Source organism: Rattus norvegicus, chromosome 4, assembly GCF_021556685.1.
Source record: "Rattus norvegicus strain SHRSP/BbbUtx chromosome 4, alternate assembly SHRSP_T2T, whole genome shotgun sequence".
Taxonomy (NCBI): domain Eukaryota; kingdom Metazoa; phylum Chordata; class Mammalia; order Rodentia; family Muridae; genus Rattus; species Rattus norvegicus.
In genome coordinates, this window is record NC_141537.1 from 45,010,665 (window position 1) to 45,082,753 (window position 72,089).

Genomic DNA, 72,089 nt, shown 5'->3' on the forward strand with positions numbered 1-72,089 from the left:
TTTCTTTTCTGGTGTGTTTGGATATTCCATGTTTGTTTTGATGGGAGAATTGGGCTCCGATGGTGCCATGTAGTCTTGGTTTCTGTTGCTTGGGTTCCTGCGCTTGCCTCTCGCCATCAGATTATCTCTAGTGTTGCTTTGTTCTGCTATTTCTGACAGTGGCTAGACTGTCCTATAAGCCTGTGTGTCAGGAGTGCTGTAGACCTGTTTTCCTCTCTTTCAGTCAGTTATGGGGACAGAGTGTTCTGCTTTTGGGCGTGTAGTTTTTCCTCTCTACAGGTCTTCAGCTGTTCCTGTGTGCCTGTGTCTTGAGTTCACCAGGCAGCTTTCTTGCAGCAGAAAAGTTGGTCTTACCTGTGGTCCCGAGGCTCAAGTTCGCTCGTGGGGTGCTGCTCACGGGCTCTCTGCAGCGGCAGCAACCAGGAAGACCTGTGCCGCCCCTTCCGGGAGCTTCAGTGCACCAGGGTTCCAGATGGTCTTTGGCTTTTTCCTCTGGCGTCCGAGATGTGTGTGCAGAGAGCAGTCTCTTCTGGTTTCCCAGGCTTGTCTGCCTCTCTGAAGGTTCAGCTCTCCCTCCCACGGGATTTGGGTGCAGAGAACTGTTTATCCGGTCTGTTTCCTTCAGGTTCTGGTGGTGTCTCAGGCAGGGGTCCTGCCGCTCTTGGGCCCTCCCCCACGGGAGCCCAGAGGCCTTATACAGTTTCCTCTTGGGCCTGGGATGTGGGCAGGGGTGAGCAGTGTTGGTGGTCTCTTCTGCTCTGCAGCCTCAGGAGTGCCGACCTGACCAGGCGGTTGGGTCTCTCTCTCACAGGGTCTGGGGGCAGAGAGTTGCTGCGGGCCGGGATCCGAGGGTGTGGGACTTCCGGTAAACACAGAACGTGCCCGGTCCTAGAGGAATTCTGCTTCCCTGTGTCCCAAGCTCACCAGGCAGCTTTCTTGCAGCAGAAAAGTTGGTCTTACCTGTGGTCCCGGGGCTCAAGTTCGCTCGTGGGGTGCTGCCCACGGGCTCTCTGCCCTTCCAGCTTTTTCAATCTGACTCTTCAGGGTGCAGCTTATGATCGGTCAACTTATGAGTAGTCAGATATGAAAACTGTGTGCTTCTCTATTTTTCTCTTCATTCTATATAACTTCAGATCCATAATTTGTATCTTTCTTAAAATGCCAGGTCACACAGATTTTTTTTTGAAACCTTTCCAAGCCCCAGAGGGGAAAATGTAGAAGCCGACTTTTGGAAGAAATAATGAAATACTGTTTGACCAGAGAGTTTACAGTAAAACTCTTTCTAACTATCCGAGGTAGACTGCAGAGTGGAAGAGGTACACAAGTGAAAAACGGAAACATAAAAATATTCAATCGTTCCCATTTTCTTATAAATAGAAAATATTTTACTTAGCCACTTGAGTTTAATAGACCATCATATAAATAAACTTGAAAGAGAAAGTGAGTCTCCTTTCCAGAATATAGCTCTATTTTTTTTCCACCATAAAACAATGAAAGCAACAATTCAAGAGAGAGAAATTGTGACAAGATACAATATAGAGATATGGTGAGTCCTTAGAATCGGGATACACAGTAATCTATGAACGGTGTCACCATGTCAACGGGCTTTTCATTCTAGGACCATGCCTGTACACATGCAAGGGAGGGGTGACTGCCAGCTGAGGCTTGGCTACAATACATAAGTTTATTTTCACAGATCTGAAGTGGTAGCTTTGTAATTCCTTCCTCATGTTATCCCCATAGCCAGCTCATTCTGGCTGCATTTTTCCCAGTATATTTTTAATTCATCTATCTTCATCCATTTTCTTCCTTCTCTGTTTTCCTTTTCTATACTGTACACTGATGTCAGAAAAATTGCATTTCCTTAGCACTTCTCATCTCAACATGCCCATACTCCAGAATCATGAGACAGTCCTTTGTCAGTCAACCACTCAAGCATAACCTTTTGGCTTTTGTATGTTTCGTTTAGGATCTCTGAGTGACTGATGCCACTCTTGCCTTCAGGTGTTCAGCTTTACTCTTACATAGCTAGAGGAGTTTCTACTCCTGTACTCAACTACTAGAGGTGCTCTGCCGTCCCTGTGCTCCCTCTCATCCATCATTGTACTCCCTCCAATTCATTATTGTTCTCCCTTTCATGCCTCCCATCACTGTGCTCTCTCCCATCACTGTGCTCCCTCCCATTACTGTGAGTCCTTTCATCACCATGAGTCCTTCCATCACTCTGCTCCCTCCCATCACTTAGTCCACCCATCACTGAGCTCCTCATTTGACATTTCCTAGGACCCCAGACACTCCAACCCAACGCTTCTTCCTTTCTATTCTAAGAGTTATGACTTCTGTTTATCTACCAGGTTAAGATTTGTAAAATATCGCTTAATTTGACTTGAAGAATGAAATAAAAAGGGTATTTGAGTCCTTTTTAATGCAAATGACCTCTACATTGGTTAAATATTAATTAAGTATGACCCTCCCCCCAACATACACTCACACTCAAAGAAACTAATATTCTCTATTCCTTGGAAAATCTCAGACACAGCAAAACCTAAACTTTCCAGGCTGACTTACCCTTTCTGAAGTCATCTCTATTTTCCATTATTTGAACTATATGGCATGGATATGTATGTATTCTTATTTACTGCTTGTGTGTTATTTTTGATATATTAATGAAATGTATAAAATTCTTAAGTCTAGTAGCCATCCTGTTTCTCTCACTAGGTCCATCTAACCTAAGGCTATGCATAACACATGCAGAAGTTTTCATTTTCCACTCAGGCTGCTCAATAAGTTGACATTTTTGTCATCTTAAAATGTGTCTCTTGAATTATAACTGCTAACCCATGTTTGTAAAGACCAAACTCTGATAATCCATGTATATTTATTATAGGAAGAAAATTACAGTCAGGGCTTTGGACATATTTTTCACACATGTAAAAATAATCAAAATATAACTTAAAAGATGATGATATATACATTTTTGAGCTTTATGAGGTTTTCAATGTAATCATTCCCATATATTTTGGGACAATTCTTTTCAGTGCCTTACAGTTTCTGAGTCTCTGTGGTAATTCATTAAATTGTTGCGTACAATCTATCATAACTTGTTTTTCCAACACTAATTTAGCCTGTCACAAATTATCACTTTTTCAGAAAAAAAAATAGAGCATGAATAACAGTTTCCACTCATGTTGCCAAACTTGTTAAGAACATTCCATTTGTTCTTCCAAAGCTAATGTTTACCTGTTAAAATAGACAATACTTGCATCTGAAGCCTGATATTTTGTTTTTGTTCACTAGTTTAAGGGAGAATTGTCATCCATGCTGTGTATGTAGACACCCACCACCATGACTTTTACTGACCTTTGTAGAGAATTGTGAAACATTAACAGAAACCCTTATAAAGATAAATTCTTTCCTTACTAATTTAGCATCTAGCTGAAGTCACTTCTATTTATACAGAGGTAAAAGATGCTACACTCTTCGACGACAAATACTATTTTAGTCAGGAAAGGAATTAAGTCTTGCTTTCTAAATAAAGTTAAGCAATCTACTCAAAAATTTATATTCTACCACTCTCTTTGGCTTTAGACCATTTTAGAAAGAACCAAAGCCTTCTGGAATTTTATTTATTCAAAATGATTTTGAAATGTATTGCTCAATAGTGGTTAATTTTTTTTTTTTGTAAAAAAGAGTCAACGTGTACTTTCAATTCTTAGTAGTTCAAGCCCTCTGACTACACACCGACTTATTCTTTCATACCGTACCAAGCTGGCCTCAGACATACATAATAAATGATCCTCAAAGATAATGAATGTTTTGAAGCGTTCTCTTGATTTATGTTACTGGCTCACCAACTATTCCCAGGGAAAATGAGGTGGACTACTTCCAAATATGCCCTCCTCACCTTCCTGCTCACACCTCTCCGTCCTGCCAACATCTTGTTTTCACAGTTGTACTGTGTTAACCGATGCTCACTCTGTGTGGTCCTTTTCTAATAAGGAAGTAGAAATGGAGCAACTCCCTGATTGATTTTCTCTCTTACCGTAATCCTGGCCTCCTGAGAATCAGGAGGTCAGTGATTTACTCTCTGCTTTCCCTCCTTCCTCACTTTCCCCCCAAAAGGCTTTATTGGATGGAGAGCTCAGGGCAATGCCTCCTGACTGGAAGGTGAAGAAGATGCCTCGCATAGCACTTCTTCCCCTGGTGTGCACCTGTGGTTCAGCTCTGTGGCTCAATTGTCATGCTTTGAGTTGCTTTGTTCTTTTTTAACCAATTAATTGGGTGCTTCCCTAAAATACCAGGCCACAGTCCTGAGCAGGCAGGGCAAAATGGTCATCCACACGAGGATGACCTGGATGGTTTGTAGAAGGCTGCAGAGCATAGCTAGGAGCAGTTTGTGGCTAGAAAGTACCTTAGAAAGTTATTTATTCTGCATGACACACACTGATAAAGGAGACAATTCCTCATTTAAGCTTATCACTGAGAGATACTGTTAGAGTGCAGGTTTAAAAGCAATATCTCCAAAACATTGCTCTAGGTGTTACAATAAATTCATAAAATGGTGATTCTGGGAATTTAAAACACTTTGGAAGAAACAAACAGAATGGATAAGCTTACTAAACTTTCAGACTGACGTTAATGTGTGTTTTGGAACATCAGAAGACAATGTACACTCACTTTGCTCTAGTGCCCTTTGCTCTGGAATCTTGGGGCCTAGAACCACAGATACAGTAAAAGTTGTCAACAGGGCAATAAAGCCCTACAGACATTGCTGTATAACACTGAAAGGAAAACAAATTAGCTTAAAGTTGAAAAGGAAAACTTAGCCAAAATGAGAGGTTGCTGTACTTTATGATGTTAACCAAATTGGAGAACTTGTGACTCCGTGTATTATTTAACTAAGATTTAAAAAATTCTTTCTCTTTTACTAAAAATGGATTCTTTTCTCATACAATATATCCTGATTACAGTTTCCCCACCCTCTACTCCTCCCAGTTCCTCTCCATGTCCCCTCTCTCGAGATCTGTTTTGTTCCCACCTCTCATTAGAAAGGAACAGGCTACAAAGAGAAAAAACAAAATGTAAGAAAATGAAATATAATAAGACAAAATAAAAGGCATCACAGTGAAGTTAGAAAAGGGAAACCAACAGAAGGAAAAGAGCCCCAAGATAATATACATACATATGCATATATGTTCTGCTGTTCTTGCTGCGTCACTCTCTCTAGTTCATCTGAGCCTTGCTCAGTTCACTTCGAGAGCCTTGTGTCCCTGGTGACCTTCATTCCATCTGGCTCTAACACTCACTCTTTCTGCCTCCTCTTCCATGGAATTCTTTGAGTCGCTCCATATTGAAAGCAAGTTGGAATTTGGTTGATAACAATCACAACAATGACGATTGCTTATTTGTTCATTATGTTATCACTAGGAGTTGATCACATATCACCTTCTTCTCTCTTCACAGTGATTCTACTAGATAATGTGTTAGAGTCTTATAGCTGTAATAATAAAGACTTCCATAACAAATTATCATGTCTCTGGAAACTTACAACAGTGAAAACTCATGATACCATACCTCCTACCTCCTGAATCTAAAATACCCAAATCCAGCCAAGTGTACGGTACTTCTGGCTCTGAGAGAGTGTTTTTCTTGGTATCTTCTGTTTTTTTTTTTGGGGGGGGATCCCAGGATGATTAAGGTGGAGTTACCTCACCCTGACCTCTTCCTGTCACTTTGGCGGCTCCTGTCCCCTGTAGTTTTTATCCCACATAAGTCTTAACAGTACAGTTGTCATTTAATTTAGAACCTACTCAGATAGTCCAGGATAATCTTATTTCAGGATCTTTAGCTTAATTGCATCTTCAAAGTCCTTCCCTCCTCTCAACTCAGTGAATAGTCCCAGTTTATCTTTGACAGCCACGAATCACTCACGGCAGGTAACGGGTGCTACCATTTCCACTTTACAGATTAAGAAGGGAAGCATGCTACATAATATTTATAAGAGTATGTGCCAGGAATGTCATATCAGGGAAAGTCATTTATGTATTCTGTATTATCTATTTAATGGTCACAGCAACCTAGTGTCAGAAAAAATTGGGATTACTGATATTTTATGTACACTAAAACCCTTCTAAGTTGCCTAAAATTCCATATGCAAATGTACTCTTTTACTTCAAGGGATTATCTAACAAAAATGCAAGAAAAGTAAAAACATTCATTAGGTTAGATTGATTTAAGAGGCAAGAACTAAAGGAAGGGACAAGATAGAATACTATGTGTGGATAACATTTTTCAATGCATGGTTAAGGAAAGCCTTTCTTATAAAGAAGAAAAGGAGGGAAAAGAGGAGGAGGGGAGGAGCCATGGTGATGCCTGTGAGAAGAGAATTCTAGGCAGGCATAATAGTTATGCCACCTCTGAGGCATGGTCTGTAACTGCAGGATGGAAAAGGGTCTTGTATCTGGTATGGGTATGTAGATTGTAGTGGGAAACATTGATACTTTTATACTAAAGCGAGGAATGAGATACTGAAAATAATAATCGGGTATAGCTAGAGCAACATAAAATACTCTAGAGATGGAAGGTCTGAGAAAAAAAGGAAGGTGTTATCACTTAAGCACTCCAAATCCAATGCTCATTCCTCCATGCAAGGATGGAATTATTAAAGCAAGAGCACTTTTTATGTGAAAAGTGCCAATTCATGTCCTGTTGACAATTGCATTTTTAAAAAGGAGGGTTTAAATTTGAGAGTTAGTTCTGATAGTGGCACACTCAAAGGGTTGAACAAAATGAAAACACATGTTCATAGAACTATAAAGTAAACTTGGATGGCCTGATCCACTCATTCTAAAATCATGGCCTCAGATGTGGGGTATGTTTATTGCCAAAACGCCATTCATCCCCTGTCATTAGACTGAAGAGGATCTGAATCTGGTTCTTCAGCTGCCACTGCAGCAGAGCAAGGAGGCCTAAGGGAGGCTCATCTGTTTAAGCAGTTCAACAGACTCCAGGAAACAGACAGTCTGAAAAAAAAAAAACAGGCTAATATCATTCCTATAACTGGAAGGGATGGTGCCCCACCCTATCAAGTTTGATATTAAAAACATAGGAAATTTCAAACAGAAGACCTAAGAAAAGCCTTTTCAATATATGTGCTAATTTTTGACAGTAGGTATCATCAGATTTATACCAAATGCACACTGAGTGCCAACAAACCAGGCAGTTGGTGACTCTTCTACTATTTATGAATTTGTATTCTTTCTTGTCTTCTAAGGGAGTAGATATTTTGATACAGAGAAAATTCTTGCTGAATACTCTCTATATATACAGGCTTTTAGAATTGTGTTTAGAGAAGTCCAGTGATCAGTCCAGAATCTTCTTAAATCTTGACATGCATGCCTTTATTCAATTTTGCAGTAGGAAGAGGATGAAGAAGTCATACTGTTTTGGAACTCAACTAAAGCTTTTGAAGAACTGTGTGAAGAGCTGGAGATCAGTCAGAGTCTATTTGAAAGAACATCTTGCTACACTATTTCTTGTAAATAGGCAAGGCCACATATAAGCTGACCAAAGGGGAACATAACTCCAGATGCTAGCCAAGGCTAGCTCAAAAATGATCACAAACCCAAAAGCCTGAATCCTGACAGGAAGACTGAGCAGCAGCAGCCAAGGACCAATAGGGATTGATTAGTTTGGACCCCAACAGCAATGGCCATGAAAGCTATCACTCAGCTTCCCAAGACTTGACTTCTAACTCACATGTTCTCAGATATGATCATCATTTGAATTTCTTTGGTAAACTTGCAAATATTGTAATCAGAGTTTCAGATATCAATGGTCTGGATGATTTGATGGTGTTGTGAGATAGTTTTATGTTCTTAACCTAGATCCAGTTGTGGAAATGATCAAGTATTATTTATAAAGAGTGAAAAACGGAAGATGATGAAATTTCCCTTAAAATCCTGTTGTCATAGCACATTTAATGAGAGTAAATACTGACTACTCATTACAGTGTACACATGCAAAAGGCCAGACAACCAAGTTTTCTAAAGGTAGATGTGTTATTTTGGGTTCCAATTATGTCTGTTATCTTTCACTTAAAAATAAAGCTTGCTAAGTTTGACTTCTAGAAGAATTTGGGGAAGGAAGGTTGTGGATTTTACTTTAAAATTTAGCCTTCTGTTTTGTCTGTAGGATTCTTCCTGGAAGTTTCTGAATTGGGACTGGCCCAGCTTGCTCAGCCTTCTCAAAGTAAAGTTTATAGAAGTCAGATGCTTTGAGTTGATGTGAATAGCAAGTACATAGTTAACATTGTTTGGAGGCTAGAAAGGTGTTCATGGTCTAAAGCCACATGTTCCTATAATATAATAAAGCCCATGCTACTATTACTATCACCTATCACCTTGAGAAACAATCAGTGGAAGAACAAGAGTTCCTTAAATTTGTCCAATTAAACCAATGAACATTTTCTCTGCAACTTTAAGAAGTTGGCAGAAGAAGGATTGAAAAATGGCTTAATAGATAATGCTTTCTGCTACAACACATGTATCTTAGTTTATATCCTCTGCACCCACAGTAAAAAGATGAGTTTTGTGCAACATGCACAAATCTACTGCTCATTGAGAGGATGACAGAGACAGGCAGATCCTGAAGCCTCACTTGCCTGCATATCTATCTGAATCATAGGCTCCAGATTCAATAAGTGACCTTGTCACCAAAAAGAAAGTGGAAAATAACTAAAATAAGTGTGTGACAAGTACACACACACACACACACACACACACACACACACACACACACACACTTTATCCATTGTTTCCATTGTTGGAATGATATGCAGCAAGGCAGGAAGAGTCCTGCTATCATCTAGTAATGCTGTCACCCATGATTTTGAAGAGAAACAAAAGGTAGCTCATGAAGGCTCGGGGATCATTTATGTTGAGTGTCTGTGTTTTAAAAGTGAAATGGATTCAAGGCTGAGATAGCCTTCAGCAGTCAGACCTACTGTGACTCCTCATGAACTGAAGGCTTCAGAAACATATTTTCTCCCTAGCAGTTCAAATGCACCAAGAGAAAACAGAAGAAGGAGCCCACAAGCACAAGTGAGACCTAGCTAGTGAAGGGCTGGAATGAACAGCTCTCATATGGGGTGTAATGTTTCTAGAATTAGCAAAATAGAGACTCTCTGGTCTGACTATATCTCACTAATGACCTGGGATTTTTCAGTTTCCAGAAATGCAGCAAATGTAGTCCGTCATGCACAGAGCACATGAACTTGAGCTTCCTTTGCCATTTAGCGGTTGGTCAGCACTTGGGCAGAGAAGAATGATGAGGAGGAAGTGTAAGGAAGACTTTATATTTACATAAAGAAACTCCTCTTTATGGGCAACAGGGATATGCAAGCTGGGGAATGGACGTGCTAGCAGGGATAATAAAAACCAGTAAGACACCTCTTCCCACTACTACTTATTCCTCAGAGAGCTTTTATTCAGTAGTAAGCAAGATAATTTGTTTTACTTTCCATTGATTTTAGTTTTCCATGTTAACAAAGGCTGAAATGATGGTATGAACGCTTGGTCTCATGAACTCCTGTTACTCATGAGTCCGCTGTCTTGTAAAGAACCAAATCAGGAAGGAATGCCATGGTCATTTTAGTTTTCTAAGGCATAGATAAAAATGAAAACAAAAGAAAGAAAACATCACCCAATATGTATTGGTGTATGAAGAAGAGAGTGAATAAAAAATTCTCCCTAATTTTCAGTGGGTAATATAAATGGCCAGTAGGAATATGGCTGACTGATGGTGACGATAAAGTTTTCTTTTGAAGTAATAATATATTGTGGTGTAAAACTGTATACAATTTGATATTTGTTAGTTAGAAGATAATTGATTATGGGAGTCAGTAAGTGAGTGAAAAATAATATTTTTTCCCATCAAAGTAAACAGGGTTGGGGAAATCTACTTTTCCTTTTTATGTGTGGGACACAAAGAGTAGTATAATTTAACTATTGTTAACCTGAAACACCATGACAATCCTTCTTTGTAAACATCACTGTTTTATGAATTTAAAGAGATATGACCATGTTTTATCAGCATGAAGTATGAGAGAAGCAGCAGAAAAGTGTTCTCCTGATACTTGCAGGAGGGAACGAACTAGATCAAATGTCTCCTTACCTTCTACCAATAACTGAAAATGTTCCAGGTTTCAGAAGTCCAGAAAAAACAGTAGACATTTCACAGATGATACATCATAGCCCCCTTTAACTCTGATGTCCACATCTTAACAAGGTGCGCAAATTAGTTAGCAACTGCCACATTATTTATAGGTCTGAATTGTACGTATTAATATCATGAATAATTCATTTAGGATGTTGTGAATTTACAGTGTGCCATAGAAAACTAAAATCTATTATTGTTAAGCTAACATCAATTGCTAAGTGTAAGTTGGGTACAAACCTTTTTCAATTGATACTTTTCGGACAGCACAGGCTTATTATGGTTTTGAATCAAGATTGGGCCGAAGGAAGTGTGGTAGACAACTATTTAGAAAATCTTTGCAATTTTCTGAAATATGCAGAGAATTAAAACAAAAGAATGGAAATGTCTGCTGTAAATTATCGAGATACATGCTTGACTTTCTCAAGTTGATTTGGATGTACAGCTAGAAATGACACACTAAACAGAAACTTTTCATGTATAAAAATAGTTTACTGCATCTTTCCTTCAAAGCTCTGAAATACACACTTATAAGGTGAAATAGTTTGATAGCATACAGTTGAGTCTTATCCTGACGGAATGGCAGGCTGTCAAACTGTTTTACCAATCAAGAGAGAATCTAACTAATATTCCTCATAATCCATTTTTAAACTTGAAACAGAAACAAGAATCTTACTTCCCCACAGTAAGACATAAGAATGTCACTGTGGACCTAAGAGAAAGACAGTCTCAAGTTTGTTTGCTGGTAGACTCCTAGGGAGCTGAACACAAAAATCCAATAAATAATTAGCTCTCCTGTGACAGGCTTCTGAATTACTGTGATACATTAATTGGACAAAATTAGCATGAATTAAGGCAAATAAGTATAACATGTAATTTATTACTTACTAAGCATGGTGCTGCAGTGGAAGCTTCAGATTTCCCTTAAGATTGCTTTAACAGCTATAATGCATTCCTTAATTTACTCTGTGGAAAATCAATTTTTTCAGAGTTCATTAAGCACCAATATGTTACAGTGCAACCCTCTAGAGCATAGAGCCTCAATACATTATGCAAATCCATGCCAGTGTAGTACCAATATGTAAATAGCAGTAAGACTATTATCAGCTACCGATTGATGAGACTGACCAGAACAATGACAGTACCTAAAACTTCTTGAATCTCTTGAAGTATTTTGTGCTTGCCAGGGTTATTATACGCAATCATTTACCAATATTTCTTCCAATACGTAACGATTCAGGTTAATGAATAGAAACAGCATTGTTTCAGTTCAGTTTTTCTTTGCTTTTATTTTATTCTTTACAACTAATAAATCAACAAGTGTTTATGAAGTTATACAGAATAGACTTAACACATACTCTTGCTAAACACTGAACCCAATGGAGTTAGTTTTACTTGATACCAGCCTGATTTGATTTTATTTAAATCAGAGGAATGGCTCGTTATTTAAGCCACAACTTGATGGGGCCAAACTTGATCCTTCATCTCATCCAGCATTTCTCATATAAGCCGCTGTGATTGATCAAATGACATTAGAAGCAACCCTAAAAGTTGTAGTATAGGATTAGATTGAGTATAAATTTTAGTTTTTTTATTATAAATATAACCAAAAGAAAGTTTGATTTTAAGATCTGATAGACCAGCAAGGCATGGTGAACCACGCCTTTAATCCTAGCACTGAGGAAGGAGATTCAGGTAGAACTCTGGAGTTCAAGGCCAGCTTGGTAGACAGAGAGAGTACCAGGACGGTCAGCGCTAAACAGAGAAACCCTTTCTTGAAAGACAAAAACAAAAGCAACCAACCAAACAAGAAATATTTGATAGATCAAGAATTGAAAAACTCTTAAAAGATCTGATTTTTTTTAGTGGTTGTTGATTTTGTTTGGGTATCCCAAGAAATAATATTTATAATTTTATAACTACTTTTAAATAACATTTTTATTTCTAGTTAGTTTTCACTTCTATTGTTATTCTTATTATTTCTATTTCTCCCAAGGTTTATGCAAAACACTTAAACCAACTAAATATCAATTTTCCAAACAGACTGTTGTGGACTCAACTATGCACTCCTTCCACTCATACATGGACAGACTTTCTCACTCTGTGAAGATACTTGGAAATGAGGCATTTGGAAAGGAGATTCACTTGATGGTTTAACAGTAGAAACTACATGACAGGATTACTCTGACCTCACACATTCCCCATTAAAAACTATGAAAAATATATTGTTATTCGAGTTATACTATTTTGTTATAGCAGTTCTTGAGCTTTGATGATTTGCAACCACATAAAGGTAGGTTGTATAATAAAGATATTAGATGGAGTATTATCTAGGTGTGGGAGGTAGAAAATGCCTACATGTATGTAGAAAAGTTACTGTCCCCATGGCACCTTCATTAAAGAAAGGTCTCTTCATCCATTTTGTAAGACATTAAAAGACCTATATATCACACATACCTAAAACAAACAGACGTCTCTCAACCTCAATTAGTCTGCCTTATTCTATCTCCTTACAAAATTGTATGTTTCTGTGCCATAACTGGATTACAGAATTATAATAGCCTTATTGGTTTTTGTCTATTTTTGTTTATGAATACTGTAACTCTATGAAATAAGAGAATTTTGTTTTATTCACAGATGGATTCCAAATGTCATGAGGAATACCTGGTATGCAGTGGATTCTTGGTAAATATTTTCCACAATGAATCAATACAGTTTTGCACAAATGTGAGTCTGCTTCTTCAGTTTTATTGGTGCATAGGCACACTCAAAAAAGTACTGCTACCAAAGGAAGAAAGTGTCCTATGGGTTATAAAACTTAACGAAAGTAAGGTATATACATGCTTATCATAGAATAGGGATATAGTAAGCATTTAACAACTAGTATGTTTCAAATTATCGTAACCTTCAAAAAGAGTAGGTCTTTTGGTTTTAAAATTGTAATAACTTATTTCATCCATACGTCACTTAGAATGTACTTAATTATTTCCAAATTCATGGCCATTTAAATTATCCTCATTTTTATTTTACTAACCCAAATGTATTCATCATGTTTTTCTCCAAGCTTTTGCATGTCTGCGCGTCCTCTGCCTTCAGGACACTTAACAGTTTGTGGTTGCATGTTTATTAAAATACAGCTTATTATTTGTTTTCTACAAATCATGACTACAGGAAAGACAGGTACTCACATGATTCAGTTGCCTTCCTGGAGACTGGGAGTATGCTTTGCCACAAAGTTAGCAATACATGTGAAGTGAAGTACATGCATATCATAGAATTGAAAATGTCTTTGATATGATAAAGTAGAACTGAAGGGAAATTACCAAGAAATCTCAAAAACTGAAGAAAATTTCTCACAGTTTCTTGAATTGTATGATTAGGATGACAGTCCCATGAACTGATCTGTCTTCCTTCTTCCTTCCTACCTACCTTCCTTCCTCCCTTCTTCCATCCCTCCCTCCTTTTTTCCTTCCTTTTTTTTATTGCTATTCATGTATTGTAAAATACTAAACTCATTGAAACATATTAGTTTCTTCCTTGACTTTGGCCAAACTATCCAACCGATTAGCTGACCAAATTGCTATTTGTGTTTTTCTTTTTAAAAACATTTTCTTGTGGTCAAATGAACTGATAACAACTGGCTATTTAGCTGCCTGTAAATTGGTCATAGTGATAGACATTGAAAGAGATTACAATGTTCTATTTTTCTTCAGCGAGGGATCGCTTCTCGGCCTTTTGGCTAAGATCAAGTGTAGTATCTGTTCTTATCAGTTTCTTCAGCGAGGGAAAATACACTGGAACCTTTCATTGATTCTGTGTTAGAAGAAAATTTTCCATCAGCTCTGAAAATGAGTATCCTAGGGAACTGCCTCTTACCCGCTTTTCTTTTTATTTCTATCTCTTCTGTAATTTTCTTTATTTTTTCTCCCTTTCTTGTTGTAGATTTAGTTTATTGGTTATACTATCTTAAATGGGTTCTCAAATTATATGGGAATCTGTCCATCTATAGGTAAGACGCTGCGAGTCCCTGTCTCCAGTTGACTTTAATTGGTAAATAAAGTTGTCGGTGACCAATGACTGTTCAGGAATACAGAGGCAGGACTTGAGATTTCTTGGGCAAGGGAACCATGGGAAATAGGAAGGTTAAACTCATGATTGTCAGGAAAGAAATAAGACATGAGTTGAGAGCTGTAGAAGAGGGAGCATATAATCATGTTAAGAGCTGAAAAAGAGTGGTCCCAGGGGCCCCTCTGTTTGGGTATGGGGTAGCTTAGAAGAAATACAGCTTTTAGTGAGTTATAATTCAGGGATATCTGAGGTGAGGTGTTAACAACGTGGATGTTTGGAGTGGCCCTGCCATTGAGCTGTTTAGGATATATTGAAAATAAAGCTGTGTTTGTGTGTGTCTTTCATTTGAGAATCCAGAACATTTGGCAGGTGGTGAAAATGTGTGCATCGGCTGGCACGGTAATTTGAATAGCATTAAATAAATAATACAACACTTTTGCCCTTGAACTTGTTATAACTAAGGACAGCATAGAAATCTTGAACTTTGGATCCTCTTGAGCTCACCTCCTCAAAACTGGGATTATTGACATGTGCCGCCACACCTGTTTTGTGAGGTGCTAGGGTTAAGTCAGGGCCTTGTTCAGCCCAGGACAGTTGTTGGATCTAAGAGGTGGGATCCATAAAGGCACACCATGTGGCAGGTTTCCCGTGGGAGATTTACTCATGGAAGGGGAAGGGGGTACAAAGACTGCCAATGGGTGGAGGAAAGACAAAAAAAGGAGGTGTGGAGGAGAAGAGAAATGGGGCCTTTTATCAGGGATGTGGTGCATGCCGAGGAGGTGGACATGTGACTTGAGTTGACAGTAGGAATGTGCTGCCTTTCTCTGCAGCTAGTGATGATGTGTCCTGCTGTCACCAGGCTCCTCTGGCTGGCCACAGTGGAGCCTGATTGTTAACAGCAGTACTCTATCAACTAAGCTACAGTTCTAGGCCATTTATTTTTTTAAAGGAAAAGATTAGATTGACTCAACAGTGTTATTTTTATCCCCTTGAAGAATCTTTTGAGTAAGTAGTAACATTTTTCCTAGAAAGGAAAAGTTTGGGTGAACAAGTGCACTGTCTTTATTATTTATATAGTTATTTTTATTTCCATTCTAAAAGAGAAAGAAGGATTTTTTAATTGAGATTAACAATAAAGAGTTTTAGGGTTCTTGTGTCTGGCTTGGTTCTCATTCTGTCAATGTTAAGAAGCAGTAAGATCTAGAAAATGGTCCTTAAGTCACTGAGGCTGCTGCTCCTAGATGAGATGGACTCAGTCTTGAAGTTCTTAAAAGTGGTTCTTAAAAAAAGGGAAAAAAAAGAGCTACTGTAAAATGCTCAACAGCTCTCTGGCTTCCTGTCTCTCCTTGAGCTCTCACCTCTTCTTCTCTTCTCATATATATCAACTAAGCTACAGTATATATATATTCCTGTCATAATTTCATCTGTCATCAGGCTCTCTCTAGCTCTAATGCTATATTTTTTAGAATGTCAGACTTAAAAACAGTGAACTCACTTAGCCATAGCGGTTTCTACCTATAATCCAAGCATTTGGGTAGCCTGTTATGTAACAATTTCCTTAGAATTGAAATGTCCCCTTAGAAGAGGAGAAAGCTAATGAGACCCAGGAGGTAAACTAAGATGATGTGTCTGTGAGAGCAGAAACTTGGACTATTTGCTATGTGCCTTCCCTAGGGTCTAAAAAAGGATAAACCCTTGCCAAAAGGAGAGACTGAACTCTAGTGTACTTCTTGGACTATGAAATGGTTGAACGGCTGCAAAGGGCACAGGGATGGAAGGCTACAGCTTTCACGTATTGTTATTCATTTGAGGGTGTGGCTTCCAGGGAAGCAGCTGCTTTTACTTCTTCCCTATAAGTAACCTGTCACTCACACTCCTGACAGAAGTGCCAGAGGAAACTGTTGCTTCACCAAACTGGAGACTGTGTCAGTGGTTACCTTGGTCTGTTAGGGATTTTCTTTCTTGGGTGAAAGATATCTGTTTCAAATCCCTAAGAAAATTCTCTGACACAGCAAAGCCAAAGCAGAGGGACCGGGAAGTTGAGGCCAGCTTGTTCTACAGAGTAAAACCAAGCCTTTAAATAAAGAACTAATTCAGAAACAAATGAAAAAAAAAAAAACAACCCTGTGAACTAAGTAAATCTCTTTCCTTTGAAGTAATCCAACTCAGATTATTTTTATATTAGGAAAAACATACTAATATGTTCATAATTCAAAATTAAGATTAAACTGGGAGAAATGTCCAATAAATTGTTGAAGAAATAGCCTTTTTAGAAATCAGTTATTAATTATCATATCCATACAATTTGTTTACATGTTTTGCTTCTTTTAAAAAAATTTTTGATTTACATTTCAAATGTTATTCCCTTTCCCAGTTCTACCTCCACAAACCCCCTCCCACAGCTCCTATGAGGATGTCCCCTCTCCCACCCACTCACTCCTTCCTCACCACCCTAACATTCCTCTATACTGGGGCATCACGCCTTCACAGGACCAAGGGCCTCCCCTGCCATTGATGACAGATAGGACCCCTTCAGCTCCGTCAGTCCTTCCCCTAACTAATCCATTGGGGTCCCTGTGATCAGTCCAATGGTTAGCTGGGAGCATTCCCATCTCTCTTGGTCAGGCTCTGGCAGACCCTCTCTACAAACAGTTATATTAGCCTCTTGTCAAGAAGCACTCCTTGGCATCAGTAATAGTGTCTGAGTTTGACGTCTGCATATGGGATGGATTCACTGGTTGGGCAGTATCTGGATGACTTTTCTTTCACTCTCTGCTCCACTCTTTGTCCCTGTATTTCCTTGCTGTGTGAGGTAACCCAGTCAGAAAAGAATACACATGGTATGTACTCACTGATAAGTGGATGTTAGGCAAAAAGCTCAGAATACACACAATATAACTCACAGACAATATGAAGCTCCAGAAGGAAGACCGAAGTGTGGATGCTTTAGTCCTACTTAGAATGGGGAACAAAAATAAGCATGGGAGGTAGAGGGTGGAAGGGACTTTAAAGGAAGAAAGGATGGGGAGGGGGGAAGGGGGGACAGGATCAGGTATGGAAGGAGATGGAGGAGATATATAGAAGTCAGGAAATTGAACAGCAATGTGTAGCAATGGGGAATGGGGAACTGGGGGTAGTCACCCAAAAGCCCCAAATGCCAGGAAGACAAGAGGCTCCCAGGACCCAATGGTGACATTAGCTGATACCCAACAAAGGGGAGAGAGAACATGTACAGATAGAATGCTAGCTACCTATATACAGTGGGTGTGTCTCTATGGCTTAGCTAATTGGCATGTACCTAGCCTAAGAGGAAACTATACAGTTTATGTTAGAGTGTGTAACTACCCAGAGTGATGGATCCTTCTTTTTCTGAAACATCCCCTATGAAAATTATGGCCTGTACCTTGAGAATGTAGTGAAAAATATTTAAAGGGTATCCATTTGAAGGACATGGTTGGGATCTAATTTTGCTCTGGCGTAACACTTTGTCCACAGTTCTCTAGTTCCCTTATCAGCAAACACCTCATTAGAATGACCGAAAATGCTTTCTTTTTTCTGATAAAAAAATTACTTAAGAAAGTAGCAGGGGAATTCGTGTGATTGTGAAAGTATGGATTCAATGTCTTTGTGACCTCACACTGTGTGGAAATATTTTGGTATCTTTAAAATGTTTTGACCTCAGCTAGTTAAATTTTGACAACAACAGTTCATAAATATTTATTGTACAATCCAGGTTTGGTGAGTGTTTGATAAACACCTATGATGGTAAGGTCAACAAAGCATGACTCAAAAAGATTTTACAGGACAGTGTTATGATATATTGAATCAGAGCTCTGATTTATAAGGAGTACCTAGAAATGAGTTTACACAATAAAACAGAACAGTTACTGCCTATAGAGTATATAAAATACCAGCCCGATTTGTGCTGCAGATGTTTGTGTGACTTTTATTACAGGTACTGGATGGTTTCGATCTGCTTCATTGGTTATTTTTAGACTTTTTATAATATTCATTTTAAAAATTTATATTCCAAGATTATGGCCTGACTCTCTGGTAAATATATATTGTGAAGGAGTGCCTTGTAAATAGGAACATTTTCTGAGAGTATGCCATTTATAAACCAGTGGTTTATCATCTGAGGAATGCTTCTAGAATAAAATGCCTGGTTTCACAAACATTATCCAAGCAACTCTTTGTATTTTACATTCTATCACTATGTGTAATGACCATGATTTGAATAACAGGATCTAGTGCCCTGAGGTTAATAACTCCATCTGCTGCTCGTTTCCTTACATGTTTGATGATAACCATATTTTATAGTATTTTTAACATGTTTTCGCATCTATTAGGAGAGTCTTTGCTTACATCAGTCAAACAAATAAAAAGCATTACCCAGTGAGGACACCTTCATTTGGATTATTCCTATGTAAACACTGGCTCAAGTATCTGAGTTCAAGTTAGGGGCTAGCTTTTCACCTACGTAGAAGACAGATGAGTAGTTCGCCCCAGATTCCACAGCTTGTAAACGACAGAGTTAATATCAGGACAATGGCTTAAATTTAAAGCCTGGCTTTAATCACAGCCCTGGAATGAACCCGTTCAAACTACCGTTCCCACAGCATAATGTTTTGCCTCAAGCAGCTCATTTCTTGAAATAGAATTTGGGGACTTGATGAAGCCACAGGAACAGCCAAGTATTAACTTCCTTCTTTACAGTCATCACTTCCTTTTGAGGGGGCGGTGTTTTTTGTCATTATCTAGTCTAATGTTACTAATATCAAATAAAAGAGCCCTAAGAATAAAATGTTTATTAAAACATTTTCGAGTTCTTCTTTCTTAGTTTCATGGAGAAACGCCTCCAACCCCCACTCTCACCATCATATTGGTTCAGCATGAAAGATTCCACATTCAGAACTGTGTTTGAAAACTGCAAAGAAAGACCATGGGATGCTGGAAAAAAGTAAACAGGACTGCCCATGGAAACACAAAGGGAGGGAGGTATTTCAAGAGGCCAAGCCAAGAAACAGGAATGCAGAGCCAATGCTCAATTCTGAATAGGAAGCACAAAATAATATTATGACCATAAGAAAGCCATGCGTCAAGGGAATTGACAGAAGAGAATGGACAAAGCATTTAGGTCTAGGATAGGAGATGTCATTTACACATGCAGTGGGTGGCATTATTAGAATTCGGACTTGTCTTGATTCTGTCCTGTTATTAAAGTGAAGCGAATCTTTGCCAAAGCTGAGCGTAAGGAAACAACAACAGAAGGAGACGCTCAGAGTTTTTAAAGAAATTGCTTGGTGGCTTACCAATGTTGTCTATTATAAACCTTACTTAGAATAAGGTCTGATATGGAAATTAATAATAGCAACATTGCACGTGCATTATTCAACACTTAGAGCATTTCATGCTTTAATGAAGTCTCTGGTTTTTCCAGCTTGGTTGGGTTTTCTAAACTTTCTGTCTTCATTTTCCCTCTTGACATTGTAAATGGTAACAGCATCCATTTCAGCAATCTTATTGTAAAGAACGTGAGTAGGTTCATGTCTAAAAGAAGTCTGGGAATACGGCCTCATGACTGAATTAGAATAGTGCACTAGAAAATAGCCTATTTGAGGGCAGAATTATTTGGGATCATATTTCAATGGGGTTTGGCCTCTCATGATGGGGAAAATCTGGTGAAGCAGCTTTCATCAGAGCAGAAAGAAAAAAGGGAGAGGGGAAACTGACAGTAGTTATCTTTCTCTCTCTTTTCCCCATGGTCATGACACTTGGATTCCCAATCCATTAGATGCTGTCAAGCACTCTCAGGATGGGTCTTTCACCTTTGATTAATCACCTCCGGAGTCATACCCAAATGAGTTTCACTGATCTTCTCAGGTAATTCTGCACCCACTTAAGATCATCACTTACAAGGATCTAAGGAAAAGAGGTATTGATAGTTGTAACATTAGACACTAACTACTCTTGTTATGGAATCCCATCAACCAGTTGCACATGGTCATACTCTATGCATTCAGTTTTGCATCATCCCAAATGAAGTACTCTTGCAGTCGTTACTGCATCTGCAGAGATTTTCTAAGATTTTAAACAAGGGAGACCTCAAAAACACATCAGCTCTACAGAGAATGTTTACCCAGAGTTGAAAGCTGAGGCTCAATGTAAGATATGTGACAGATTTCAAATGACAGAAATAAAATAGCGGTACCCAATCCCTTTGGCCGTGGTGTTGCACAGAGTCAACATAGTAAAGTGGGACCTTAACCAGCGTTGTCTCACAAGCACCGTCTGCTGTGTGTGTCCGGGACTGCCTGGCCTTCCTTCTTTGTGGCTTGTCGCCTGCAAATCTTGAGGTTAACTATAGCTTTCCTTTTTTCAGCATCTCTTAGAGGTTCTTCCTCACTAACCTTCATTTTCTCACAATTCCCACAGACCCTGTCTCTCCTGATAATGCCCACACTCCAAACGCCAGTGTTCTCTAGTGACCTTTTCTTCAGTTTAGTTTTCTTTCTACTTTGTTCTTCAAACAAAAATCCAATTGAAGATGCTTCATAAATTGGGCCACTTTGATTCTTTCCTAGGCAAATATTACAAATACGTTCCTACTTCTGATGCCTTATTTTCCCGTTTTTCTTTATTTTTGTTTTTGTTGATGATATTCATTTGTTTGTTTTTATAAAGGAAGGGGTTTCATCTACCTTACCCTTAAGAAAGCCTCTGGAAACCCCATATGTACAACAATGCTAAGCAACCAGAGCTTCCAGGGACTAAGCCACTACCTAAAGACTATACATGGACTGACCCTGGACTCTGACCCCATAGGTAGCAATGAATATCCTAGTAAGAGCACCAGTGGAAGGGGAAGCCCTGGGTCCTGCTAAGACTGAACCCCCAGTGAACTAGACTGGTGGGGGGAGGGCGGCAATGGGGGGAGGGTCGGGAGGGGAACACCCATAAGGAAGGGGAGGGGGAAGGGGGATGTTTGCCCGGATACCGGGAAAGGGAATAACACTCGAAATGTATATAAGAAATACTCAAGTTAATAAAAAAAAAAGTCAAAAAAAAAAAAAAAAAAGAAAGCCTCTGGAAAACATGCTGGGAAGAAATGATGCTGAGTGGACCTAAAGGAAATATTTCCTATTCATTCACTGTATAAAGTGCATCAAAATGTTTTGCTAGTTGCTTCCAAGTTGAAATCTGTATCAGGTATTAACCACGGCTTAAAATATAGACATATTTAAATAAATACATTATTTTTATTGATTAGACATAAAAGAAAAAATGAGAGATTTGCCATAAAGGAAGCATTATGCTAAGGTGGGAGGATATTTCTGATATGAAAAAGTGATGAATATTATTTATTTAATCAGCTTTAACATTTTTTATTTAGCCATATATATATATATATATTTGTGAATTACAGTAAGAATTGCCATCTTAAGCAAGTACAGAAATTGACTTGAGTGTTTTTCTATTTTTTTCCCACCATCTTTCACCTTATTAAGACTAGAGAAAAAGGAGCCAGACTTGACTTGGGGAGGAGGAATCATTCATGAGCTGAGGATGGGGCTGGAACACATATGTCTTCTCAGAGAGCACAGTGACAAAAATAGTTTTATTTTACTTGGCTGTCATGGGTGCCTTCTTTCTAGGCTGGTCATCATCTTGGATGGTCTGACTGATTATTACAGTTCTCTTCTAATAGTTTAAGAGTTCAATGCTCTCTCCCACCTTAGAGAAATCATCAAAGTTACTGGTTTCTTAAAAAAAAAGAAAGTAAAAAAAAGAAAAGAAAACCAACCTAAATAAAATTATCTGTTATTTCAGCATGGCGTTCAGAAGACCCAGAGGAGGCATCCAGGAGAGAGGAACTCTTAGGCAGCAACCACTATGGAAACAATTCTTCTCTGTTAAGAGGAGTTCATGGTGTGTGTGTGTGAGTGTGTGTGTGTGTGTGTGTGTGTGTGTGTGTGTGTGTGTGTGTGTATGTGTGTGTTTGTGAGTGGCTATGTGTGAGGGTGTGTGAGGGTTTGTATGAAGGTATGTGTGAGTCTGTGTGTGAGGATGTGTGCGAAGGTATGTATGGAGGTGTGTGAGGCTGTGTGTATGTGTGTGACTGTGTGTGAGGCTGTATGTGAGGGTGTGTGTGGCTGTGTGTGAGAGTTGTGTGTGTGAGGGTATGTGTGAGGGTGTGCATGAAAGGGCATGTGGAAGAGATATGTGGAGGGTGTGGAGTGGCCAGATGTGGTTTGGTTGTTTCTTCTAGCAAGCTGCCCAAAATTGTTTCTCTGTATGAGGACTTAACAAGCCAGCAATATCTATTACAACACCCAAGCTCTGGACATAATTGGTTAGTCAGCTTTTCCAGTCTTTCTTCCTCCCTCCTCCCTGTCTTCTTTCCTTCCTTTGTTTCTTAGTTACATTCATATCACATCAAGAACCACGTGTACGTTCCACAATCATGTTATACCGCACAGTATTTATTTGTAGACTGTAGCTTACATAATATCTTTAAATGCCCCGAGATTCAGAAGAAAAACAAGAATTCAGTTCTTTGTCAGTAGGCTGGGCTTTCTTTTGGTGTCACTTGCTGTGTCATCTCCTCAATGGAAGCCTGCAACCCCAGGCCCAGAGATTTAGCATTTACTGTGATGTGGACTGAACAATTGCTAGAGGTGCTGGGAAGCTCCCTTCTGGGAAATGTGCTGACCCTATGACTTGTCAGTGTGAATGGTACCTCAAGCTCTTCTTTGTCATTGCCCACTTGACTGGGTGCTTCTCAGTGCAGAGAACATGAAAGGAAGAACACTTAGCCACCTCGTCTATGAGTTCTCACAGTGCAAAGCCCACATTTGGCTAAGTTCTCCAAAGTCGATACTACACTGGCCACAGTGCAACAGAATTACAAAGAATAGAATTGAGTACAAGTTACCCTTCAAGTGGGACCTTCTCTACTGCATTCAAAGGAAGCCAGCTCAAACTGCATGCTCGCTTACAGTTCTTAACAAGCCTCTGCCGCTGATGCAATAGTAAGAAAAAAAAAATCATCTTCAAGATGTCAAGAACTGTGATTTTGAAAATACAAAACAAAATAGATGTAATGTGTGCAGAATTGTTGTTTCTAACTGATTTTTCTTCTTTTTGAATTACTGGAAATAGATTGCATGACTTCATGAATGGTGGGCAAGTACTTCACCATTGAGCTATCCTCTAACAACTGCTCCTCACTAAATGCTTGGAACAAAACTTCCTGTGGAATCACATTGGGATAAAAACAAAACAAACAACAAATTGTGTATGTCAGGGTGTCTTAGGATTCTCTAGAAATGATCTCTAGCAGCAACACTACTCTGGGGTTTAACTGGTCCTGGTTTTCTAACATATCTGGTATGTTACTAAGGGTTTGAGTATATGTTGTTTCACTTAGGAATTAATGAGAGCTGGGTAGTTAATGAGGAAAACAATACCTATTTATTTGATGCCATCTCCCTGGATGTTTTTAGTGATATTCCATAAATCATAAAAGGTATTTTGGGAATATCTAAACAAAAAACAGCTGAAAAAAATTTCCAATCTCACTGAAATAACTGACCTTGAGACATTCTACAACAGATAATAAAACTCAGCATTCGGGGCATGGCTGTTATTTTGATCAGTAGGAGACTCAGCCATTGCTGAACTTCTCTTTTCCTCTCGAGCCTGTATTCATGTTGCTTGTTTTGAGGGCTCCTGGGTGCTTCTCTGATTAGAAGTGAAGAATACATTTATTGAAACTGTGTTGCAGCCCTATGTTTGGCTTTCAAAGTTCTATATTTCCTTCTGAAAATACATAAAGCATTTTTGTTATGCTTAGCATGAGCCATGTAATACTTCCATTTGGGGAATTTATTTTGATGGAAATAGCTCATTAGACCAGAAAATGCCTATTTTGTTTTCATTTCATTAAAAAAAAACTCTGTGCATGTTTGCATAGCAGGTACAGTTAAAAGCTCAGTGTAGCAAGGCTTTGGCTGTTTTTCCTTGCCTTTCAAAAACAATAACAGAAAGTGTAATTTATATAAAATATGCCATAATTTGCCCGAGTATGAATACATGTAAATTTGCATCCTCCTGTATTAATTATAGCAGAATTTATAGTAATTTATAATGCATTAGAAGGCTATTTTTTTGAAGAGAACTTAGCCAAAACCAATGGTAACCCAGACTCATTTATAGTAATGGAGTAACTGCATGAAGACTTGATAGTTTTTTAAATTCTAATCATATAATTGAAAAATAACACTTAACATTCCTCCAAACATGATGAACTCATTAAAAAGCTTTTTATTTGTTATTTTAAAATATTCAAAATAATTATATTTTGAACAAAATTTTACCTATTATTTTCTTTACTAGTTCATAACGTAACAAGAGTAGAGTTGTGTCCAAACTGAGTAGAAAGCATTGATTTATGGGGGATCCAGATTCCTGTTTAAGAGATATCTCTAGTTGAAAACTTGCATAATATTCTGCTCAAGAATTAACAGCCAGGCATTTTCCTTTATATAGAAGAAAAAAATGACTTTAAAAAATGCTGTTAAGGATGTTGAATTCTCCTTTCAACAGAAATAGGTAGATTTTATATCTTTTCATCAGTGTTCTCTTCTTTAACCTGAGTGTGTATTAAATGTCACCATGGACTGAAGGTTGTTTAGCAAAGTGAGAGCCATGGTATTTTGAATGCCCATCTGATCCAACTACAGTACTTGTCTGTACGATCTGCAATGTCACCGAAATCAGGTGTTCAGACGGGACATCATTCAAAGAAAACAAAAGCAGCATTGATGAGTTCATTTGGCTGATGTGACATGACGTAATTTTAGCTTGCTATTTACTCTGGGGTCACTGTTATCTCTTTTCTGGGTTCCCACATGCTTGTCCATAAATAACCAAAGATGCATTTTGCTGCTACCCCATGGTAACAGCCTTTGAACATACAGATCTCTCAGAGTCAGTAGGAAAATTCTAGAGCTAGAAATAGTTGCACTTATTTCCCACTAAAGACATCCCTACTCTGTGAGTGACTGGTTGAACAACAACCTGTCTGCCTTGAAAAATTCCTTTGAGTCAGGTCAGACCTTTAGTTTATTCTTTAGTCCATGCTGCCCTCTAATAGAGGGAAGGTGCAATTAACCCTTTTGTGAGTAGATAATTTTGAGGGGTCTCCATCAAGGGAAAATATTTATACATTCAAATAACATGGCGGAACCACTTTGGTAGTATTCATGTCTATGGAAATGACAAGGCCATACCACATAATAATGCCACTCCTTGGGTCTAGCATATTCCAACCACCACAAAAATCTGACCATCTTTTTAGATTATATTCACAGTATTGTAATGCATAGAGGTTGTTAGGAATGCAGGGAGCTAAAGCACAGTGAATATTTGTGCTTGGTAGAATACATTGCATGGTAGAGTGAGTTCGGAGGCATACACTTTGAAGCAATTACTTGGAGATCAGGGGTTTCTACATATACTTTTTCAAGTAAGGTCAATCCAGAAAATTGGGTATTGAATCCAAGAAAGCAAGTCTATTTCTGACCACCTTGAGAGCTACTACTATTGACAGGCAATATTCCAAAAAATATCTCAACCTTCTTGAGGCCACTGATGATTTCTAGAATGAGAACAAATGTCTCCTAATTTCAAACATTATATTAGAAAGGAATCAGACCAATTTACATAAAATAATGCATAGAAAGCCAATTAACAGACAGCCCTTTTGCTGAAAGCCAATTTGGCAAATGAATAATTTCCTTAAAGCTAATTTGCTAAAAATCAATTAAGTGAATGACCAATTTTGTAAATTATCAGGAATCAAAATAAGTTTGGGTTCTCCCATTGTTTGCACTTCTACCAAGGTTCATTTTAAGTCACCTTTGCCTCAGGTCAGGCATTTGGCCCAGTGGTGTACATCACAAACTTTACCAAGGTTTGTTTTCAGGTGTCTTACACTTTCTCGGGTTTATATTTTCCATTTTGGAGAAAAGAAAACTGAAGATTACACAGGTTGATTCATATGGTTATTTAAGTTCATTATTTCCCAGTATGTTATATACACAGTTTTCTCTAGCTGTGGAGAGTCAATGCCTGTTGGTCATTATGCAGTGTGAAATGAGTGACTTAACCCACTATTGTATGCTTCTTCCTCCTGTACCAGAGAAGAATTAGTTAGGGCAAAAGAAGATCTTAATGACCATAGATTTCCATGAGAACAAGAAAACAATGGGAAATAGAATGTCAAGTTAACAAAATGCAAGATTCAGACTGATTAAGTATTCAAAAGACTTGCATTTATAATACATTGATAGACATATCTAAACATGGTGACATAAAAATATAAAATCCTGCACCTATATGGCAAAAATAGAACTTTATTATTTGATATAGACTGAAAATAAACACTGCCAAGCTACAAGTCATTGTTTTGATAAAAAAATAGGTTGGCATACAATTTACTTCGAAAATGTATTCCAGTCATGGAAGAAAGTTCAGAAGTTATAAATTTATCTCATGAACTGTACCAGTCATCCATCAGAAATAAACTTTTGGAATAGAATGATTGGATAGAAAGAATGAGTTCCCTATTTAATTAATTCATTGTCAGAAGGCAATCCTCCACCACATGGGGACTGTTCACTCTTGCAGAGGAAGAGGTGAAGGTCCATTTCAGCTACAGACAAGCACAGGAAAATGAGGCCACAGTTTTTATGTGATAAGGCATGAGGTCAGGATCATTCCCAAACGAAACTGGGTGTCAAATACTTAAAAGTCAGTGTAATGACTATTCCTGGTTGTCACTTTGACTATATCTGTAATGAACTAGTACCCAGAATTGGAGGGTTTACCTGTGATCTAGATATTGAGTCTGAAAGACAAATGTTTCTGACCTGGATCTTGGCATGGAGATCTTGAGGCATAGTAACTATGAAAAGCTTAGGCCCAGGCAACATAGTATATGCCTTTAAATCCAGAAGACTAAGGCAAGGAGATCTCTGAGTTCAAAGTCAGCCTGGGACAAAACAAGTCTCAGATCCCGGTGGAATACACCTTTAATTTGGGCCACACCTTCTGGAGACCTCCATAAGGACACTGGAAGAAGGAAGCTTCACTCTTCTTTGTCTCTTGCATTTACTTGCTGGCACATCTAATGGAATCTACTTGTATAGAATATTAGCAGAAATAACTAACCTGTTGGACTGAACTATTACTAGATTCTTAGATTTCCAATTCACAGCTGACCATTGTTGGGGAGCAGGACTACAGACAGCAAGTCATTATAATAAACTCCTTCCATATAGAAACACATTCCATATGTTCTGTGACTCTCGATAACCCTGAATAATATAGTCAGTTACTAATAAACAAGGATGGGAGGTACAGATTGTCAGGTTCTTTCTTGACTTGACCTAGGGTTGTGCTTTCTAAAACTTTCAAAATGTTAAAGCAATTTTGTTCCCTCCAATTTTTCCTTTGGATTTTCCATGTTATCGTCACAGACAACTATATGGCTTTTACTTTCATTTTGTTAGTTCGGAATCCCATATGTTCTTAGGTAATTCAACTAAAGTCAAGAATAGAGTTAATGATATGGTTTCATTAAATAAGGCAAAATTTTACTTTTGTCATAAAATTAGAATATATAAGGAAACAAAGACATTACCTCTTACAATATCTCCAATCCTCTTCAGAATGTATAATGACATCTTCTGTATCTTCCTCTTATAATTAAAATTTTAATCTAATTTACCTTAAGTTCCAATATTCAGGGGAAATTTCTTATTAAATTTTACTGTACTTGCAAATTTCCAAATGTATATAAACTTTTCCTAACTTTAGAGGGATGTATTTTAATTATTCTTCAGATTTCTTTCTCCAGACGACTGCTTTCTTAAAATCTTTATGTAGAAGATGTAGCATATTCTCACAAATACAACTGACTTTTGTACAGCTGATTGCTTCTCAGACATTCCTTATATTATTCCCACTGCTGTGTGTGCCTCATGACTACACAGATTATTTAAATGCTTTCTTTGTCAAGGTTCTCTCATATCGTCGTCTACTTAGTTTCCTTTATTTCACTTCAGCTTTCCATTGTACAACATGTATTTATTACATAGACTCAGTTTTTAAAAATATGATGTTAAGAAAGTTTAATTAAAAATATTAGCTTTTGGATCTAAAACTTTTACTATCATGAGTATTTGTATGTGTGTATGTACATATGTGCACATATATGCAGAGATCATAGGACAATCTTGAATTTTATTTGTGGTGACGCCATGAAGATAATAGACTAAAACTCTGAACCAATTAAATGTCGTCCTTTACAAGAGCTGCCTTGGTCATGCTGTCTCTTCACAGCAATAGAAACATTAACTAAACCAGAAGTTGGTACCAGGAGTAGGGTATTGCTGTGATAAGGCTGACCATGTGTTTGTTTGAAAGAATATGGATTTGGGGAGTTTGAATTTGGAAAGCAGTAGACTGCTTTAAATGGGGCTTAATAGGCTATCCTAATAGGAATACAGAAAACTTTGTTGCTGAGGGTGATTTGAATTGTGGAAGCCTATTTCTAGAAGTTTCAGAGAACAGAAATTTTAGTATGTTACCTGGAGATCTTTCTTACAATGGAGAATCTGGCTTCTTTTTGCCATTGTCTGAAGCGTTTGCCTGAGACCATGGTAAAGAGATTTTGATTAATTGCATTGACAAAAGAAGTCTCAGAAGAGCCCAGCATAAACTTTGTCCTCTGGTTTACTCTCATGAAGATTTTTCTGATAAATAGTAGCAAGCTTAGGAAGGAAAGCTACAAAATATATGGTTCACATAGCAAAAGGGCACCAAGAAGTTCAATGGAGCTAAATCCTATTAGAGGACATAAACTGATTAAGGGAATGGTGACTTTGGGGGTAAGATCTCACCCAACAAACTCTATTGTTCATGTATTGCCATTGAACAAGGAATAGATATGTCATGCTAACTGTTATTACTTGTTTATTATTTTCATTTGGACTTTTACTCTGGAATGAATGACAATCCAGAAATGGAGGACACAGGGTTTTGATCTGGCTCTTGTTGAATAGTGGTCATGAAAAGATTAGGCCCAAGAGACAGAGGCAAGCAGATCTCTGAGTTCAAGGCCAGTTTTGTACAGATCAAGAAGAGAAAAGCTTGGTTCCAGGCATAGTGATACACAACATTAATCCCAACATTCAGGAGACAGAGTCCTACAGATCTCTAAGTTCATGGTCAGTCTACAGCCAAGTGCCAGAACAGCTAAGCGTAGGCAGTTTAGGAGTTGGAAAACAGAAAGCTGGTGATAATATTATAGATCAAGGGGTCCATGTTCCAGCAAGCATCAGAACTTAGCAGTTTTGGCCATGTAGTACTGGCTTTAAAGTCAAGAATAGAAGGGACTACAGGGAAAAGTTTATGCTGATTAGTTAGAGCTAAGAAATTAGCAGTGACTGGGAAGAGACTAGCATCACTGAGCTGAAACATTTTGGGAAGTGTTTTCTGAGATCACAAAGAAACTGTGTTCCAGAGATGGCCGAAGTTGTGCCTCATGCTCAGCTGCACTTGGAAATGTGTAATAATCATCATCCAGGTGGCACTGCTTTCCAAGCCTGAAGGAGTCATAGAGAGCAGCTGAAGCCTGGTACTGTGAGAGGCCAGGGAAGGCCACTGGTGAAGGTGCCACAGCCCAGGACTGAAGGGGTCATCCAAAGAAGTTGAGGCTTGGGATCATGAAAGAAGCCTATTAGGAACTATTGGTTAAATATACTTGTAGTGAGATACCCCAGCATTTTGGAGATGGCCATCTAGAACAGCAGCAGCAATGGAGTTAGAGTCAATCAGACCCTGGAGTGCTACAAGGTACAGAACTGGAGATACCTGCTTAGGAAAAGTGCCTATGAAGCATGGACCCAACCAAAGCAAATTGTGCTACAGTTAGCAAAACAGAAAGGAGCTGGAGATCTGAAGAGTGCTTTGATATCAGACATGGAACTGCAAATCTGGAGTTTGCCCAGCTGGCTTTCAGTCTTGCTTCCGCCCAGTATTCCATCACCATGAGATTTTGATGGTAATGCATATCGTATGATGTTGCAGGTATATAATCTGCTTTTTGATTTTGGTTTTATAGGGGATTATACTTAAGTGATTGGATAAATCTCAGAAGAGACTTTGAACTGTGGACTTCAAACATTCGTGAGACTGTTATATATTATAGGGACTTTTGAAGTAGGACTAAATGTATTTTGCATTATTCTATGGCTAGGTATGGCCCCCCATAGTCTCATGTGTTTGAAAACATGCTATGAGGGTCAGGAAGTGGAATGAGGTGGTCTGAATATTCATGGACCAGGGAATAGCACTATTAGGAGATGTGGTCTTGTTGGAATAGGTGTGGTCTTGTTGGAGCTAGTGTGGTACTGTGGGCATGGGCTTTGAGACCCTTCTCCTAGCTGCTTTGAAGACAGTCTCTTTTCTTGGCTTCCTTGAATCAAGGTGTAGAAGTATCAGCTCCTTCTCCAGCTCTATGCCTGGACACTGGACAGAACCTCTGAACTTGTAAGCCAGCCTCAATTAAATGTTTTTTTTTTTGTTTTTTTTTTTGTTTTGTTTTTTGCTTTTTGGTTTTTTTTTTAAGATTGCCTTGGTCATGGTGTCTCTTCACAGCAATGGAAACCGTAAGTAAGATATTGTTCTTCATGTGGTATTTACCCTTTATTAAGGCAATGTTTTCCATTGGTCTAGAACTGGGTAAATAGGCTAGACTGGATATATAGAAAGGCCTATGATTTGCCTGTCTTAGACTCCCCAGTGCTGGGATTATAAGTACATGCCAACCACAGCCAGCTTTTTAACGTTGGTTTTGTGGGTTGAACTCCTGTTCTCATGGTTTTAAGGCAATCACTTTACAAACCGAGTCATTTTCCTGGCACTCATGCAGAGTCTTTTTGATAGAACTATGAATCTCTTGAGTTCATGATGAATAGTCAATGTTTTATTGTTTATCTAAACATTGTCAGAATGATAAATTTTGTGAGGGACCTGGCGTGAAAGCTTCTATCCGATTCTGTTCCAAGCCACACAGATCATTCAAAGCTTTTTTCTTTTTTTTTTTTTGTTTTCTTTCTTCTTTCAGTAGAATTGAGAAATGTGGGATCTGTAAAATCCTGGCCTTGGGGCTAGAGAGATGACTTACCAGTTAAGGACACTGGCTACTCTTGCAAGGAATCGAGGTTCACTTACATGGCACTTCTCTGTCATCTGAGAGATATTTTATATATGCACAATAAGCTAATTAGGAATTCTTCTGCATGGTCTAAGCAAGATATAGTTTATAAATACTTATTCATTATCTTTTTCTAGTGACTCCTTACACAAGAATGTGGAGATGCGCTGGTGGCACGCTCTAAAGAGTGACTGTCTGGTCAATGGTTATACCACTTAAACTTTCACTTGCCTTCCCTGTTAGTCTTCGCAATGACTACAATAACTTCTTAACACATTTTGACAAATTGTTGATGTTATTTCACTTCCTTGTATTTGAAAATGTCATGAATGAGAAATAATATTTTAATTTTAATTGACATTTTTTTCTAGGAATAATTCAGATCTAATGTCTCCTCAAACACTCAGCTGTCTGTGTTCCCTTGTGTAAATCCCTCTCCCTGTCTTTCACGCCTTTCTGTGTTTTAGTGGGTTTCCTATTTTTTTTGGGGGGGGGTTTGGCTTGTTAAAGAGTTTCTTTCAGATTATAGAAATTAGTCCCCAATTCATTAATTCATTGTTTTTGTATAATAAATGTAACATCTTTCCTGATTGTGAATCCCTTAGTCTTTGTTAACAATGAAGAACATCTATCTACAGCTCTGACTTAACCTCTTTTTTTTTTAACTGAGTGGTTTGGGTCTTGATTCATGAGTCTTTATGTACTCCAGAGTCAGAAACATTGCCACCTACAATTCGTTTTATTAGTTTTCCATTTTTTTCTATTAAAATTTCACATGAAATTTTTATTGGAATCCCCAGAGTAGATGGTTAAAAGCAAGCATGAGATGGTAAATCAACTTCAGAGTTTGGGCAAAAAGTGTGCTATGGGACTGCTTCAGGTTTTCAGGTTTAACTAGATTTTAGACTTAGGCGTCAAGACTGTATATGTTTGAGAGACACTTTAAAACATCAGTACACTCTTTAACTAAGAAAATACTTGCATTTATCATTCTTGTTCTGTTTCTATACCAAGAGCCAAGAGGCAGAAGATGGCACCTAGTGTACCCCAACAAGCAGGCTCTGGGTAGGGAAGTAAATGATTGTATTTGCTGGGTTGATATAAATCTCATACTATAGCAAGAATCATGTTCTTCTTCATTCCTTCCTACCATATGCTTCTTAAAGAATGACGGAGCTGCTGTTTTAGGTTGACTTTGTGGCTTCACGGAAACTCTACTTTTTATATTTTTTTGTACATTTGTTGTCTCCTTCGGTTCTTAAATTAACCTAATTTGTAAATTGAGTCTTATTAAGCTTCATTTATTTTCTATTGCCTCAAATTTGTGTCAAAAAACTCCGAGGATACAGTCCCAGAGGAAATAGCCTATTTCCCAAATTTAGATACTAATTCACCACTAAGTTTCATGGGTTTTAAATTTGTAGTTTATTTATCTTGTGATCCTACAACTCACCTTGTAAGGTGGCCTGAAAAGAGTGTTATCCTGTGTTCTGAAGACAAACACATGATGTATGGAAAGCATCTGTCCTTGGTCTGACCATTGGCTTCTGGAACGTGTGATTCTTTTATGCACCTGACATTCTTGACAGAGTCAGGGAGAGTAATGGGGGTGCTGTTATGGTAACCTACTAAGCCAGCTGTGATATCAGCATTAATCTGCAGTCACTTTCCAGCTGTGAGGAAGAATCTCTGCAACTGCTCCCCAGGACAGAGTGGCCAGCATCCAGACTGGCTCAGACAGGTGGCCTCTTTACTCTGCATCTTGTTCATTTGTTTGTTTATTTATTTATTTACTTATCTCTTTTAAGCATAGATGAAAGCTCATATGTGAGAATTCTGCTCAAAGGCCATGTCAGGATGTAAAGCAACTCTTGAACACTCATGATGATTCTTTAGGTTTCATTAACTTAGTAAATAACCATGTCACTCAAAAACTGTTTTTCTGATACTTGGATTTTTTTCAATAAGTTTGCAGTTAGCAGCATTCTTGGAAGACTATGTTTTCAACCTTATAACATTTGTTATCTTTAAATATATATTTTTATAAATCTGCCCTGCCATGGCTGTTTCCATAAGTAGCTTGTATAATTAGAGGGTGTAGAAAGGCCATTTTGTTCATAAATATTTCACTAGCTTGTTATGAAACCTAAAATTCCTCCTGGGGAGGCATTCCTTTTGTTAATACATTCTTTCCAGCCCAATTCATGTGTACAAATTGTCTTACAAGACAATCATTTTATTGCAACCCTGCTATAAGAGAACCCTGCGGTGAACTAAAGCTTCAGTTGACAGGATGAGGTTCCTTCCCCTCACGTGTGTGCAATTTGTTGGAAAAGCCAGAATACCTATGTGGACAGTATAATAACAGAATGCAGGAACATCTACACAAATCGTCATGTTTCTGTCTGAGACAACTCCGTAAGTCATTACATTTATAGGATGTAAAAAAAACTTCAAGGACTGATCTTTGAGAAGTGTTTATGGATCATTGAACACTAGAGTGTGAACTTGAGGGAACATATGGAAAATAAGATATTGAAGAACACCCTCTCTTGGCATGGTGACAGGAATCTGAAAACCAGGAACTATACACTTTTATTATCCCAGGGTATGTAGTGTGACCTAGTTTCAAGAAATATCACAAACACACACACACACACACACACACACACACACACACACACACACACACAAAAGAGAGAGGGAGAGAGACAGAGACAGAGACAGAGACGGAGAGATACACACAGAGAGAGACCCACAGAGAGGGACAGAGACAGAGAGACAGAGAGATCTCAATAGAGACAGAAAAATGAATAATATGTTCTAGAAACAAAGAACAGATTCTGGCTACTAGAATGAGTGTGGTAGCCTGAGATTGCCATAGGGAGAGAATGTCTAAGACAAGCCCTGTGTGACAAGGCCAAATAAGTGGATGGTGCCTGTCATCTACTTTAAATCTAGCATATAAAATGTCTGATTTCTAAAAATACACACGAGTCAAAGAGACTCATTCTGTTTATTGTTTGAACCTCAGAAGAACTAACAAATGCTGTGTCCAGATGACAACCAGAGACCTTCCAAAACAAAACTGTGAACTCATACAATCTGGTTTTGATTCCACCTCATTTTTTTAGTCTGATTTATTTCTCTATTTGCTTTCCTTTGCTACTTCTACTTTGCTTTATGGTGGGAATGATATGAATGGCAGGCATGTGCCCGCAGTCTGGCCATTCTTGCAGATTTCATCGGGAGCTTTAGGGGAATAAAGAACCCCTCGTGCAGCATCCCTACTATCAGTGCATACTCCTGGACTGAATCTCCTTTCCCTGTCTCTGGTGTCCCCTCAGCCACTCTTAGCTCCATCTTGCTTGCTGTCTCTTTCCACCACACTTCACTCCTGAACACTTCATTGGCCACTGTTTTCCTGCCTCCTTGCAAAACTGACCAGTTTCTTCAGGTAAACTTTCCATAGCTACTATTTTCTCTACCACTGTAAATGCCTATGGGTAAGAGCTGCACGGTCTTCATTTCCTGTGCCATGTAGATCATCTTCCCTGGGAAAAAGCACACACAAATAGTACTTCTGTTCAAAGTTCACTATGTTTGGGAAAATGGCTTAGAGCAATAAAACATCCATAAAGAGTGATGTTTTTCATGATTTGATTTATGTGTAAACAAAATTATCTGTGTCTTTGTTTAAATATGAATCTTCTAATCATGATATCTCAGTTCCTTTAATCACCAAAATTTCAGATTGGCATAGACTTTTTATGTGCTTTCCAAAGAACTGCCATCAAGATGGACAGTTACTAAGGGATGAAGGGATGGTCACCCCCTCCTCTCTTTCCTTCCTTCCTTCCTTCCTTCCTTCCTTCCTTCCTTCCTTCCTTTCTTCCTTTCTTCCTTTCTCAGATTTATTTATTTATTTTTGTTTTATGTGTGTGTTTTGCATGTCTTGCCTACATGTATGTGCAAGTCAGAAGGGGGCATCAGACCACTTACAAGTTGGAATAAGGATATTTGTGAGCCACTATCTTAGTTCTGGACATTGAAACTGGGTCTGTTACAAGCACAAGTGCTCTTAGCCTTTGAGCCAGCTTTCCACCCCCAGGCTGTTCCCATTTCTGTGTGAATCAAATTAATATCTGATTAGGGAACTAACAGCCTAAAACTTGACAGAATATTTAACAGATTTATTTCTGACTATGATGCTTGATTTCCTTACAACACTCACTTCAAATAAACACCTGTAATTACACATTTTCTCCATGACACTGAAATGGAAGTCTGCTCCAGATATCCAATTATCACCAATATCTTAGTCTCTGTTGGGAAGGTGGAGCTTTTATAAGGACCAAATAGCAAACACAAGATGGCATCTTCATATGTGCAAATGTTTCTTCTAAAGGCTTCTAAGTATTTTCCCATCACTTAAAAACTCAATGGAGTTGAGTTTAATCTTATTTCCTTATTGCCATAATATTGAAGAACTTCCTCTAGCCAGTTTTAGCAAGGTCCTAGCAGAACTTTGTATTCATGCTGCTTACTTATAAGAGCATTAATAAAAGCACACAGTACAATACAAATTCTACTCTTGGCTCTTTTCGTTTCACTTGCTGACAAGAATTTCCAAGGTATGTTGTTTGCTTACCGGAGAACCGAAACAGTTAACGGTCTTGCACCCAGTGTACAGTGTGTTGGTTTGTTTGTATTCCCTTAAACAGATTCTGGCAAAGCTTTGCAGTTTGGCAAATGTTGCTGTCTATTTTCTGGGAAGTATAGATTATTTTCTGTACAACATTTTCCTTAGTACAGAAGAAAAGACAGCATTGTTTCCATGCTGATTGTGCTGTGAGTTATTTTATGACATGGTTTCATTTGTCTCTCTAAGAGCAGAATACTGAGAAGCATGAATACAAGGAGAGGCCATTCAGCCCACCAAGCATTTTCCCTTTCAATGTACCCTAGAGAACATTTAATTGCTTCTTGAATGACCCCCAAGGTCTTCCTAGAATGAGCTTGTTGTCTTCTTTGTGGAGAAGACCATCCCCATTTCATTCGAACTCATTGTGACTTAATTATAGGATACATATAATAAATTGGAGGCAATCAGTAATCCTTAATCAAACAGGGTAAATTTGTTTCACATGCAAGACACAATGGACCCTTGTGAAATAGATGGCACACTTTCATTTACTGCACGATACCCAGATTAATTAACTCACCTGATAGCTGTGGTTCCAATTTCCCAACTGCAAGTCAAGTCTATCTTATGGTTGTCTCTCTTCCCAACCTTTCCTATCATTCTATGAAATAGACCTTTAATAGACATTTGCATTCAAAGATTATAATTTCTTCTTATATATTAAATTGTCTTTACAGAAAAATAAAACATCTATTCATCTAATGCCAGCATAGAATGCACGTAGTCCATGTTCTATTATATTTTATATGTATACATACATCTATGTGCATATATATGCCCTACACAATAACTCATATTCATCATTAGAGAAAAGGACAGAATTTCTTTTCCTCTATTATAGATCTCTAATGGGCCTGAGATCACCGAGTATATTTTCCAAATTCTATAATTTCTACAAACTTCCAGCAGTGTCTAATCACTTTCTAGAGCTGAGATTTTTCAGCTGTTTGGTTTCTGCTGTCTGTTTTTCTTGAAAATTAATGTGAGAGATTTAATTGATTTATATTCATTTATCTTGCAGAAAGTTGAGGATTTTTAAAAATTAAATTTAAGTGCCTGTTCAGTGCCTCTCATTGTGTACCCTGATTACTTTTGGTGACTTGATGTAACATTTAATAACTATTAGTTTACTTTTGAAGAGTTCTTAACCAGGAAACAAGCGTTCTTACTGCTACATAGATAATTAACTTGAAGCTTGTCTGTCTCCTGAGAGACATCAAATATGTAAATGAGGAACTTAAGCCTTAACAAGACATGGTAAGTAAATCACTAAAGTTTTATCACATGAAAGCCAAAATCCACAGTTAAAAAAATATCAATATGCTTTGAAGAACTAATATATGCTTCCTGCTTAGGATTTGTAAAATGCATGTGCGTTAAATTCCTTTTCAAAGCTTCAGGAGCTAGGCAGATCTGTTAACAAAAAGCTGAAAGTAGGAAGGGGGAAAATACAAACCAAGAACAGAAGCCACTTTTAAATGTTCAACAATACGAACCATATTATCGAGCTTCACAAATATTTAATCACCCTACATAAATTTTCTCCTCTATTTTACAAATTTCTCATTTGTAGTACCTAACATCCTTTCGATCTTTTAATCATAGTGCTTTTCAGAGCTAACCAATAATTGATATCTTTGGTCTGTTTTTATTATTAAAGACATAAAGAGGGAAGAGTCGTTCATGTTTAATGTTTTAAACTTGATTAACCAAATCTCTTCATTTTCCTGTACATGCTTACATTACATAATGTAACTACAAAAAAAAAAAAAAAAAGAAAAAAGTGGTGTTCATGTGCTGGATTTTTTAATGGGTAGAGAAAGTATTCTCTTATTACTAAAAGTTTAAATCACCAGAATTGCCCACACATACTATGTCTGTCTCTCTGTCTGTCTGTCTCTCTCTGTCTCTGTCTGTCTCTGTCTCTCTCTATGTATGTGTGTGTGTGTATGTGTATATATATATATATATATATATATATATATATATATATATATATATATGAATGACAGATTTTCTTGAGATACAGCAAGGCTTATCAATGGAATTCATGAAAGCAAGAATCTCTTTGCCAATTCTCAAAATCATTATCTTCTTAAGTAGTAAATTAACTTTTGTAACTTTTGTCCTATGAAGTGTCTTAATTAAAAGAATTTATTTGTTTCTCTGTGGACTATACCCTTGGAATAAAGTATACTCTGATTCTTTGATGAAATCTTCTGTTGGATGTGTAGGTGGAAAATGTGTTGCCCAGGATTGTCAGCAGGAGATAACACCCACCACATAGCTTTGACTAGAACCTGCCTCCGTAGCTGAACTGTGATGGTAACATTTATTTTGCGTTTCCTTAGGGCCACAGAACAGTGGCCTTTCCCTCTACAAGGCTGGGACCAGTCTTCCAACATTAGTCTGGAATGTGTGGCCTTTCTTTAAGGACATGTATTGATGGTTATGCTAACACATTTAAATACTGCTTGGCCAGAAAAGGAGGTCTTCTATGGGCTTGACCTATTTCTGGAGTCACAATTTAATGAGGGCTTCCTAGGCTAACTAATGTGAGCTTGATCTGTGGTGAAATGGTCCACTGAGAAAGACAATACAGAGAAAGGCAATAGAGAGAAAGGCTCACAATCCTGCTTTCCTGTGCTAGTAGTGCTCCGGTTTCCTGTTGTTCATCTCATGGCTTTCTTAGGATTTCTCTGCACCTCAGTGTTTTTTACTATTGCCAAGGATAAACTGAAGGACCAGGAAAATTCAGACCCCCTAGCAAACAAAGTAGAGCCAAAGGTTTGCCAGCTTTTGACTCTGTTCCAGGAACTTGACTGACAATAGAACTGATAATTACACCAGCCAGTTCAGCAACTTTCTCCCAGGAACTAGCTGACCATAAAGTTAGATTAAAATCTTAAAGAACAATCTTGAGAAACAGGAAGCTTTTCCCAGGAATTAGCTGACCATAAAGTTAAACAATCTTGAGAAATAGGAAGCTCCTCCTTGTGATTTTTCACTGGTATTCTCGACATTTTCCAATGACATCCTCCCTACCCCCTTGGGTTGTGGTTTCTTCCTTTAAATTCCCCTTCTCTTAGCTACTGGTGGTCCAACTCCTCTGCCCCTGCGTGGGATACGAGTTTCGACCCCAGCACACTGGTTCCTATCAATAAACCTCGTATTTTTTTACAGCAAGGACAGTCTCTCGTGAGTTCTTGGATGGTCCTGTCATCCTGAGACTTGAGTGAGAGTCTCCCAGCTCTGGGGGTCTTTCAAAACTACAGGATTCTATTCATAATACCACTATAAATTTTAAGGACAATTACATCTTTTAAAGTTGTTTCAAGCATCTCATAAGCATGGTGCCCTGAGCAGGGTTGTAGTACCCCTAGGCCATTGACTGGTTGTCATTGAGAACCATGCTCACAATCTGCAAAGGGTGGAAGAAATTTCTCTCCTCCAAAGACCTGTGCAGCTTCATGGGGATATGGGGAGATAAAGCTCAAGTTACACATATTCACTGAGTGTATAGCACAGATCAGGTTGCCTCCTGACATCCAACCTTTCAGATCTCTTAGTATTACAAGCACAAGCAGCAGCTGGCATCTATGCACTCCTTGCCCATTCACAGAGTTTGGAGGATTCATGGTCTCTTGTGATCCGTATTTCATCCTCTGTTCTCATCCTCATCCTAATTAGTTATGTCTCCTTAGAATAAAGTGAACCAGGTCATCCTAACAACAGCTACCGACAACAAAGACAATAACAACAACAAAAACAAAACCCACAACAATTTTTTCTTAAAGCAGAGGGACCTACATGACTCTGGATAGGCACTTCAGTGAGGTGAGATCATAAAAAGGTTGGCAATCTATTTGTGTGTTGATATATAAGCAGCTGGATAGATCATCTGGTTCTTCACTTGAATTCAAGCGTCAGAACTGAAGGTATAGTGAGTACATTCATTCGCTCAGTCCTATAAAAGAGAAATATATTAAGGGAAATAAAGGAACTTTTGACTCCTTGTGTATTTATTTATCTGTTTGAGACAGCCTCTTATTATGCATCTCTGCCTGTCCTGGAACTCAAAGAGATTCCCTGGAATGTGTCTCCTGAGTGCTTAGATTACAGGGCAGGTACATGTAGAACTGGGTCATGGGCTGTTAAAGCTGCTGGTATAAGGAATGCGAAATGAATCCCTATCCTTTGGAAAAGTAGCAAAAGTTCCCAACCAAAGAGCCAACATAACAAACTCCCATTTTAATTTTATTTTAATACTAAACATCCAAGATACTTTGTAACCATTCTTCCCCTTCTCCCCCTTTCTCTTTCCTTCCCTACTTCCTTTCTTTTTTCTTTCTCTTCTCTTTTTCCCTCCATCCATCTTCCTACTCCTTCCTGTTTCTAAGAGAGTCTCAGCTAGCCTCTTGCCTCAGCCTCCTATGTACCAACTATCATCAGCATGTGCTTCGAGTACCCCAGGCTCTTCTTGTTATAAGAGGCTTTAAAAGAAATCTTGTGTTTGAGAAGACATAAATTTTAGAATTGTTCTGGGCAAGTTTCAATTTGTTGAGTTCAATGAACTGTTTATAATTGCTAGCACAAGAACAATTAGTCAATAAAAGGTTTCCCCATTTTTATGAAAAATTATAGCTGTCATTGGCTAGTCTGTCTCCTGCCACATATTCCTGGCTTAAGACAATCATTTGCAAAGCTTGCATTTTGATAAATAGAAAAATGAAATATGTTTTGCAAAGGCATTTAATATAATCAAGCTTAATTACAAAAAGGTAAGGCAACTATTCATAGGGTTGGAGATTATTTCTTGACTGAGAGAGTGATCATTTCAATTTTAAAATAGATTGCAAAAACGTTTAAAAACGCATTGAAGTTTATTTGGCAAATATTTATTCATTGTTATAGTAACCAAATTAATTATTAAGCAACACCTTTATTCCAAGATCCTAAAAATTAAATGACAAACAGGAACTTAGTAATTAATCAAATGCTGAACCCGCCTTTTGTTTTATTTTGTTTGTTACTGAAAGTCAGGAGGACATTATGCAGGAATAGAGATGAGATTGCATTTCTTCAGGTTGGTTTCTCATATTTTCCTTATAATCTCAATATCATGTATTAGTGGAATAATATTTCTTAGTGCACAATGTCTTAAACTAGGAATTTGTTAAATAAACTTGCTTTTAAGCTTGCTTGTGTACAAACACTATTTTTGATTTGACTTTTTTCCCAACACAGTGCCCAATGTAACGTATAAGAAAAATGTAATTGTAGTTCTGTCCTTTATAAAATAGGACAAATAAATGTCAAAATCAAATGGTGGTCTCCCCCAAGGGAAAACACACTTCAGTGATGAAATACACTTCCTTCCAATTGCCATTCCTCTGAACATCCAGGTGAAACTGCCTCAGGACCTAATCAAATGCTGTTTATTTGCATATAATAAAAATTCTGCTATTAGATTTTAGAAAGTCTGAAGAAAAAAATGTGTAGTCTTGAAATGGTGAATTATGAAAATATGTGTGCACCAGCTCACGTACAGCAGCTAATAATCAGAACACTTTGACTAGACCCATTTCTAATACGTACATCTGCTTGCACTGCTGATGGGTTAATTGCCAGTTTAATTCTTTGCTTCATAAACCCCCTCAGAACTGGCATATTGTTATTTCCTGTGCTCCTTGAAAATGCTGTGGTATTGATAAAATGTCATCCTCCTTCTTGGGAATGACGATAACAATCAACTTTGCAGGACGATCATTATGGTATCTGTGAAAGGTAGCAATCTGAGGACATAGTTTTGCATTGGAACTGCTTGTACAAATTCATAGAGCAAAGGCAAGATTCTCTTACTAGGATTCTTTCACTCCAGATAATGCAAAAGGCTATATTATAAGACGTATCATTTAGTTTCAGAGAAAACTCTTTAAACTCTAATTATTTTGATTTTTTGTTAGTTTATCAGAAATGAAGCATTTTAAATTCTCATCATATAGAAACATACAAAATATTACATACACACATACACAATATACACACACACACAACACGTGAGAAGTTCAGAATAACTTCTAGTAATAACGAAAAGTACTTGCGCACTTGATATGCTGCATTCTCATCTCATATTGTTTTAAATACCTGCTTGCCAAATAAAACTCCACAAGTCTGTCTCCTTAAAATTGAAATTTTATGCTTAAATGGTAAGGGAGTATGCTTGAATTCCAATTATCTAGCCCTACATTAATTGTTAATTTCCATTGGATTTGGCATGGGGACACAGCACATGTAAGTATGTCTCATGCAGTCATAATAAATACTGTTTTTAAGCACAAAATAAATGAGAGCGGGTGATTGCCTGTCTGAAATCCCCGAGGACAGAAGGAAGAAGGGCTAACTGAAGCGTGCGAAACTGACGGAAGCCGCGCGTTTGTTGTCTACGTTTAAATGAGAGAAGCTCCTAGGGGACACTCTGAGTTTCTGGTATTGGAGTTTTGGAAAGAGCAGTTGTTTCCTTTTGCTGGTGACATCCTACCTGGAGAGAGAGAGAGAGAAACAGCCAGTGTTTGGAAATGTGTCAGTGGACTTGCACGTAATGAAGCTGATCTTTGCAGTAATGAAAGTGTTTCGTACTTCAGATCGTGGCTTCTGAAAAGTAATGATTCTAGAGAATATGACCCTGTGTGAATGCAAAAGTAATAATCGCAACACCACCAAGGCTTTGCTCTGTCACCTCCTAACAAGATCACAGTGGCAGCTGCATTATTGTCATTTGGTGCTATTTTGAGATTGCTCGTTGCTAGCTAAAGAAGCAGGATTTTTATATCTGGACAGTGAAAGTTCCATCTCTCAATTTGAAAGAGAGAGGTGCAAGAGTAAGCCAAGAGATACTGATCCTTGCACTACAGGATTCCCAGGCAAAGTCTTCTACTCACGGGGCTGGCAATTGACCAAGACACACTAGAGTTCCAATGGGCAGCAACCATGTCTATGTCTTCTTCCTGTTGCCTGGGTCTACATGGAGCCAGTAATTATCCGGGGCCTCTATCATCAATGTGGTTGAATGTATGAATAAAGTGCACAGCTACTAGTGAGGGTTTCTGATCTTTTTGAGACCACATTTCTATTTACATGATTGAAACTCTTATTTTTGTATCCAGAGGTGAGGAATGGTCCTCCCACCCATCTCCATAATTTTAACCCACAGTCACTCCTGAGAGAGAAAGAGAGAGAGAGAGAGAGAGAGAGAGAGAGAGAGAGAGAGAGGGGCAGAGAGTCTTTATAACTGGACCAAAAGAAATGTAAGGATTGGCCTGATGTTCTTGTATTCTAATGTTAATATTGGTTCCTCAAGAGATAGTTGTTCTGAAAAGCAAACCATCAAGTACTTAAGTGATGCCTTGTGAACCTTTTCCCCAATTGAACTGGTCAAGGAAAAGCTAGAGCCTGACAAAAAGAAAAGAAGGAAACTATATTTTTATTTACTCACATGGATATGAAGATTTCTTATGGCAGGTGGTCATACCTGTCCCATGATCAGAGATGCTATAGAGTAGATGAGATCACTTTTCTTCATGGAGACTTATCCTGGCTACTTCCTTGACTTAGGTAATCCCAGTTCTGGAATTAAGAATACATAAGTGTCTGTACTATTTTATTTTCTCTTGTGTGTTTCCATTTTAGGGGAAATCTGACTTTTCTTTAGTGGCAATATTGGTAGGGTTCTCTTTCGGATCTCTGTGTTAATCCATCTGGCTGGAGATGAAGTCGTTTATCTTTGCCTAGAGGAAGAATTTAGAAGTTGTGGTGACTGATTTTTGTAATGGACACTGTGACAGAACAGGGAGAGTATGTTTCATTTCAATCACTGCATTCTTGCTAAGTTCTTGCTAGAGCAAAGCCCCAAAATGCTAAAAGGGCAATCGATGTGAGCAATTCCAATCTTAAGAAATGCTCAGTATACAATATTAGGTGCAGAAACATGAGTCCAACCCCTCATTTCACTTGAATATGACACAGAACAACAAAAGTTCAAGAAGAAGAAACAACCACGTGCTATTTTATGATTCATTACAAGATGCATTGAGCTCTTTAACTCCATTGCGGAGTTGTTTGAATGGAAAGTGTGCTGTGTGCTAAAGATTTATCGGCCTTAGCTAGTCCTGCACTGCAACATTTGTTTAGGAGTAAGGTTTTCTTTATCACCAAACATTCAAAAGTACTTATATGTCGTTCTTTCTGATTAAGACTATATATTCGGAATATTTAAATCATTATCAAAACAACTCTGTAAATGTAGAGATAATCTCTTATACTGAATGGAAAGCATTGCCTGTCAATAAAAGCCTGATTAGCCAATGAGCTAAAGCAAGACTAGAAGGTGGGACAACTGGCGAAGAGAGAGGAATTATGGGAAGATAGACAGGCTTGGGAGCTTCACCCCAGAACTAAAGAAGATGGTGGTATGAAATTGAGGGCCAGGTAACCAACCATGTGGGATGCCTTAGAATAAAATAAACAGGTAACTAAGATAAGAGCTAGTTGAGGAACAGAATCAAAGCTATTGGCCTAAGCACTTATTCATATAAATAAGTCTCTTCGAGTCATTATTTCTGGGAACAAAATGAGTGGCTAGAGAAATACAAGGTTACAGATGGCTTTTACTACAGATGGTGTCTGTCATCAGGCATAGAATCCAAGCTTAGAACAAAAGATTCAATCCTTAGGCCAACAGTTAAGGACAGGGAAGCTGGACCAGAGTCACGTAGCAGCCGCATTGACTGGACAGGCAGCCTGTGAGCAGCAGATAGTGAACAGGGGAATGCAGAACTTTAGGTATTTCCTGCAAGTGAAAAACTACCCAGGCTGCAGCAGAGCTGTCGGGTGCACCGCAGTGGCACAAAAGGAGCTACCACAGCCCCTCAGGAAATCAGGACAGCCTGTGAGCTGTGGCAGAGCTGCTGACCCAATAGGTGTGACGCTAGCCACTTCCCATATATAGGAGGTTCGATATCACATCAGGGCAAAAAGTCAGAACCAAAAGTCTCAGCAACTTCTTAGAGCTGCGCAAACAAAATGCAGCATATAAAAGTGCAACCTAGAGGTGGGGTGGTTAGGTGCCCACAGGTGAATGTATGCCTAACCTAAAGCCATTCAGAAGCAGGGCAGGTTAGAGAGGCCTGGCCAGGGCTGGCAGAAGGCAAAACTAGTGGGGCAGTCTTCGGAACTGGGTAGAGGGGGCAGAGTTAGCTGCCATAGACACATGCTGGTCTCAGGAGCCTGCAGACGCACAAAAGTTCAGAAGGGACATTTTTCTGGAGCTGCTATGGGACTGAAAGGCACCAAACTTCTGAACTGGTAAGATAATTAAGTTTGAAAACAATAAAAGAGGAAAGAAACTAAATATAAAACATCATAGATAGATATAAATAGTTTAAAATCTCCTTAAAGAGATAGTAGAAATTAAAGAAAAAATATTTGTATGTTAAAAATGGAGAGAAACACAATGCATCTGCATCCAATATGATTTTTTTACATGTAAGCATAGAACTAATTATTATTTTAGTAATGATTACAAAGATATATATATATATATATATATATATATATATCTTTGTCAGAGACACAGACAGATATATTAGAGGATTTGGAATCTATAAGACCAGCAGAAAAGGCAGTTCTAGATGAAAAAAATCGATAAAAGCTTGATAAATTAGAATGGCAACTCATAGAGATACGATATATAGAGTTAAGAATTCTACTTTTGATGCTACTTTAGAATAAAGGTATTTTTCATTCTGTAGTTTGGAGAATTAAGATATGTATATCTTGGAGATGCCTTTATGGACTAAAGATGATGTATCCATTAGAATACAACCATTTCTTTAGACTTTATGGTATAGAAAATGTGACATGTACATCTTACAATCATATAGATCGAACAGTTAAAGAAAGTTCTAACAGGACTTTAAAGGAAATGCTCATAGAACGGAGGGGGACTATGGAATCTGCGAGGGATAGATTGAATAATGCTTTATTGAGTTTAAATTTTTTAAGTGTAAATGAGACAGAAAACATAACTGTTAAAATACATTGGCTTATGGGAAAAAGTGCTGAAACTAAGTCTGTGTATTTATATTAAGGATTCCTTAACCTTAGAATGGGTAGCAGGAAATGTGTTGGGGAAGAGATTTATGCCTTTAGTTCAACAGAAGAAGAAAAGCTGTGGATTCCCTCCAAATTGATAAAAATCAGGTTTGACAGGGGAAAATCTCCTGAAGATCCAGGATGCAGACTGGAAGAAAGAAATCAAAGAGAAAAACAAAATAGGTAACTTGCTGAAATGTGAGAATGTCTCCAGCCAGAACTTCAGCTAAGGATGGCTAATGGATATTGTTGGCTACATAATCCTCAGAACTTGTGCAATCCTTTCAAATGGCATTCATGTAAAATCAATTTACAGTTTCATTATATAGTTTACACACACACACACACACACACACACACACACACACACACACACGCACGGAAAATGCATTACCATGTCGAACAGAGAGCAGAGAAGAGTAGAATAGTCCTTGACTGAATTGTGCACACTGCTCATTCCATATACATGTTATTGAAGAAATGTGTAATGAATTTTATGATAATATAATTACATAATAAATTAAAGTTTAGATGTTAACACAGAAAAACAACTAAAGAAGCAGCCCTGACAAGATTCATATTGAGAATGCTGAGACACTGAGATGGACATATTTATTCCAGCATCCTGCATTTCCACTTCAGACCACTTTAATAGCTGTTTCATTAAAACCTGCTTCTGGGATTCAAAGAGAGCTGTTCACCGCAATTGGTCCAACAGAACAGATTTTTTTCAGCAAGGACTTCAGTTAAATCCTGAACTTTCTCAGCATTGAGACCCTGGACAACAAATACAATAGCTAGCTGTCTGTCTGTCTGCCTGTTTGTCTGTCTGTCTTTTTTAAAAAAGATTATTTATTTTATATATGAGTACACTGTTGCTGTCTGCAGAAACGCCAGAAGAGGACATCGGATCTCATTACAGATGGTTGTGAGCCACCATGTGGTTGCTGGGAATTGAACTCAGGACCTCTGGAAGAGCAGTCAGTACTCTTAATCACTGAGCCATCTCTCCAGTCCTACAGCTAGCCATCTTAAGACTGACCATTACCTCAAATTTTGAATGAGGCTCCCAAAAGGAAAATGATGCCCCAAATCAGTAGGAAGAAATTTGAAGAGAGATATGTCTCCATTCACAAGAGGTGGGATGGGTGAGTTTTGGTTGTTCAATGGATGATGGATGTTTGTCATCATTTAAGGGGAGTGATTACAAGTTCTTATGGTCTTGATCAGGGAGGAAACAAAACACAGGAGGTTAGATTATGGATTTCCTTTTCTCCCATCTATCCTTTATTCTCTCCTATCTAATGTTAGCAGGGAGAAAGTATGAAAAGAAAAACGGAGAAATAGTAGGACAAAAAAGTAGATTATTTAATTTACTTTTAGACACAATACCATTAAAAAGCCAAAGATCTTACATTGGTATATAATTGTGTAAATTGATCCAGAGTTGAGGTTATATTTGGTTACAATATACTTTCCATCAAGTCCCAGATACCAGGGAAGCAAGAGGCTCCCAGGACACAACCAGGGTGAGATTAGCTAAAATGCCCAATAAAGGGGAGGGAGAACCTGTAGAGACCATATCCAGAGATTAGGCAAGCCCCCCCATTGGAGGAATGGGACCACCCACTCATCTCCAAATTCTTAACCCAGAAGGGCTTCTGTCTAAGGAAAATACAGGGACAAAGTGTGGAGCAGAGACTGAAGGAAAGGCCATCCAGAGATTGCCCCACTTGGGGATCCATCCCTTATACAGACACCAAACCCAGACATTATTGAGAATGCCAAGAAGTGCTTGCTAACAGGACCCTGTTATAACTGTTTCTTTAGAGGCTTTGCCAGAGCCTGACCAATATAGAGTCAAAGGCTCACAGCCAACCTTTGGGCTGAGCATGGGAACCCCAATAGAAGAGTTAGAGAAAGGACTGAATGAGCTGGAGGGATTTACAAACCCATAGGAAGAGGAACAGTATCAACCAACAAGATGCCCCAGAGCTCCCAGGGACTAAACTACCAACCAAAGATTATATACATGGAGGGACCCTTGGATCCAGCTGCATATGTAGTAGAGGATGGCATTGTCTGTCATCAGTAGGAGGAGATGTCCTTGGACACGTGAAGGCTCCATTTCCCCAGTGGAGGGGAATGCTAGGGCAATGAGGTAGGAGTGGTTGCATGGGAAAAAGAGCAACCTCATAGAAGCAGGGGAAGGAGGGATGGGAAAGGGGGTTCTGGAGGGGAACCTGGAAAGGGGATAACATTTAAAATGAAAATACATAAAATATTCAATAAATTTTTTAAAAGATATTGTATTTACATAATTCTTAAAGCCACTACCTAAGAACTATACATGGACTGACCCTGGGCTCTGACCTCATAGGTAGCAATGAATATTCTAGTAAGAGCACCAGTGGAAGGGGAAGCCCTTGGTCCTGCTAAGACTGAACCCCCAGTGAATGTGATTGTTGGGGGGAGGGCGGCAATGGGGGGAGGGTGGGGAGGGGAACACCCATAAAGAAGGGGAGGGGGAGGGATTAGGGGGATGTCTGCCCGGAAACCGGGAAAGGGAATAACACTCGAAATGTAAATAAGAAACACTCAAGTTAATAAAAAAAAAAAAAAGAAAAGAAAAAAAATGCAATGTTACCTTCTACTCCTTTAGAAGTTGCTATTAAAAACTCTCTAGGATAGTTAAGAAATACAATAGTTAATCAAACTTATGGTCATATTAGTTACTAGTCTAGTTCATTACAGAAATATTTTTCCTAGGTTGAACAGATAGTAAATGGCTAGAAACAAGCAATTCCTGCCTATTTATAAATACTATTGATAGACAGATGGTCTCCAAAAACCACGGAAAAAGGAGACTCTGTCATGTCTATAATTTTGCAACCTGCATTTTTCTATATACTCATATAATATTTATTTTTTCCAAGTTGAAGACTAGATAGTCATTGTCTCGCAATTAAGCTTAAACTGTTTGGGATTTAGGAAAATGTTTTGTGGTCTATGCGAGTTAGAGAAAGATACTTTTATCGGACTAAGAGGGGGAAATTTAGAGATGAATGGAAACATAACCTGTCAATAAAATTCTGATTGACCAGTGAGCTGAGGCAAGTTTAGAAGGTGTGAGGGAGGAATTCTGGGAAAATAGTCAGGTGCAGGAAATTCAACCCAGACAAGGAAGAAGATGGTTTTACGAAACTAAGGACTAGGTAAGCAGCCATATGGCATGACTTAGAACAAAATAAATGAGTAATCAAAATATAAGTTAGTTGGGAAACCATACCAAAGCTATTGGCCTTAGCACTTATTCGTATATAAGAAGTCTCAGCATCATTATTTCTGGGAACAAAGTGGATGGGTAGAAAAGAGTAGAAAACCCATGAGATTACAGATGGCTTTTACTACAATAAACATGGAAAAATTGTAGCAGACCATGTTATTAATAAAGGAGTGTGGATGAAAATGGCTAAAGCTAATTTATCAGTAACAAAATGTCAATTAAAATACAGTAAAATATCTGAGTATCATACACCTATCAAATGACAGTAATAAAAGAAGATGATCACATTAAACCTGGGTAAGGAGACAAATGAATTGAATCCCTCTCATGTTTCCAGAGTGGATGTAAAAATGTAAAGATCAATTATTTTGGAAAATAGGATGGTATCCACTTCAAAAAATAAAATACACCATTACTTCCTAATCCAGATATTCCATGTCTGGGCAATTACCCAAAGGTAATAACAGCATATGTTTTATAAAGACTTACACAGCAATGTTCACTGCAATCTTATTTACCAACTCAAATGTGCATCAGCTGGTGATAGGTAAACAGAATACAGTACACCCATAAAATGAAATACCATATGCTAGAAAGAGTGAAATATTGGTGTGAATTTCAAAGTAATTGTATGAGAATAAAGGAAATGCATAAAAGGAAGACTGTAAGTTGCATGATTCCATTTACGTAAAATTCTATATATATGGGAGAAAAGCTAGAACTTATTCAGGAAATTTTATTTGTATTACTTAGTACATACCTTTGAGGATCATGTTCTTCTCCATTTTTACATTTAGGGAGAGAATATGAACTATGGGGGAACTGGTAGAGATGAATTTGAATGTAGTTCAAGGAAAGATTTGGAATGGTAATATTTTCATTTTCTTGGTTATGATGGTGGTTTTACCTACTCTCTTTTCATCCAAACTTATCCAAAATTTCCCCTTAAACATACTCAATAAATTGTATATCAGCCTTAATTCACAAAATTTATTTTTAATTGAATATGCAAGTTATGGCCATTATATTAATTGCTAATGTTTGAAAATTAAAAAAAGATTATAAATGTCTTTTTCTTCTTCCTATTTATTTTTAGTCTAACTTGTCAATGATATCACATCATTGGTGAAACTAGTCAGTAAAGATATATTGAAATACATGAGGGGAAACCATAAATTATGATAATTCTTAAGGGGAAACTATGATCTTTGGCTGCCTGGGAAATCCATTTTTATGGAAGCTCTTGCTACATGTGATACATCAGAGATTACAGACTTTAGCTACCTTTTATTTAAAACATGTTTGCTTAAATTACAACAAGTTATTTTATGGCTAGACCTAGGAATGCCACGTGCTAAGTAAATTGTACATCATGTAGCAAGCATGTTTAAAAATATCCTGAAGTTGTAGAAATGTGAGGTGCATATAGAGAATGATAATTCAAGCAACTTCAGTCATCTTGCGGATGTTAAATGGAGCTTTCTGTACTTCCCGTTGCAGAAAAGACTGTGTCTTGAATGCATTTTAAATATACGCCAAAGCTAACCCCTTTTAAGGGCATCATTGAATTGATAATTTCAAACAGTTTGTCAAACTCAGACATGTTCCAGAGAGGGTAGGGGAATCTTGAATGCATCATTTAGTATATTTCATAATGTCATTTTTTTTTTTGAGGATTGATGTTTACTTTGGCTGCGTATCCCACTGCACCCAAACAATGAATAAATGAACACTTAGTTTTTACATCCTTTCACGATGTACTGAATGATTTTAAAGCTAACATAGTCAGATGCAAGTCATATCCTGTTCACTACAGTGTTAATTCAATGATTACCAAGCACTGGTCATGATGAAGTTAAAGTGCATGTGATCTATAACCACAAGATACTTCTGATATTAAGCAATTTCCCTGTAAATCAAAGAAAAAAAATGATATAGTCACACATATTAACATGTAAAGTGGTGAACAAATTTGCTTCAGTTTCAGGACAGAGCTCGTTCTTTGAAGGAAACCTTAATTTCTTATAAAAAGTCTTGATTTCCCAGCTCTTTACTTCAGTGAGGAGATTTAATTTATCTGTTACTTTACGAAGCGTTTTGATGTGTTGAAACACAGCTACTTGTTTGCACACGCTGTCTACGTGGCATTCTTACATGATTTCATGCTTTGTCGATGGAAAATTAGACCCTTGTGTATTCTAAAAGAATAGAAGATAGCTATAGAATCGAGATGCAATTGCCTCAGGACATTCTGTTGACAGCTAGAAATATATACAGACAAAGCAATGTCACCGGATGCTAATGTGAACTATACCCGCTGATAAGTACTGTAAATCCCTATAAAAGGAAAAGCCAAACCTTTCATTGAACGAGGTTTTTTCCCTTAAACTTTGAGTGTGGAGTGAATTTCCACACTTTCATAGAAGGAAACCGTAATGAATATTTCATAATTACATTAGGTCCATGAATTCATAAATATGATCCTAGTGGCTGATTTATCCAGATAAAGCTACTTATAGATATGGGATAATTCATTCCAGTTATTTATGTATTAGACTAATAATAAGGTGTCTTTCAGAATACTCAAGATGAATCATTTATTTCCTGGATTTCTTTGTACCATGCAAGTTCTTACATAATAATTTCCTTGTCTGTTAGAAGTTTTCAATTTTTCCCAGTGTGAAATTGAATGAGAGGTATACTGTAATTTAGCTAACAATACTATGCACCAGTAATAATATCTCTGATGCTACCTCATAGAAAATTGTAGTAAGCGATGTCAAAACAGTGATAGAAGCCGCAACGACTTCCTTGGCCTATTTTATTTTTCCAAGTCATCTTTAATAACCATCACAAATCCTTGGCAGAGGAGGCTTCCAAGCAAAGGGGTGACGTGGAGACCAGTGAACCAAATTCTGCACCGATTACATGGCTGCATTCCCACAAGAAACTATTTACCTTGCAATTCAGAAAACTTCTCTTTGCTTATCAACAGAGAGCAGGGCCTCAAATTGAGGTTGACTGATCCTGTCCCATTTCCAAAAGCCCATGACACTATTTAACTCTTGGCTGATCTATTCAAGTAAGGAGAAATTTACACTAAGTCAAGTGCGGGGGCCATTGGTGTTGTGGATGTTGCTGGTGGGTTTGGCACCCAAAGTGATTTTCCATGACTATGCTGCTGTAAGTGGAGTGGAAACATTTTCTTTAACCAAACAAGTAAGTAGGCAGGCTTGTGTAGTGTTCCTTGAAATGAGTCTGGCAAAACAAAACAAAGCCCTTCCTTGTTTCTTCTAATTGTCAACCTCTGAAATGAACTGTAAGTGAAACCTAGTAAGTAGAAATGTCAGAACTATTTGGTTTTCCTACAGCAACTGCTTCATGGTTCTCAGCTTCAGAGCTGTGTCCTGACAGGTTTAAGAACCGCCTGAACAGAAAGAATACAGAACAGTCCTTGAAAGTCATGGCAACTATTCACAGTAAAAAAAAAGAGAGAAAAAAGAAGACTGACCTAGAAATTTTGGTGTCAAGTGAACGGTTCTGGAATTTTTGTTCAGGGACTGAGGAAAACAGATGAGAGATGAGCTAAGGGGAACCTTCATAAGGGAAGTCCTGTGCTGCCATCCTGGGCTCACCTCAGTTTTGAAGCCTGCCAGAGGCAACTCTTGGAGCACAAATTGAACACAACAAATAGTGAACTACAAAATTGTTGAATAAAAAAGCTCAGCAGTCTCAGGACCATTACTCCCTATTCTAAATCAAATGACGCACTAAAGTAGGAAGATGTCTGGAGGCCCACAAGTTCCTACAAGAAAACCAAGTTCACACAGATTGATTCTTATTCTAATCAATTGTAAGCCTTTGCCAGGTCAATTGAGCAAACAACCTTTGCAGTTTTAATGTTGGGGATTATTTACTAATAGGTAAATAATGTCAGACATAAGCTGGGATAAATGAGAGTCCCATGAAGACACCTACAATGATTTTGTCTGGAAAAAATAATCTCAAGACAGAAGAAAGGCATTTGCAAATAATAATGAAAGAAAAATGTTCTTAAAGAGAAATAAAATTATACCTCTAGTTCATTGCTATTATTCTTTGATCAGATGAGACAGTTGTATTGGCCCTGCTACAAAAGACAAATCTTCTCATGGTGTTTCCGAACTGAGCCTTCTTTCCAATGAGACTGATCCTCATAGGTCCCTTGCTATCACAGCAACATCGTCAGTGATGTTATTCCCAACTGGTACCTGCTTCTATCTGAGCTCACCAACCTCCACCCTAATTTGGTGTATTATTCCCACTTAACTTTCTTAAAATAGTATGTTATTATGTCAACCTTGTTAAACGCATTCCCATTACCTGCAGGCAAAAGTAAAATCACCTTCTCTAGAGGGTCAAAGCCCTCCACTGTCAAGCACTATGTCCCCATTTTGAACTCTTCCTACTCATCCAGCTTGCTTACTGAAGCATTCGTCTTTCTTTCAAGGTTTGATTAAGCCATAGTCTTTTCAAATTGCTCTCAGTCTTCTTTGCCTTAAGTAAATATATTCATTGACACATTCCACAAAGAAGATATTTAACATAAAATAGCATCTACTGTGTGTCAGCATTTGTATTAGACAGAGGAAACAAAGGAATAGACAAAGACAGCATGGTCTCACACTTCAAAGAGATAGGGTCAGAATAAATCACTTAGACCTACTGATAATAATTGAAAAAAATGATAGTATTCAGTAATATAAGGAAAAAAACAAGGAGGACCCTACAGTGACTGGTGGGGTAACACATTAGAAATCATAGAGGACCTCAAAGAGGAAGTGTCATTTGAACTGATACATGGGGCCAAGAGCCAGCTAATACCTTACCCCTCGTGCTAACGTATGAGGAGAGGTTTTTCAGTGAGTTAGAAACATTAAATTCAGAAGTAGAGAGCAACTTGATATGGTCCTAAAAGGAAGAAAAAACAATGGAACCCAAGGGGTTGGTTCAACTTTGAACTAGTTAAGTTCTCTATATCGATTATTTGAAGTCTTCTCTCAGATCACTTTTTCAAAAAAAATTAATTGATTATTTGGGAATTTCACAATGTACCACATCATGCTTGTTTTCCATGCCTGATTTCCATTCATCCCAAGTCCATCCTCCCACCCTTATTGGCCCCTATCCCCCATAAAAAATTTAAGAAAAAATATGCCAAGTACAATTGTGTTGCCTGTAAACTTAGAGTAGAACAGTCAAACTCTCAGTGGCCAGCTCTGAAAGGTGAGTCCTTTTCCTTCACTCTGACAGAAGCCATCAACTGTGAAGCTACACTTCAGTGTTTTAACACTAGCTTTAAGGACTCTCTTCAGTGGCTTCCTGTTTAGCTGACTCTAGACTCATAGTTGAGAATGAGATATATTCAAGGTTTCTGCAACAACCTCCCTCACTCTCCGCTCTTAGAGCAACTGTAAATAATATAGGCCGTGTTTGCTTTTCATATGCATGCCTCACTGTTTTAGTTGTGTTTTGAGTCTAATGTGTGATAAAAACAAATCAATGACTAGTTACTCAGCCCCCCCCCCCAAAATGGTCCTATCACTTCCCAAGATGGTCCTGCAGCCTCCCAAGATGGTTCACTATGCTATAGAGAGGCAGGCTTTTAAAAATCCCCCCCCCAGAAACTAGGGTTAGCCACTAGAAAGTTCCAGATGTCAGGGAAGCAAGAAGTTCGCAGAACACAACGGGGATGATTTTAGCTGAAAGGGGAAAGATAGAGACCACTTCCAGTAGCCCCCAGTTGAGGGATGGGGCCACTCATCTACCTCAAAAATTTTAACCCAGAATTGTTACTGTCCAAAGACAAGACAGGGACCACAAAAAAAGGGGAGCATAGACTGAAGGATAGGCTATCCAGAGATTGCCTCACCTAGGGATCCATCCCATCTATAGACACCAAACCCAGACACTACTGTTAATGCCAAGAAGTGCTTGCTGACAAGCCTGGTATGGCTGTCCTCTATTCTGCTAGCATCTGACTAATACAGATGCTGATACTCACAGCCAACCATTGGAATGAGCCTGAGGACCCCAATGGAAGAACAAGGGGAAGGACTGAAGGAGCTGAAGAAGAGTGCAACCCCATAGAAAAACAGTGTCAACTAACTGGACTACCCAGAGCTCCCAAGGACTAAACCACCAACCAAAGAGTACACATGGAGAGATCTATGGCTCCAGATATGTATGTAGCAGAGGATGGCATTGTCTGGCATCAATGGGGACGGGAGATGCCCCAGTGTTAGGGGGATGCTAGAGCAGTGAGGTGGGAGTGGATAAATGGGTGAAGGAGCTCCTTCATAGAGGCAAAGGGGAGAGGGATGGAATGGGGGTTTGTGCAGGGGACCTGGGAAGAGGGATATAATTTGAAATGTAAACAAATAAAATGATTAATGAAAAAAATTGTCCCTCTGGAACTTATACACAGATTTAAAATAATTCACCAAAATCCAGGCAAGATATTCAGGTAGCTATAAAAGATAATTCTGAAATTAAAAAAAAATCCTTGCTTTTTTGATGTCTTATATACAAGTTTTGACACCTGACTTTTTCTTTTGACAGAAGCACAATTAGTATAATGTAGATCACTCCTGAGAGACACAGCCAGAATATAGCAAATACATAGGTGAATGCCAGCAGCAAACCACTGAACTGAGAACAGGACCCTCGTTGAAGGAATCAGAGAAAGGACTGGAAGAGCTTGAAGGGGCTTGAGACCCCATATGAACAACAATGCCAACCAACCAGAGCTTCCAGGGACTAAGCCACTACCCAAAGACTGCATGGAGTGACCCTGGGCTCCAACCTCATAGGTAGCAATGAATAGCCTAGTAAGAGCACCAGTGGAAGGGGAAGCCCTTGGTCCTGCCAAGACTGAACCCCCAGTGAACGTGATTGTTGGGGGGAGGGCAGTAATGGGGGGAGGATGGGGAGGGGAACAACTGTATAGAAGGGGAGGGGAGGGGCTAGGGGAATGTTGACCAGGAAACCAGGAAAGGGAATAACAATCGAAATGTAAATAAGAAATACTCAAGTTAATAAAGAAAAAAAAAGAAATGTTGCTTGGAAATATTATACTTTGTTAGGTATTAATAAACGATCCTCAATAAAATATCACAATTTTAAAAAAAGCGCAAGTTTTACCCCAGATTTTGAAGGAAAATGTGAAGCCATATACTTTTAAGAATACACTCTTGGCATTTGGGCTAAGAATCCTGGACACTGGAAGCCTAATCCACAGAATGAAGCTGGTAACGTGGACCACATTCAAATCTAATGCCTTTGCATAATGGTTGTCCCTGATGAGAGAAAAAGCTGGTGCGTTCTGATCAAAATATCTTCAAAGCAATTAAGGACTAATACATGCAGTATATTAAGAACATTTTAAAATCTAAAATTAAAGTTAAACATAGCATAGAGACTAAATACATGACAGAACTTTCACCGAAGCACATACATATATGAAAACTAAGCACGCTGGACGTGACATGCCACACTGTCAACTTCTAAGGAACTAAAAGTCGAGACAATTATATACTACTATGTATATAATTCAATGCCAACAGAAGTATAGGGAACTTAATGGCTCACATGGTTCTGGTTGTGATATTAAATGCTATAGACACTTTGAAAGTAATGAACCAGTTTGAAAGAAAAGAAATATGTACCTATCTATGACTTTTTACTAAATATTCTGCTCTAATAATCAGTACCAGAAAAATGAAAATTTTTGTCGACACAAAACCCTGTTTAACATGAATTCATATGTACCAATATGTGTGTTTGTGATACTTCCAAGCGATAAAATATTATTCAACAACAAAAAGAGAAAGCACGGAAGATGGGAAACCCAAAGTAATGCTTACTATTCCAGCATGAGTGCCTCGCGACAGTCTACAGCACTCCTGTTAAAAGTAGACTGTGTTCGCACATGGTTGGAATCTCAATGTAGACGAAGCAGAAATAGGTAGGCTCCTGGAGTTCTGTGATAGGTTAATTGAAGGGCCCTGGGTCTCAGCGAGAGAGACCATCTCTAAAATCAAAGCAAAGCAAAACAAAACCAGGGACCCACCCAGGGTTGACTTCTGGACTCCAAATCTGGTAACTTATTCCCACAAAGGGTAGCCCAGTTCTGTATCTTGACTGCATGTTTCTGTAAATATCTTGGTTTGAACTTTTGACTACAGTCTTTTACGATGTTATTACTAGAGAAACAGAAAGAATCCCCCCTTCTCTTCCTGCACCAATAACTTCTCTACCCTGTCACATGCTGGAATTCATATTTCTATAAAAAATAGTTCATTTTCCTATTATTTTGTTCACTATCCATTTGTCCTTCTACCATTAAATTTTTTATGACAGTCCTCTCTCTCCCTCCTCCTCCCTCTCTTTCTTTTCCTGCTAGCTCCTCCCACGCGCATGTGCATGTGTGTGTGTGTGTGTGTGTGTGTGTGTGTGTGTGTGTGTGTGTTACTTTGCCTGCTTACTAGGGTTTTCTTTCTTATCTGACCCTATAAATAAGATATATTAAATAGGGCTGGGGATTTAGCTCAGTGGTAGAGTGCTTACCTAGAAAGCGCAAGGCCCTGGGTTCGGTCCCCAGCTCCGAAAAAAAGAACCAAAAAAAAAAGATATATTAAATAGAATAAAAGAGGAGAATATGATGATTGTATTATAACAGAGGCTGAAGAAGACAATCCAATTTAATATTCAGATGGTGGTCAAAAATCACCATAAGCCAAAGTAAAAATAGAGACAAAAACTAAATTATTGTAATCACTTAAATTTTCTTGAAATATTCTTTATGATGCTATTTACAACTTAGTGAACACCTTACCTATACTTAGGAATAGTGACTGAAATATCTTTCTGGGGGAGACTGATAGGTATATATGAATTACATCAATTTCGATGTTCTTTACATATCTTATAAACTTTACTCTTTCTACTTACTAGTTATGTCAATCAGTCACTGGAAACTCTTGAATCCTCTGTTTCTTTTCGTGTATTTAAACACATGTCTTTAGGAACACATTACTACATGTTTTCTTTCCTTAGTTCATATGCCCCTTTATCATTCATTATAAAGTATCCTTTTCTATTCTAGGAGTTTTAAAAAGACATGATTACTTCATTGTTTGGATATTGATGCAAATTCAAATTCGTTAGTATTTATTGGCCATGTTTTCATATAATTTGCTTTACACATTTTATTTTTCACCTATGAGTTTCTTATGAGGAGCCCAGTTAGCATTCTCATGTGTCTTCCCCCTGACCATCTGTGCTTTATGGAAGCGCTAACCATTAGCAATGCATAATCAAATATCATGGAGTATCGGTCTACCATTCTAGATTTTCCTGCTTGATGTATTATATGATTTTTTTCCTTTTCTTACATTCTTTTTGGTTCACTAAATATTTTAAAATCTGTCTTTATCTGAAAGAAAAATCCTTTGGAATTTTCTTTTGAAATACATCCCATTATATTTAGATTGATAAATTAATCACTTTCATTTTTCATTTAAAAGATGTTATGCTACTATTTGGTATTGCAGATACAGTGTGGTTTATGCCAAGAATTCTGTTGTGTGGGGTTAATTGGGGAGGTATGACTCAGGGCTTGTTCACTTTAGATAGGTTACCAATAACAGACAAAAAAAATTTACCAATCTTAGTGAGTTATTCAGTCCACTGCAATAGCTTAAAGGAGCAGAGAGGAGGAATTACTTGTTGGAGAATGGTTTAGTTAAATAAGTTGTATCACCAAAAAGCCCACCTCATCATAGCCCTGTCTCATGAAAGAGGAATCCCTGAAGCCCCAGCACAACTTCATGGTTTGCAAACAACTCTCGCTAGCAGTTGTCACTGCTTTTATAATCTTGGAAAGAAGACTGTAAATCCCTCGAACTTCAGGAGCTTCCTGAACTGTGTAGTTTTGTTCACTCCTAGGGACTTACAAGGAGGCAGGCTCTAATTTAGTATGGGAAGAGAAAAGCACCAAAACGACCTAATACAGAAAGTCTTGACTCAAGACAAGTTGAGTGAGAGAATGTCCATGTAAGGTCACTTAATCATAATTACAAATAGATTCTGGATATTCCTGGGTTTTTTATTAGTGAACAATAGTCTCTGCTACTGATGGATAAGAGTATTGAATATCTACAGCATCATGGGCTTCTTTTAAAGTCAATATGTGGATATGATTGAAAGCTTTCTACAAGTTACTATTCTTATCAGCTGCATTTGCAGTAACCTATGAACCACTCTGGAACTCAGTGTTCTGCTTTCATATTGCAAGTAGGTGTCACCTTCTATCCTAAAGATATTTCATGATCATATTTACTAATCATGAAATCCCAAATCAACCAACTCAGAAAACGCCTCTAGTGAAGAATAGAATAGTGACAGATGTCCAAGCCAGTCATTCTCCTTTCCAGTGATTCATGGTGTCATCTGTTTGCTTTTCGCATTAGCATCATGCTTTAAAACCACCACTGTCTGAGAGTCTAATGTCTAAGCGTGAGCTGCCCAAATTACCTGCCATGTGATAGTGCAATTATACAAGAAAGCTATTCTCAGAAAGCTTGATGAGACGTGCATGATGACAGCCACCAGTATTCACAACCTTACTTCACAGATGAGGAAGTGGAACCAGAGGAGATTCAGATCCTTGTCAAAGATAACTATCATTAATGTTCTTTCCCTCACAGTTTATGTTAGAGTTTGCGCATGGTCTTTGTTCTTGGGAAGAATGTGGGATCTTTAAGACAAGGGTCAAGATGATGGAAGTGGTTTACTAGGGTCTACCTCTCCGGTTATACTTTCCTCTGGTTCTAAGCTGTGATTCTTGCATTGCCCTCAGAACTTGGATAAAGAAGCTCCCATTGCATTATGCTGCCACTGAAGACACCAATTCTTTCCTACTGTGATAAATCACACCCTCTGAAACGGTGAGCCAACAGACACTTTTTCCTTCACATGCTTCTGTTCAGTGTTCTCACTGCAACCCGTCAGTGTAACCATGATTCCAGTTCGGAATCAGATGGGTAGGACTGGAAGAACTTAAAAGGCTGCATAATTTCAGTTCCCCGCAGCCTGTCTCATTCTTATAATGGTAATAATAACATGTATATACTATATATATGTATATATATAAATATAATTTTATGAAAATAAATGTTCTGCATGTATGCAAAGAAGTATTGTTATAAAATTAGTAGTTTATATGACACACAAGATTCATAAGTTGAGGTTATATGTGCCTTAAGATGGCATAACCTTGAATAAAGGGACAAGGCTACTGTTGAGCAATGTAAAACATATTATGTAGAGCTAGAAGTTGTGAGATCACAACAGGGACCCTTGGGCTATAATTTGAATGACAGCAGTGGGATTCGGTATCTGACTGAGCCCTGTAAATTGAGTTGTCACCTAATTTGGATCTGGAACTAAGTAGAAGAGAGAATGTGCACGTTCTGTTGACCCGTGCTTCATCAGTCAGCTACTTTGCATTGCGTCTCCTCCACTCAGTCTGGAAATCTGAGGTTGTGACTTTGGAAAAGAGTGATAACACTTAAAGCAGATTATTTCCTCCACATTTTGTTTTTAGGCATTAGACATTTGGTGGAAACAGTACTATGTGAGAATACACAAACACAGAATGGGTGCTGTTTTATGGACCTGGGTTCTGACCTTGGCCGGTGCTCATTTTAAAGAAATACATTAGTATTGATAAAATGGCTGACTTAAATGAAAAACATTGATGCTATAAACTGCCAACTTTGCCTTCTTTAAGCGATGAAGGCGTACAGTTTTTCTTCCCTACAAAGACTTTCTATAAAGCTCTAAGATAATGGCATGGAGCAGGATTGTTGTTCAGTAATCACACCCCAGGGGGAATGAAAGGGACGCCATCCTTCCTTTTGCTTTGTAATGACCCAGGGGTGTGATTATCTTATGATAACCACACTTCCTGTCGTGCCTTATTGCTTATATATTCCATATGTCATAATGAATCCTGAAGCACTGTCCAGGCTTCCCAAAAACGAAATGAATGGTTTTCTAGGTACACACTGGTTAATGTGTTTATTAAAGGTAATTATCAATGGCCTCTTTTAAGTGATATCAAAGTCACGGATATTTCAGAAATTTTGGCTTCATGCCTTAAACTATTCTTACCTTGGCTACCTGTAAATTAGTTTTCCTCCCATTGCCATCATTTTTATGATGGTTAAACTCTTCTGTCTGTATATGATATATTATCATGCTTCAAAATCATATGGACATAACATACATAGCATTATTTTTTATGATTACCTATTAGGATTTTTACTATAGAAACAGGATAATGCTAAACTCTCCAACACAAAAATTAGTTTCACTTGATGTTGAAGAATAACAATACTTATCTCATGGGTTTCCTCATCTTTAGCTGAAACCCTGCAGGCAGGGATACTGTGGAAACAGTTACGTTTATGTTACATGATTAAAAGTGTTTTTCAAGCTCTAGAGTTGTGATGTTAGCTCAAATTATAGTGTTGATTTTATATTATTTGAAGATACTGATTTAGTTTTAAGATTCCTCGCTGCAACTGCTCATACATTCAAATTAAAAAAGACTGAGGTTAATGGCAATCCCAGGGAAGGGGAGAGAGATCAGTACGAGATTTCTAAATCTAGGATGAGGCTTTAATATCGTTAGACAACAAGGTAATAAACTAAGCAATTATTTTTGGTGCAACTTGCATGATTATCACAACACAGACTGAATATGCACCTCGGGGAGCAGTTTCTCAGTAATTTTGTAACCTTTGAGATGCACAGAGCGGTCAGCACTTAAGTCCCTCTGTCTTTTGCTGAGAAGGAAATCTACAACATTCTATCCTGTCACTGTAACCTAGGTGATGAAGATAGTGGCCTTTCACTGTGACCGCTGATGAGTTGATTCAATGTCTGTGTCAGCTTCAGGATCAAGCATGTTAACCTTCGGTCACTTCAAGGAAAACTGTGTCGAAAGTGACGATTATTTAGCCACCCACTGCATAAGCAGTGATGCCTCTGATTACCATAAAGGTCAAATATGCACATCTTGACTGGTGGTAATGAGTAGTTTTAAAGATGTTTTAGCCTTTTCTTAATCTTACAGTGTCACTAAGGCTTCTATTGTTATGCACCAAGGAACTTGCCTCTAATTGTACCATTTGCCCCATTCTAGCTTGTACATAGAGCCAGTAGTGTGACGTTACTCGTGATAAGCGCCTACCCCATGTCTCAGTAATTATTGGCTTTCAATAAATTATATAATAAGGTAACTTGAGTCTGGAAAAGCCAAAGGTTCTGAGAAGTCGAAAGCAGTATTTAAGAACCCCATGTATCATATTCTAATAATAGCAAGGAACAAAATAGAATATAAAAGTATAAAAGCCTTTGTGAACTCATAAGCACCTTAAAAGACTCAAAATGCAGATACATGATTGATGCATGCATGCATGCATGCATGAGCAAAGAAGCAGCAATGCATATACATGTGCTACACACATTTACATTGTGCATCTGTTGAAATGCTGTTCTTAAAACGCTTTCATGACAAGTTGACTCATTCAAAATTTCAGATATAGAGCGCAATTCTTATGAACAAATAAACAGTGCACACAGGTATTAATTTCTGAGAGGAGGAATGATGTCAGCACTTACTATTCAGAGGAAACATGGCACATGCTTCCTCTTTTAACAAACCTAAGCTCAGTTGTTTGGACACCTACAAAGAAACCAACTTTAAAGCTGGCAAGCTCAAATAGTTAAAAATACCATTACACATAGGCATACTCAATATGAAACAGATATGTAAAACATGACTTAAAACATAAATCCCAACCTCAATCTGTTGCTTCTCAATGAATTCAGTAGGAATGAAACCTTCCCTTTTCTTTCTTCATATTTCAATGTCTTCTTGGGTTTTAATAAGGGCACTAACTAACCTTCTTGATATTCTCTATTTTAATAGCTGTCAAAGTTTTCAAAATCTACTGGAGGTGAGTAAATACATGAGAAAAATCAGAAGCGGCTTGGGAAAACACAATTGGGATGTGTGACAAATTTGAAACCATACAAATGTGGTTACTGCTCCAAGCTGCCATCAGCGTTGGTTATATTTAAAATGTTGAAGACAGTAAGGGCACAGATGTAAGAATGTAAGAGAAACAGGTTCTGATAAGTCATGAGGCTTGTGGAGCAAGTTTCGATTGCTTTAGAACTTCCCGTCTTAATATCTCTAAATTATGATAAAATACTAATGCTAGTGGTAGAGTGATTTCAAAGCAAAACAATAAAATGTTTAGTAGCATTAAAGGAGAATTTAACATTTGAATACTACTGGTCTTATAGTCATTATTAGAAGTCAAGCTAATTGAATATAATGTCATAAATGTTAATTAAATTAACCCATGACTTTTTGCTTTCGGCAATAGATATCTATATGATCCAATATGATATATATATATATATATATCATATATATATGTGTGTGTGTATGTGTTTACAAGTATATACATACATACATACACATACACATAATTAAAATGGATTAAAAGTGCATGTTAAAGTCCATATTTGTGACTAAGTTAGTACATACATTTTATTTATACTTTAGGTCATTATTTTCTTATTTTATTCAGAAGAAAATTGTAAAACGTAGAGCCTTAGTTTTATAAAATAATAGTATTCATTGAACTTTAAAATTTTTATGTGTGTATGCGAGGGTGTTCATATGTGTGAGGAGAACATGTGTGTATAGACAAGAGGGATAAAAAAACCTCATGGGAAAACTTAATATTGTATTAAAATTATGACAGAATGTTACATGTAATTTTAGCAAGTTTCTTTTCTTAAGTTACATAGTGTGCTTTCAAAACAAGTGACCATGACAGTCCCCAAATTTGTGTGCTAATCTTTTTGGAATAGCTTTAGGAAAATGATTCTCTTTTTTTAAAATAATATTTTAAGTCTAAAATTACCTACTTGATATGTTTTCCCCAAACCTTACTCTTGTAATTTTATGGCATTTTGTTTGACTTAAAAAGAACATTCAAAAGTATTGCAGAATTAGAAAGTAGCCATCCATGTTTGAGGAATGATGTCTTGAAGAAATGAACAGGTCTTCATGAATAAATAATCTTCATTGTTTCCTTTGCATCTTGAAAATAATTATGACAATTATTAACACTGAAGAAAATTACCAATTAATAAGCAATACTAAACTTGATTCCCTACACATCTGCAATCATAGGTCAACTAAAGACACATAAAACTGGCAAAGTCTGTCAAAACAAGTTTGCTTATTTTTATTTATAAATTACTTCCATTTATTTGCCTATGTTTAGGCAATCTACTTATCAGAAGATTCAATGATTAAAAGGTTCCAAGGTGTTAGGAGAATTAACAAATACACTCTGACTATGGCAGGAAAACTTTTCTTGAAATGAACTGTAAACCTGTGGTCTTTGGGAATCAGATTAATTTTTATTTAAGTTGCAGCTTAAAAGGTTTCCACACTAGGGAAAGATCCATTATATCTCAGGGAAAAAAATTCCTCTGTTTGGAGAACTTTTTCTAATACCTGTACTGTATATCCAAGAGTTGATTTATATTAAGTTCCAATTTAAAATACAACCTTTGCATTTGTTTCCAGTTACCAGCGATATCCTTATGCTGTAAAAAGAGCCAAAATGACTCTTTTAGAAGAGAACTTTTAAGAATTTATACTTTTACTATGATAATAGTATTTCTACCCATTCCTCATTTCTTTGAAAGAAGTGGCAAGATTTGACAAGAAGCAGGAAATATGTAGAAAGTGAACTCTAACCCTAAACCTAAACTGTCTATCAACTCTACTTTGGGATAGTCTTCTCATTAAGCTACCTTATATCTCTTTGGGATGCTTATAAAGCCCTTCTGAGAAGTCATATTGCCATACTATAACGTTTATAAGGACACTTACCCCCAGGAACCTATGATTGGCATTGCTTTCTCCTTACAGTGAGGTCAGAAGTCTTTGATCAAAACGCTCAAATGATACAATGACAATAGACCATATTTTAAAAATATGAGCTCTTAGACTGACCCTGAGATTCACCGTACACCAATCAGAATTGCTAAGATCAAAACCTCAGGTGACAACACAGGTTGGTGAGGATGTGGAGAAAGAGAAACAGTCCTCCATGGTTGGTGTGATTGCAAACTGGTACAACCACTCTAGAAATCAATTTGGAGGTTCCTCAGAAAATTGGAAATAGATCTACCTAAAGATCTATCAGTACCACTCTTGAGAATATACTCAAAAGATGCCCCACAATGCCACAGGGTCACATGTTCCACTGTGGGCATGCAGCTTTATTTGTAATGGCCAGATGCTGGAAACACCCCAGGTGTCCCACAACAGAAGAACGGATACAGAAAATGTGTTTCATTTAAACAATGGATTACTACTTAGCCCTTTAGAATGAGAACATCTTGAGTTTTACAGGCAAATGGATGGAACTAGAAAATATTACCTTGAGTAAGATAAGGGAGGAACTGGGGAGGGAAAGGGGACAGAATGGGGGAAGAGGGAAACATGATCTGGTATTGGGTTGAGAGAAGGATTGAAGCCCTGGGGACCATCAGAAAGAGTGGAAACATGTGGCCTCAGGAGATAGGAGGTTGGGAAGACCCTCCAGAATGCACCAGAGACCTTGGGAGGTGAGAGATCCTCAGAACGCAAAGGGGGGGGACCCTGAAGAAATGCCCTAAACTGGGGAAAAGGGAACTTGTAGAGCCCTCCTCCAGCAGAAAGACAGGGCATCAAGAGAGGGATGGGGTTGCTATCCCTAGCCAAAGCTCTGATCCATAATTCTTCCTGTCTGAAAGAAATGCAGGGATGGAAGTGGGGAAAATCCTGAGGAAAATAAGGTCCAGGGGCAGGCCCAAAGGAATCCAGCTTAAAGGCCTGACACCATTACTGAGGCTATGGAGCGCTCACAAAAAGGGACCTATCATGACTGCCTTCAGAAAGGTCCCACAAAGAGTTGAAGGAGTCAGACTCAAATATTTGGACCCAACCAATCTACAGAAGCTGCGGACCCCTGTGGTTGAACTAGGGAAGAGCTGGAGGAAGCTGAGGAGGAGGGCAACCCTGTAAGAAGACCAGCAGTCTCAACATGGACCCCTGGAGATCTCTTAGACACTGGATCACCAACTAGGCAGCATACACCAGCTGATATGTAACTCCCAACACACATACAGGAGAGGACTCTCAGGTCTGGGTTCAAACAAGATGCATCTAACCCTCAAGAGACTGGAAGCCCCAGAGAGTTTAGAGGACTGGGAGGGTGGGTGGTATGGGGATATCCATGTGGAGGCTGGGGTTTGGGGATGAGGTGGAGGGTGGGCCGGGAGGGGAAATAAAATCTTGAGTGTGTAAAAATTAAAAAAATCATAGCCCAATTTACTTGTGTATAAAAATTTCACACGCACACACACACACACACACACACACACATGAATTATTTTAATGTTATTTAAAATATTTAGAAGTAGTAAAGAATTCTTGAAATCCTTCCACAATCAGATGTCAATGCTTCTGCTGTTGTCAGGATATGCTTCAAGGATTCCTTTGATATTACACTTATTCATTAGCATTTAGCAATAATGTGAACAGAGCAGACATTTCATTCTACTCTTGGATCTCTTTTTCCAAAATGCTCTATTAATCTTTTATCTTTCATCTTAGCCAGTCTCAAATTTTCTTCACTCATTTGCTTCCCTTCTATGATGTTTACCTTTACTCCACACAGCCTTGAACTACCCAGAAAGAGATTCTCAGTAAGAGATTTTCTTCTTTGGACATATATGTAGGAAGTTGCCTTGAATACCTTAGTTGATGGGGGAAGACTGACTGTAAATGTGGGCAGCACCTTCTACTGGCTGATTAGATAAATAAACATGGAGGAAGAAAAGCTTTTTATTGTTTTGTTTGCTTGGCCATTTTGCTCAGCGACAAGTTCATTTGTCCTCTTGCTCTCATTACCAATTTCTTTCCCAATATGGAAGACACATATTCTTTGGGCTTGCTATGTGGACCGAAAACCACATTTCCAGGAATTCTCTAGACCTGGAGTGCCAGGATGGACCTACAGAGGCATTCAGCCTCATGGATCTAGCAACTACAAGGTTCTAAGCCTCACTAGTATGAGAAAATGATTGTTGAATTACTCTGACAACGCTTTGTAAGTCAATCCAATAAATTTTTTAATACTTTGTGTTTTCAAATTCAGGGATGCGGTGAGGTCTTATAGGGCAACATGAGTCAGAACATCCAAAACCAGTTTGCATCCATGGGTATTTTTTTTTTTCGGAGCTGGGGACCGAACCCAGGGCCTTGCGCTTGCTAGGCAAGCGCTCTACCACTGAGCTAAATCCCCAACCCCATCCATGGGTATTTGATATTCAATTAAATTTTTATTGTTGTATTTTCAAAAACCTTTTTATTATTGTCAATATATATATGTACACATACATATATGTATATTGACATGTATGTATATTGACATATATGTATATTGACATGTATGGATACATACATACATACAAACATACATACATACATACATATATTTGCATAACCAAAAGTCGTTACATGATCTCCATGTGGGTTGAAATTCACAAATTAAAAGACTGTACCTTAGATTATGACAACACAATATGATCTCATTCTCACAACAGTATAGTCAAATGTTGTGTCCTAGTAACTTCTCTACAAAGGATTACCATAGAGAAGGATGAAAGAAAACTTGGGATTTCCAAAACCAAATCTATGCAAGTTGTACAAATTTTATGTAAGTACTTCAGCTAAAGGGATAAAAAACATGTCCTCGAGGATTAGTGTGCTTTTCTAAGAATTTTCATAGCTGGGATCTTTCTGTTTTGCACCCTTAAATCCCCCAAGAGGACAGGGCTCTGTCAGATGCTTCTTCATATTTTGTAGGGAGTCAAAAATCATTTCACTCTCTACTAATTTAAATGCATGTTAAGATTATAATGATCAGTTTTGCATGGAAAGAGATAAAATGGAAATAAGAACAAGCTAGTAAAACAGATTGCTTATGGCTCCCTGTACTCCTGAATATCCGCACAATGCTTACAGGCTTATAACCAATCATATAAGCTCTGCTTCATTTTAGAGAGTAGTAGGTAGATAGGAGATGTTGTCAAGTAGTTGGAAAAATAGCTTCCTCTCTGCCTTTGTAAAGTATTTTCAGGGATGACCAGATAACCTGAGCTTGTAAAGTGCTTGCTGCACAAATCAAGCTCTGGTCTTGGTCTCCAGATGCTATGCAGAAAGTTGTACGTGGCCAAATATGCTCGCAGTACCGGTACTTGGAAGGCAGAGGCAGGTGGATTTTGCAGGCTCTTAAGCGACCAGTTCGGGCTACTCCATGAGTTCTGAGCCAGTGAGAGCTCTGCCTCAAGCGTTGTGTGATAACACCTGACAAACAAGACCTATGGTAGATATCTGGCCTCCATATGCATGCAGCTGAACCTGCACACATGCAAATACACATATGAGCCTTCTTTCTTTAATTCATTAAATTATTTATCAGAGGTTTACCTTCCCTAACAGTTACAAACAGTTTTAGAACAAAAGATTTGGATTCTTTTTGTAATTTCTCACTATTACTTTTGCTTATGATATGAATGTGGTGTCTTGCGGATGCATCTCAAGTAAAAACATCTGCAGCTTCTGCCTATGTGCGATTTCATCTCTAGTGTGTAATGAGGACTAAATAAATATTAGATATTACTAATAATGGCAATCTTTCTGAGTTAAAATACAGATGGTTAATTACAAGGAAAGCAGGTATATCGTGAATAAATTATCTTCAGATTTACAAAGTAATTAACTTGTAATGTTGCATGCCATAGTGTAACTGAATGTGCCAGCATTCAGTAAATGTGCAGTTCACATGTTTTGAGTTTTAAAAAAGTAGGACTCTGTAAGGAGTTAATGTGAAATTTGACACAAATCAAAACACATTGACAACTTCATGATCTCAATACAGTTTTAACTATCTATAAAACATCTATCATATCACATAACCTACATTTTATGGACGGTTGAAGTCATACTTTGAGTGATGTACAACATCCAACTTAGTTAATAGAAATCCAGGTTTTCTTTCTGTACCTCATCTGCTCTTAAAGCTGTTCAATGAAGCCACAGTTAAGAAGAGGGTATTATTGCGAAGGTTTTGTACTAGCTAAAGGCAAGAAAAAACATATACCTGTCTCATTGTAGATGGGAGAGACAAGTATACTTTAAGGATTGAGGAGCAGTGAAAAGACAAGCAAATGGCGAGGCACTTATCTTCTGGGTTCCGTTTCCCAGTATGGGCTCTTAAAAGAGTAGAAACAGGCTACATAGGTTGTGGTGAGAGTGGAAAGTAACTGTTGCTTCACTTCCTTTGGGGAAATAAGCAATTTAGGATGTAGGCATACACGTTAAGTAATAGCGTGTGTCAGGGGTTGGGATTTAGCTCAGTGGTAGAGCACTTGCCTAGCAAGCGCAAGGCCCTGGGTTCGGTCCCCAGCTCTGAAAAAAAAAATTAAAAAAAAAAAAATCAAACCAAGTAATAGCGTGTGTCAAGGTAACTATGAACAGCAAGACGAGAAAGATTTGGGAAAATACTGATATGATTATTTTGTGCTAGGGACATGATCAAAAAACTCCTTTGTGAAGCCAAAAGAAAGGATAAACATTCGTGGGAGTAAATAGGAAATAAAGCTCGTCCTGGACATATGTGGGGCTACCCAAGCTCTTTCAGAAGAGCTTTGCCTGTGAGCAGGCTGCTGGAGCAAACCATTTTTGAGAATTTATGGTCAGTGATAGGTGTGAAGTTTGACTTCAATAAAGGCTTCTAGTGTCTTATAAAGCCAGATTCCAATGTTATAAATCTTTGATCCGTGGTGCCTAAAGACCCGAAGTTTTCTAAAACCCTAACATCATTCTTCCTTTACATCAAAGAGCAGAGAGCTCATGATCCAGATGTTCTTCTCTGGAACAGTGTGTTTCCTGCATTACCTGAGAAGTCTATATCCTAGAAACTATTGGTAAAATATTTCTATGATAAATGGTAGCTAACAGAATTGAAAAGAGCTTCGCATATACTAGCCTACCTGTCATGGCCCTACCTTGAGTGTATATTGTCTGTTTGAAAACAACAAACCTCTTTGCAAATGTTAAAAGGTAAAGTTAGCTATTTTCTCACAAGTTCTAGCATATTATTGAGGAAATTGGTGCTTTAGATTCAAAGGGACAAGAACATTCTTAGAAAAGATTATCGGTAACAACTCCAAACTAACATCTCTATCATTTTTATAATGCATCCTAACATGGAAGTCAGTGTTTAGTATTGGAGTCGAACTTACAAATTGTGTATTCTTCAGGCATGGGTGCAGAGATCCAAGGAGTTTGGTCACTTGTCTCGAGACAAACATTAGAGATAAAATAATACTGAGAAGACATTTGTGAGTTTCTTTGTGGATCTTCTCTCTCACCCTTTATTTCTACAAATCTGATGACTCCTTATCCTTGAGCACATACTCGTTCATCTGAAAGCATTACAAGACACAATGCTTCATTGATTCTTCCTTTTGCAGATTCAATTTCCTGCTTAAATTCTGGCTCTAAAATGAGTTTGCTCACAGAATGACTGCTGGGCAAGTCCTAGGACGGTCTTAGTAATTTAGGATCATCGTGTGATGTTAGACTGCTTAATACTATTTTTCATAAATTGAAGATATCTAGAGAATTCCTCATTCTGGTCAAGAAATTTCCATGGTAATGATTTTGATTTTTTAAAGGTACGTACATGTTTCTTTTAAAAGAAAGACCTAGAAAAGTCCTCTATTATTAATTCTCAGAAAATAATTTAATTGAAACTTACTGAAGCTAATTAAAAGGATAATTTCTCATTTTGCTTTGTGGTCCCAAGGACTTAATTCAACTAAAGAATATATATATATATATATATATATATATATATATATATATATATACCTTTTTGAAGGTAACTGTGCTTAGACTCAGCACTGGGGAACAAGATAAGAGATATCCTTATATCCTCATATTCTTTGCCTTGAACAAAAACATTTTATATCAGTTTATTCTCACTGAGAAATTTTGCCTTTTCCATGGATGCTTTAATTATTTCAATGGCATAAAATATTTCTTCAACATCTTGAAAACCAATTTTGTTTGTACATAATTAGATAGCCCAATGTAATTTAGCAAATATCTGTTCACT

At 37.9% G+C, this 72,089-nt stretch overlaps 1 pseudogene; it reads left to right on the forward strand.

Annotated features, from left to right (window-relative positions):
* The first annotated feature begins 13,934 nt into the window (after window positions 1-13,934).
* On the forward strand, window positions 13,935-14,020 carry LOC120102753 (U2 spliceosomal RNA; annotated as a pseudogene).
* The last annotated feature ends 58,069 nt before the right edge of the window (window positions 14,021-72,089 follow it).